This window comes from Scyliorhinus canicula, unplaced genomic scaffold (assembly GCF_902713615.1).
Source record: "Scyliorhinus canicula unplaced genomic scaffold, sScyCan1.1, whole genome shotgun sequence".
NCBI classification, from domain to species: Eukaryota; Metazoa; Chordata; class Chondrichthyes; order Carcharhiniformes; family Scyliorhinidae; genus Scyliorhinus; species Scyliorhinus canicula.
Window position 1 is genome coordinate 323,069 of NW_024055513.1, and position 72,089 is coordinate 395,157.

Consider the following 72,089-nt stretch of genomic DNA (forward strand, 5'->3'; position numbering starts at 1 on the left):
AGTTTTGCCACGCTCGGCCTCGAAGCTGTTGAAGATTTTCCTATTTTCGGCCTCGAAGACAATGAAAAGTAAGCCATGCTCGGCATCTGGTACATTTAAAGATTAGCCATCCTCGGACTTTAAGCAGTTTCAAATTTCACCATGCTTGGCCTTGAAGATGGTAAAATTTAGCAATACCCAACCTTAAAGATATTGAAAATCCAGCCTTTCTCGGCCTCTAAGATGGTTAAAATTTAGAAGCTCGATTTTAAAGCTGCTGACAATTTAACCGTCGGCGGCATCGAATACAGTTAAAATTTAGCCATTCTCGGGCTCTAATATGTTTAATATTTAGCTGTTCTCCGCCTCGAAGACACTGACAATTTATCCAAGCTCGGCCTTGAAGATGGTAAAATTTCGCAATGCCCAACTTCGAAGATGTTGAAAATTTAGCCATCGTCGGCCTTGAAGAATATGAAAAATTAGCCGTGCTCGGCCTCGAAGACATTTGAAATTTAGTCACCCTCGGCGTCTGAGACATTTAAAATTATTCCATATTCAGCCATGAAGATGGTTAAAATTTAGCAAAGCTCAGCCTGGAAATTGCTGAAAATTGAGCCACGCTCGGTCCCGTCGGCGTTTAAAATTCGCCGTGCTCGGCATATAAGACGTTCAAAATTTAGCGATGCTCGGCCTCGAAGCTGTTGAAAATTTAGCCATCACCGGCTTCGAAGACACTGAAAATTCAGCTCTGCCCGGCCTCTGGGACATTTCAAAGTAGCCATTCTCGGCCTCTAAAGCGTTTCAAATTTCGCCATTCTCAGCCTTGAAGACGGTAAAATTTCGCAATGCCCAACTTAGAAGGTGTTGAAAATGTACACATGTTCGGCGTCTAAGACGTTTAAAATTCTCCCTGCTCGTCGTTGGAGATGGTTTAAATTTAGCAATGCTCGGCCTCGATGCTGTTGATGATTTAGCCATCCTCGGCTTCGAAGACACTGAAAATGTATTCGTGCCCGTCTCGGGGACATGTCAAATTCAGCCATTGTCGGCCTCTAAGGCATTTCAAATTTAGCCATTCTTAGCCTTGAAGACGGTAAAATATCGCAATGCCCATCTTCGAAGGTGTTGAAAATTTAGCCATGCTCGGTCTCGATGATGTTGAAAATTTAGTGATGCGCAGCCTGGAATTTGTTGATATTTTAGCGATGCTCAGCCTCAAAGACATTTAACATTTAGCCACCCTCGGCCTCTGGCGTTTAAAATTTCGTCATTCTTGGCCTTGAAGATTTTTAAAATTTAGACAGGCTCGATTTCAAAGCTGATAAAAATCGAGACCGACGATGGTTCAACGTCAGCCGCCCTCAGCCTCTAACGTTTTGAAATTTTAGCCATGCTCGGCCCAGTAGAAGTTCACAATTTAGCCGTGTTCGGACTCAAAGATGGTCAAAATTTAGCCATCCTCGGCCCTTAAGGCGATTAAATTTAGCCATGCTTGGCCTTGATGCTGTTGACGATTTTGCCATCCTCGGCTTTGAAGACACGGAAAATTAAACCCTGCCCGGTCTCTGGAACATTTAAAATGTAGCCATTCTCGGCCTCTAAAGGATTTCAAATTTCACCATTCTTAGCCTTGAAGTCTGTAAAATATCGCAATGCCCAACTTAGAATGTGCTGAAAATGTAGACATACTCGGCGTCTAACACCTTTAAAATTCTCCATGCTCGGCGTCCAAGACGTTTAAATTTCTCCCTGCTTGGCCCGGGAGATGGTTAAAATTTAGCCATGCTCGGCCTCTGAGACGTTTACAAGTTAGCGATGCTTGGCCTCGAAGATTTTGAAAATGTAGCCATGCTCGGCCTCGAAGGTACTGAAAATGTCCCCATGCTTGGCCTTGAAGATGGTTAAATGTAGCAATGCACAACCTTGAAGATGTGGAAAATTTAGCCATGCACGGCCTCGATGCTGTTGAAGACTTAGCCATCCTCGGCCTTGAAGACACTGCAGATTTAGCCATGCCCGGCATCTGGGACATTTAAAATTGAGCCATTCTCAAAAGCGTTTCAAATTTCCCCATGCTCAGCTTTGAAGATGGTAAAATTTAGCAATGCCCAACTTCGAAGAGGTTGAAAATTTAGACATGCTCGGCCTCTAAGACGATTGAAATTCACCATGCTCGGTCTTTGAGATGGTTGAAATTCAGCCATGCTCGTCCTCTGAGACGTTTAAAATTTAGCAATGCCCGGCCTCTAAGATGGTTAAAATTTAGCCATGCTTTGCCTTTAAGATGGTTAAAATTTAGCCATGCTTTGCCTTTAAGATGTTTAAAATTTAGCCATGCTTCACCTTGAATATGGTAAAATTTAGCAATGCCCAAACTCGAAGATGTTGAAACTTTAGCCATGTTCAGAAACGATGATGTTGAAAATTTGGGCCGGCGCAAACTCGAAGATGTTGATAATTTAGCGATGCTCGGCCTCAAAGATGTTTAAATTGAGCCATGCTTGGTCTCTGAGACGTTTAAATTTTAGCCACCCTCGGCCTCTGTGACGTTGAAAATGTCAGCATGCTTGGCCTTGAAAAAGGTAACATTTAGCACTTCCCAAATTCGAAGATGTTGAAAATTCAGAAATGCTCCGCCTCTAAGACTTTTAAAATTCTCCATGCTCGGCCTTGGAGATGGTTACAATTTAGCCATTGTCGGCCTCTAAAGCGTTTCAAAGTTCGCCATTCTTATCCTTGAAGACGGTAAAATTTTGCAATGCCCAACTTCGAAGGTCTTGAAAATGTAGCCATACTCGGCCTGTCAGACGGTTAAAATTCTCCATGCTCGGCCTTAGAGATGGTTAAAATTTAGCCACCCTCGGCTTCAAAGATGTTGAAAATTTAACCATGCTCGGCCCATTGGAAGTTCAAAATTTAGCCGTGTTCGGACTCAATGATGGTCAACATTTAGCCATCTTCGGCCACTAAGACGAATAAATTTAGCTATTCTCGGCCTCTAAGATGTTTAAAATTTATCCATGCTCGGCCCTTCGGCCATTTCAAATTTAGACATTGTCGGCCTCTAAAGCATTTCAAATTTTGCCATTCTTAGCCTTGAAGACGGTAACATTTCGCAATAGCCAACTTCTAAGGTCTTGAAAATGTAGACATGCTCGGCCTCTAAGGCGTTTAAAATTCTCCATGCTCGGCATTGGAGATGGTTAAAATTTAGCCATGCTCGGCCTCTGATACGTTTACAATTTAGTAATGCGCAATCTCTAAGATGTTGAAGATTTACCCATCCTCGGCCTCGAAGACACTGAGAATTTAGCCATGTCCAAGATCTGGGACATTTAAAATTTAGCTGTTATTAGCCTTGAAGATGGTAAAATTTAGCAAGCCCAACTTTTCTGCGTGACAGAAAATCTTATCTTCCAGGATTAACTTCACTAATTTGCCAATGCAGACTTAAATCTGTGTCCTATCATTGTTTGGCAATTTCTTCGATCCCTTTCAAACACTGAAGCCACGATTACATTTCACCAGTCATGTGGTACCTCCCCTATGTCCAGTGGATATTGCAAAATTAGTCTCAGAACATCTGCTATCTCCATCTCCAAGGCAGAGCACGGAGTCTTTTAAACGTCTTAGAGGCCAAGCATGTCTAAATTTTAAACATCTTCGAGGTTGTGCATTGCTAAATTTAACCATCTTCAAGGCCAAGGATGGGGAAATTTCCAGCATTTTCGAAGCCGAGCATCTCTAAATTTTTAACATCTTCAAGACCGAGCATCGCTAAATTGTAAACGTCTCAGAGGCCGAGCATGTCTAAATTTTAACCATCTCCAAGGACGAGCAGGGAGAATTTTAAATGTTTTAGACGCCGAGCATGTCTACATTTTCAACACATTCTAAGTTGGGCATTGCGATATTTTACCGTCTTCAAGGCTAAGAATGGCGCAATTTGAAACGCTTTATAGGCCGAGAATGGCTACATTTGAAATGTCCCAGAGGCCGGGCAGGGCTGAATTTTCAGTGTCTTCTAAGCCGGTGATGGCTAAATTTTCAACAGCTTCGAGGTCGAGCATGGCTAAATTTTTATCGTCTTATATGCCGAGCACGGCGAATTTTAAACGCCGACGAGACCTAGTGTGGCTCAATTTTCAGCAACTTCCAGGCTGAGCTTTGCTAAATTTTAACCATCTTCATGGCTGAATATGGAATAATTTTAAATGTCTCAGACGCCGAGGGTGACTAAATTTCAAATGTCTTCGAGGCCGAGGATGGCTACCTTTTAAACATCTTCACGGCAGAGAATGTAAATATTTCTAACATCGTTGAGGCAGATTGTGACTAAATTTTAAACCTCTGAGAGGCCGAGCATGGATAAATTTAAATGTTTTAGGGGCCGAAGATGGCTAAATTTTGACCATCTTTGAGCCCGAGGATGGCTAAATTTGAACCGTTTTCGATGCCGAGGACGGTTAAATTGTCAGCAGCTTTAAAATCGAACGTCTAAATTTTAACCATCTTAGAGGCCGAGAAAGGCTGGATTTTCAACATCTTTGAGGTTGAGAATTGCTAAATTTTACCATCTTCAAGGCCAAGCATGGTGAAATTTGAAACTGCTTAAAGTCCGAGGATGGCTAATCTTTAAATGTACCAGATGCCGAGCATGGCTTACTTTTCATTGTCTTCGAGGCCGAAAATAGGAAAATCTTCAACAGCTTCGAGGCCGAGCGTGGCAAAACTTTAAACATCATATCGGCTGCGCATGGCTACATTTAAACGTCCAAGGCTCCGGGAACGGCTAAAGTTTGACCATCTTTGAGTCCGAACACGGCAAAAGTTTGAACTTCTACGTGCTCGAGCATGGCTAAATTCAAAACGTCTCCGACGCCGAGGATGGCTAAATTTTACAGTAAGAAGTCTTACAACACCAGGTTAAAGTCCAACAGGTTTGTTTCAAACACGAGCTTTCGGAGCACGGCTCCTTCTTCAGGTGAATGGAAAGGCTTGTTCCAGAAATGTTTATATAGACACAGTCAGAGATGCCCGGAATGCGAGCACCTGCAGGCAATCAAATCATCAAAGATGCAGAGAGAGAGGTAACTCCAGGTTAAAGAGGTGTGAATTGTCCCAAGCCAGTTCAGTCGGTAGGCCTCTGCAAGTCCAGGCTTGTTGGTGGGGGCCGAATGTAATGCGACATGAATCCCAGATCCCGGTTGAGTCCGCATTCATGCGTGCGGAACTTAGCTATAAGTTTTTGCTCAGCAATTTTGCGTTGTCGCGTCTCCTGAAGGCCTCCTTGTAGAATGCTGACCCGGAGATAAGAGGCTGAATGTCCTTGACTGCTGAAGTGTTCCCCAACTGGAAGGGAACAGTCCTGCCTGTTGATAGTCGCACGATGCCCGTTTATTCGTTGTCGCAGTGTCTGCATGGTCTCGCCAATGTACCACGCTTCGGGACATCCTTTCCTGCAGCGTATGAGGTAGACTACATTGGTCGAGTCGCACGAGTATGCGCCGCGTACCTGGTGGGTGGTGTTTCCACGTGTAATGGTGGTGTCCATGTCGATGATCTGGCATGTCTTGCAGAGATTACCCTGGCAGGGTTTTGTGGTGTTGTGGTTGCTGTTCTGAAGGCTGGGTAATTTGCTGCAAACAATGGTTTGTTTGAGGTTGCGCGGTTGTTTGAAGGCCAGTAGTGGGGGTGTGGGGATGACCTTGGCAAGATGTCCATCCTCGCTGATGATGTGTTGGAGGCTGCGAAGAAGATGTCGTAGTTTCTCCGCCCCAGGAAAGTACTGGACGACGAAGGGTACTCTGTCAGTGGTGTCCCGTGTTTGTCTTCTGAGGAGGTCGGTGCGGTTTTTTTGCTGTGGCGCGGTGGAACTGTCGATCAATGAGTCGAGCGCCATATCCCGTTCGTACGAGGGCATCTTTCAGCATCTGTAGGTGTCTGTTGCGCTCCTCCTTGTCTGAGCAGATCCTGTGTATACGGAGGGCTTGTCCATAGGGGATGGCTTCTTTAATGTGTTGCGACGCGACGCGATGTGTTGGAGACGCGACAACGCAAAATTGCTGAGCAAAAACTTATAGCTAAGTTCCGCACGCATGAATGCGGACTCAACCGGGATCTGGGATTCATGTCGCATTACATTCGGCCCCCACCAACAAGCCTGGACTTGCAGAGGCCTACCGACTGAACTGGCTTGGGACAATTCACACCTCTTTAACCTGGAGTTACCTCTCTCTCTGCATCTTTGATGATTTGATTGCCTGCAGGTGCTCGCATTCCGGGCATCTCTGACTGTGTCTATATAAACATTTCTGGAACAAGCCTTTCCATTCACCTGAAGAAGGAGCCGTGCTCCGAAAGCTCGTGTTTGAAACAAACCTGTTGGACTTAACCTGGTGTTGTAAGACTTCTTACTGTGCTCACCCCAGTCCAACGCCGGCATCTCCACATCATGGCTAAATTTTAAACATCGAAGAGGCCGAGGTTGGTTATATTTTCAATAACTTTGAAATCGAACATGTCTAAATTTTAAACATCTTCGAGGCCAAGCATGGCTCAATTTTCAACATATTCGAGGCCGAACATTGCAAATTCTAACCATCCTCATGTCTGAGCATGGCGTAATTTTAATGTATCAGACGCCGCAGATGGCTATATTTTAAATGCCTCAGACTCCGAGCATGGCTAAATATTTACATCCTCAAGGCTGAGCATGGCTAAATATCAACACCTTGGAGGCCGAGCGTGTCAAAATGTCAACATCTTCGAGGTTCGGCATTTTCTACATGTTACCATCTTCAAGGCCAAGCATGGGGAAATTTTAATCATGTAGAGGCCGAGGATGGCTAAATTTTAACCATCGCCAAGGCGAGCATGGAGAATATTGAAACGTCTTAGAGGCCGAGGATGGCTAAATTTTAAACTACTTCGAGGATGAGGATGGTAAATTTTCAATAGCTTCGATCGAGCGTTTGTAAATTTTAACACTTTCAAGGCCCAGCATGGATACATTTTCAACATCTTGGAAACCGAGCATGGGCAAATATTCCAGATCTTCGCGGCCGAACATGGCAAAATTTTCAACATCTTCGAGGTTGGGCATTGCCCGATTTTACCATCTTCAAGGAGTCTGCTCAGCACGGAGATGGGCCCGCAGGTCTGCTGGGCTCCCTCTGGTCTTATGCTGTTACCAGCGGTTTGTGCGCGGCCTTCTCCTGGAGGGGGGGGGGGGGATAAAACAAACTACGACTTTGTAGTATCAGCACTTACTCTCAAAAGCCGTGATTCCAGCCCAATATTCTGCTTGCCGGAATGACTTCCGCTGAGAAAGACGCGACTGGGAAACAGGCAATCCATCCACAGCTGCGTAGAATGTGTAAACCACTCTTTTCTCCGATCCTTTTCCATTCCTGGAAGCTGATGAATTACTTGGAGCCATGTACTGTATTCTACCGCTCCTTCCAATGCACTTACACTGTCCCCACTTATTGCAAACACTGTTTCAGTAGCTTCCATTTTCTCATTCTCCCTTTTCACCTGTTCTGGCGATTATAGGTGCCAGCCACGTGCTTCCGATACTGTTCGATTATTCCTCACACTTGATGCCCCACCCTTGTAGTTAACGGCGCACTTGGCTATGGCCAAACCATTTCCCATATTACTACTTCCACTGCCTGCACTTCCAGCTGTAGCTTCCATAATGATACCTTGGTCCCTTTTGCTGCCTTTGCCGCAGAGCATGGAAACATCATTAACTGCAAATTTAGCATTTTTCCTCAACTCGTGTAGCTGTTATATCGACCCCCACCAACCCTTGAATACATGATATGCGAAACCAGCTAAGATTAAAATTTCTGGGCAGCACCGGTGGCACAGTGGTTAGCATTGCTGCCTACGGCGCTGAGGACCCGGGTTCGAATCCCGGCCCTGGGTCACCTGTCTGTGAGGCGTTTGCACATTCGCCCCCGTGTCTGCGTGGGTTTCAGCCCCACAACCCAAAAGTTGTGCAGGACCAGGTGGATGGCCACGCTAAATTGCCACTTAATTGGAAAAAATAATTGGGTACTCTAAATTTATTAAAAAAAAAGATTAAAATTTCTAACTTACCGCTCCTCTGCTGACCATACTAAAGCCGACACGTCTAACTCGTGTATCTAAAAGATATGCGAAGATAAAAGATATTCTTTATGCGCGCCAGCTAATTCATACTCCACCATTTGTCTGTCTGGCGTAACAGACTCTCCATTCCTCAGATTGATTCAATGCTTCTTTGTACAAATATATGATTCCAGCTGCCTTCTAACCTTGCTATTCCTCTATTTGCAGCAACTGAATAATTCAGAAAGAATTGAGTACGCTTCGTTAAATTGGTTTACCTTTAAATAAAGCGTCTTATTTTTTTCTCAACCTTCGCCAAGAGAACGGCTCTGTGTTCGTATAAACAGTTACATAACTTTCAGGAATGCTGCATTTTAACAAGTATACTTCCCATTAGAGAGAGTTTGGCCACGTTCGCTCTGTGGGGTACGAGCTGATCAGCTTTAGAAGTCTGTTCTGCACGTACAACGGTTGATCCCGGGTTGTGGTTGGATAGTTCCCGGTGACCGTATTTTATATGGTGTCAAGTAAACAACCTTTTAGCTTCACACGTCATTACAGCCTGTACTCTGTGTCCCGAAAAGAATGGTGTTGCAAGCAATGTTGTGTCTCTGGTTATCATGAAAATCCATTTTTGCAAGCCTTCCACGGACCCCCGGATATTTTACCTTTCTGGCACCTGTCTTATCACATCAAAAATCAAATGTACATTTACTCCAAAAACAAGGCAATGTCCATGCAATGTTTCCGTCCCAACGCCGGGACTGATATAATTGTTTCATGAGCCGTTCATTGTCCTTTAACTTGACAGATGACCTTCCATGAGTTACTATGCCCTCGTAAATGGGGGCATCGGAGAACGTCACCTCTGCATAAGTGAAATGAAATGTCCTTGTAGTTTGGTCGGGATTACACGTAGAGATGATGTTCCATGTTAGGCAAAACCGAAGACAATCCGTCATTCTCCACACCTGTAAAACAGCGCTGGGAGGATGGCAGGTTAGTGACCGACCATGTTGCAGTGGTGGAGGTAGACCCAGCACTCCGCTCCTCCACTTTAACTGCAGCGGGGTTGGTAAGGAGAAATTGGAAGGGGTCCTGTCACCATGGCTCCAACCCTTCTCGAGTCCAGTTCTTAACCATGACTTGGAGGGGTCCCTCCCATCGTGGCTCCGACCGTTTCCGAGTCCAATTTTTGACCATGACATAACTACCAGGCTGCACTGTGAGGGAGCTATGTAATAGGGACAGTGACAGGTGAGCCGCTCGAACCTGGCTATGGAGTTCACCGAGGGCGTTAGTGAGGGCTAGAACATAGTTAGTCATTTCTTTTTTCAGATGGTGAAACTGGACCAATCTGGGAACAGGCAGGTTCCAGAGAGATCTAATGGGCCTGTCGTAAAATATCTCAGCAGGAGAGAGCCAGGCCGATCTGCACGTGTGACCCATAGCTGAATGAGGGCACCGGGGAGCAACGTAAGCCATGTCAGTCCCGTGTCCGCTCTTAATTTAGCCAATTTAGTTTTGAGGGTCTGATTGTGTCTCTCAACCAACCCCTCCGCCTGCAGTCTGTGTGGACAGTATAACTGCTGGCGTATGCCCAACTGGGAGCAGAACTCCTTGTTAATCTGTCCAATAAAATGAGGCCCGTTATCAGAACTTAACTGAGCCGGTATTTCGTACATAAACACCTCATCACATTTTTACAGCCTCTGGCTCTCCGTCCTCTTCATTCTGGTGTGATGGTTGCCAGTAACGAGATGTCATCTTTCTTGAATAATGATGGGCCAAGCCTATCGGCGGCATCCGAGCACGAGCCAGCGTACAACTCATATTAAGGCATCCAATGATTGTGCAGTATACACTTATAATAACAAGTATTATCAATCCATGCATCACGTAAAACCCCATGACCAAGATATGAGAGATAACCCTGAGCTGAATCCGACTAGATAGATAGCCATCCTCAATGCTATCGTGTTGCCCTTAGGATTTATATGCTTCTTATAGTTGTACTGACTAGCTACTATCCCTCAGCCTTGTCATTCGTATGTACATGTCATAATGTGTAAACTGTGCAGGAAAATAAATGTTAAATGCATCTATCTAGCAGACCAGTGTCGATAGACCCTTTGTGATGTGCTTTCCTCATGTCCAACCTCAAGCGGGCCTCACGGTAGCATGGTGGTTAGCATCAATGCTTCACAGCTCCAGGGTCCCAGGTTCGATTCCTGGCTGGGTCACTGTCTGTGTGGAGTCTGCACGTCCTCCCCGTGACTGCGTGGGTTTCCTCCGGGTACTCCGGTTTCCTCCCACAGTCCAAAGATGTGCAGGTTGGGTGGATTGGCCATGAAAAATGGTCCAAAATTCTATGATTAACCGAGGACAAAAGTTCGGCGCAACATCGTGGGCCGAAGGGCCTGTTCTGTGCTGTATTTCTCTATATCTATATCTAGTACCAACATCAGCAGCCCCAGCAGAAACAGCACCAGCAGCAGCCCCAGCAGAATCAGTACCAGCAGCAGTCCCAGCATAAACGGTAGCACAAGCAGCAGCACCAACATAAACAGTACCAACAGCAGCCCCAGCAGAAACAGTACCAGCAGCAGCAGTCCCAGAATAAACAGCACCAGCAGCGGCAGCCCCAGCAGAAACAGTGCCAGCAACAGTCCCAACCTAAACAACACCAATAGGCTTGGAGAGCCGAATGCCTGTACCTGTGCTGGATTGTTCTTTGTTCATTGTAATCGTCCATGAATCTGCACACCGAGCATTATATGCACTTCCTCCATGTAAACTAATCGTTTGTTAGATAACCAGATGCAATCTGTTCAGAAAATTCCAAGTGTCGTCTCACCAAGACTATGCACAGTTGTAATAAGTAATCCATACTGCTGTACACACGCCGATAAATGATACCAGTACACTATACCAGTATACCGAGTTGTATTTCCACCTCAACATATCCCAAATGTATCTCCACTTAAATATTACTCCTTCGTTCTCTCCACTGCCCCATGTGGTAATTTCAGATTCATCTTGGCCATTCATTCAACTTGTCGATATCACTCCGAAGTCTCTCAACATCCTCCTCACCACTCCCATTCTCACTAAGTGTATTGTTGTTAGAAAACTTGAAACTATTGCAATTGTTTCGTTTATCCAAATTTCTGAAGTATTTTATGAATAGACGGTGCCCAAGAGGTGATTCCTGCAGATCCCGCTCATCATCAGCTGCCATGGGGGTAAAACCCCATTTCTTTCTACTTTCCGACCTGTATCTCTCATCAGCACTCAATACACGCTAATATATTATCCCCAAACTCCTATGCTTCAATATTGCAAACTGACATCGCATTTCCTACTTTATAAACATTTTTATTTCAAAACATGCGAGCTAGGAATGATGGTGTTTGTGTGAACAGAACAAGACAGAACGGACATCAAATATTCACATTTGTATAGTTAATTAACCTGTTAGAAATCGGTCAACATTTGGAATTTAGAAATCCACTACGAACTGTGTGAAACAACTCAATGTCGTAATCTGTTTGTTCCCTTGCAGAAAGATAACTGATGTTGCAACTTCAATGTCCCTGCGGTGATCCAAGATGGTATAACTGAGAAGCTTCCGTCAGAAAGTACCTCACAAGTTAACAGCGAGGCATGAACTGCAGCCGGAAGGAGCCTATCAATTAACAGTGAAGATGCCGGAAATATTTGCAAGTATCGAGCAAGTATTTTATACGTCCCTTGTTTTTATTGGTGTTCCCGGTAAGTTACTCTTCTCAGCTCAGTTGTTTAAATCTGTGATTGATATTCTCCGGTTTTATTTTCTTACTCATTAAATTCCCTGCTGAGCCGATGGTTACCGTTATGCAGGCACGTGATTATTGATCTGATCTGTCTTCAAACTAACTGCCCGAATTAGCACTGTGCGATCACACGATTTCCTGAACTAATGAGCCACCCATGTGCATAACTTAGAGCTCAACGGTAATGTCCAGTTATTGTGTTTCATTTCATATCTTGATACTTGAACCCTGACTTAAATTTGTACATGTTTTTTGACGGACGAAATTAGCTGGAATAGGAAACATAATGAGAGTTGCAAGTCAGAGACGATGACCTGACTCACGTGGAAATGTATTCCTGAGAGCAATTGTCGGTGTAGAATTGTACTCACTGTGATCACTAATCGCAGTCGAATACATAACCGCAGTAAATATCTATTAGTGAGTCCATCTGTCAATTCTGTTTTTGTGTTGTCCAGGAAGCAAGTTAGTGTTGGATAATTGACCGAACTGACCATTGATAAATGTAGATATCTGTCAGTTTTAGAATTGCACCGAGTGTATGTTGCTAAACAGAGTGGAATACGCGATTTCAGCCTCCGGTGCCCATGTATTACTGCGAGTACCTGTCAGTGTGGAATTGTGTGCAGTGTGAGTCGCAAACTGGTGTTAAATAATTCGATTCAATTTTGATATCATGACTTGGGGTGTGAGTGATGACAATTCCAAGTAGATGGCGCTCTGTTTTACCAATCTTTCACACTGAAAAGTTGAATGTTTTGTGCAGTTGGTTGATTAACCTTTCCAATGGGTGCATACAATACAATGTGCAATCATGTGTGTGTTTCGTAATGATCTGCTCAAACAGAAACTGTTGTTTCGGAAATTTGAACAACCCGACAAATCTCTAACTGTGCCCCAATCCACTTCATGGTTTGGTTCACTTCCATTCTTCCAGAAATTAATTCCAATAACTGTTGCATTGTGACAGTAGTTCAACCTGGGGCACTAAATTAATTGATTCATGGATCTATTCATCAGATCCTCTAACTGGCCCAATTCCGTCCTGCACTCTGATTGTCCAAGGAATATTTGTAAAATTATGTTTCCAATTGATACGAAAAGCCTGACGGCTAACGTTATTGGAACACATTTGCAAGGTAAATGTCAATGGACAACTTACTATCCATGTGTTTAAAAATTTATTGTATTCCTCCTCTCAGTTAAATCTTGCCTTTTGTTTTAGAAATTACATTGTTGTCTTCCGATTGCATCTCAGTTATGTAAGTGTGGAACAATATTCATCCTTTCCCCATGGCCACATCAATTCCCACCTTCTGCTGCTTGCGCGCTTAATTCCAATATTTCTTGCCATTCGTCGGGAGATTGTACTGTTGCAACTTTGCACTTTAATTCCAAAATCAGAGAGCTTGGTAATTATCTTATTAATTAAATCCATAATGTAGATAGTTAAACAAATACTTTAACAAGGTGTGACCTGTTTGGAATGAAGACAGTTGAATATATTCTGTATGTCTGGGCTTTCCGTTTTTTTTATTACCATTAGCTTAATTTCTTTCCGCAAACATCAGTTAGCCACGCTGCAATTAGTTTTTGTGCTAGCCTCTGTTTCAAACCATCTGCCATTAAATCCTTTGACAATGAACTCATGATCGTTTTTTTTTTTTTTTTTTTTTTTTTTAATTTTTTTTATTGGAATTTTTTGCAGAAAATATAACAAAAAGTATAGCAAAAAGCAGTAATATGCAACTAACAGCCCCATAACACCCACAATTCCCCCCATACCGTAACATCACATGTATCACATTCCCCCACCCCCCCCCCCCCCAAACAAGAGAACTTAACCATAAATTAAAATTAGATAAATCAAATTTAAATAAAATAAGCTAACATAATCAACGCCCCCCTCCCCCCCCCCCCGGGTTGCTGCTGCTACTGTCCCAGTACCCTATCGTTGAGCCAGAAAGTCGAGGAAAGGTTGCCACCGTTTAAAGAACCCTTGCACCGATCCTCTCAGGGCGAATTTAACCTTCTCAAGCTTAATAAAGCCCGCCATGTCATTGATCCAGGTCTCCACGCTTGGGGGCCTCGCGTCCTTCCACTGTAGCAAAATCCTTCGCCGGGCTACTAGGGACGCAAAGGCCAGCACACCGGCCTCTTTCGCCTCCTGCACTCCCGGCTCTACCCCAACCCCAAAGATCGCGAGTCCCCATCCTGGCTTGACCCTGGATCCCACCACCCTTGACACCGTCCTCGCCACCCCCTTCCAGAACTCCTCCAATGCCGGGCATGCCCAGAACATATGGGCATGGTTCGCTGGACTCCCCGAGCACCTGGCACACCTATCTTCACCCCCAAAGAACCTATTCATCCTCGTCCCAGTCATGTGGGCCCTATGCAGCACCTTGAATTGGATGAGGCTAAGCCGCGCACACGAGGAGGAAGAATTTACCCTCTCCAGGGCATCAGCCCATGTCCCGTCTTCGATCTGTTCCCCCAGTTCCCCCTCCCACTTCGTTTTCAGCTCCTCTACTGACGCCTCTTCCTTCTCCTGCATAAGCTTGTAGATATCGGATATCTTCCCCTCCCCGACCCAGACCCCCGAGAGCACCCTGTCACTCACCCCCTTCGCGGGGAGCGCAGGGAATCCCTCCACCTGCCGTCTAGCAAATGCCTTTACCTGCAGATATCTAAACATGTTTCCCGGCGGGAGCCCAAATTTCTCTTCCAACTCCCCCAGGCTCGCAAACCTTCCGTCGATAAACAGGTCCTTCAGCTGTCTAATGCCCGCTCTATACCATCCCCGAAATCCCCCATCCATGTTCCCCGGGACGAACCTATGGTTCCCCCTTAACGGAGCCTCCATCGAGCCCCCCACTTCTCCCCTATGTCGCCTCCACTGCCCCCAAATCTTGAGGGTAGCCGCCACCACCGGACTCGTGGTATACCTCGTGGGAGGGAGCGGCCACGGCGCCGTTACCAGGGCCCCCAGGCTTGTATCCCCACAGGACGCTCTCTCCATCCGTTTCCATGCTGCCCCCTCCCCCTCCATCACCCACTTACGCACCATCGACACGTTGGCCGCCCAGTAATACCCCGAGAGGTTGGGCAACGCCAGCCCCCCCCCATCCCTACTCCGCTCCAAGAAGACCCTCTTCACCCTTGGGGTGCCATGCGCCCAAACAAATCCCATGATGCTGCTGGTCACTCTTTTAAAAAAGGCCCTAGGGATAAAGATGGGCAAGCACTGGAAGAGGAACAAGAACCTCGGGAGAACCGTCATTTTGACGGATTGCACTCTGCCCGCCAGCGATAGCGGCACCATGTCCCACCTTTTAAATTCCTCCTCCATCTGTTCCACTAGTCTGGTGAAGTTAAGCTTATGAAGAGCCCCCCAACTCCTGGCCACCTGCACCCCCAGGTACCTGAAACTCTTCACTGCCCTCCTGAAGGGGAGCCTCCCAATTCCCTCCTCCTGATCTCCCGGGTGCACTACAAATACCTCGCTCTTTCCTAAGTTCAGCTTATAGCCCGAGAAGCCCCCAAATTCCGCTAACAGTTCCATCACCCCCGGCATTCCCCCCTCTGGGTCCGCCACATATAACAGCAGGTCGTCTGCATACAGCGATACCCGGTGCTCCTCCCCCCCCCGCACCAGACCCCTCCACTTCCCTGACTCCCTCAACGCCATGGCCAGCGGTTCAATCGCCAGTGCAAAGAGCAGGGGGGACAGGGGACACCCCTGCCTGGTCCCACGATAAAGCCTAAAATACTCCGATCTCCTTCCATTTGTGACTACACTCGCCATCGGCGCCGCGTAAAGCAGCCTCACCCATTTGATGAATCCCTCCCCAAATCCAAACCTCTCCAGCACCTCCCATAGGTACCCCCATTCAACTCTATCAAACGCCTTCTCTGCATCCAGCGCCACCACTATCTCCGCCTCCCCCTCCACTGCCGGCATCATGATAACATTGAGCAGTCTCCGCACATTCGTGTTGAGCTGCCGCCCCTTGACAAACCCTGTCTGATCTTCATGAATTACCTCTGGCACACAATCCTCTATCCTGGTAGCCAGGATCTTCGCCAGCAACTTAGCGTCTACGTTAAGGAGTGAAATAGGCCTATATGATCCGCACTGCAAGGGGTCCTTATCCCGTTTTAGGATCAAAGAGATCAGTGCCCGCGACATCGTCGGGGGCAAAGCCCCCCCCTCCCACGCCTCATTGAAAGTTCGCACCAGCAGGGGACCCACCAGGTCCGCATATTTTTTGTAAAATTCTGCCGGGAACCCGTCCGGCCCCGGGGCCTTACCTGACTGCATTTGCCCGATCCCCCTGACTAGCTCCTCCAACTCTATCGGCGCCCCCAGCCCCTCAACCAGCCTCTCTTGAACCCTTGGGAAACATAGCCTGTTCATGAAGCTCTCCATCCCCTCTCTCCCCCTCGGAGGTTCCGACCGGTACAATCCCTCGTAAAAGTCCCTAAAGACCCCGTTTACTTCTGTCCCCTTCTGCACTACATTTCCACCCCCATCCTTCACTCCCCCAATTTCCCTAGCCGCATCTCGCCTACGGAGCTGATGCGCCAACATCCTGCTCGCCTTCTCTCCATACTCATATACCGCACCCTGCGCCCTCCTCCACTGTGTCTCCGCCTTTCTGGTGGTCAGCAAGTCAAAATTGGCCTGCAACCTGCGCCGTTCTCCCAGCAACCCTTCCTCCGGTGCCTCCGCATATCTCCTGTCCACCTCCAGAAGCTCTCCCACCAGTCTCTCCCTCTCCTTCCTCTCCTTCCTTTCCCTGTGGGCCCGGATGGAGATCAGCTCCCCCCGGATCACTGCTTTCAGAGCCTCCCAGACCATCCCCACCTGGACCTCCCCCGTATCATTGGTAACCAGATACCCCTCAATGCTTCTCCGAACCCTCTTACACACCTCCTCCTCCGCCAGCATCCCCACATCCAGGCGCCAGAGCGGGCGCTGGTCCCGCGCCTCCCCCATCTCCAGATCAATCCAGTGCGGGGCATGGTCCGAAATCGCTATGGCCGAATACTCGGCATCCTGCACCCTCGGGATCAACCCCCTGCTCAGGACAAAAAAGTCTATCCGGGAATAAACCCTATGGACGTGAGAGAAAAAGGAATACTCCCGCGCTCTCGGTCTCCCAAACCTCCAGGGATCCACCCCTCCCATCTGGTCCATGTATCCCCTCAGCACTTTGGCCGCCGCCGGTCTCCTACCCGTCCTTGAACTGGACCGGTCCAGTGTGGGATCCAGCACTGTGTTAAAATCTCCCCCCATGATCAGGCCCCCTGCCTCCAGGTCCGGGACGCGGCCCAACAAGCGCCTCATGAAGCCAGCATCATCCCAATTCGGGGCATATACGTTCACCAGCACCACCTTCTCTCCCTGCAGCCTACCCCTCACCATGATATATCTGCCCTCCTTGTCCGACACCACCTCAGCCGCCTCAAACGCCACCCTCTTCCCCACTAGAATCGCCACCCCCCGGTTCTTTGCGTCCAATCCTGAATGATAAACCTGCCCCACCCACCCCTTCCTCAGACGGACCTGGTCCGCCACCTTCAGGTGGGTCTCCTGGAGCATAGCCACGTCCGCCTTCAACCCCCTTAGATGGGAGACCACCCTGGTTCTCTTAACCGGCCCGTTCAGCCCCCTCACGTTCCAGGTAATCAGCCGGATCAGAGGGCAACCCGCCCCCCTCCCCTGCCGACTAGCCATAGCTTGGCAGATGTTCGCCCCAGGCCAGCATACCCCGCTCGACCCGTTCCCCATGGCGATAGCGCCTCTCCTCTTCCCCCCCGGCCCTCATCGGCTCCTTCCTAGTCGTTCCAGCAGCAACCCGGTATCCCCCCCCACCCCCCTCCCCCCCCCAGGCTAGGACCCCTCCTAGCCGCGACGCACCCTCCATGGTACTTCCGTGAGTCAGCTGACTTCTGCTGACCCCGGCAGCTCCCGCCAAAACCTATCCCCTCCCGGCTTGGGGTCATCCCCCTCTTGCCACACCTCCTTGGCATTATTGCAGCGCGGGAAAAAAGACCCGTAGAGGCCCTTCCCCCATCGCAAGCTCCACCCCCCTGCCCCGCAGCGCGGGAAACCAGAGGAAAGCCCGCGCTTTCACAATGCCACACCCCATCCTTCTGACGCAGTTCCCCAAAATCCAGTTTCCCCTCAATCCCCAGCCCCGTACAGAAGAGAACATATAGAACACAAACCCCCAACACTCCCCACCTACCCCACAACCATACCCAACAGACAAACCCACCCGTAAACAGAGCAAAAAGAAAACCAGCATACATAACACACATTTCGAAGTTGAAAAAGTTGAAACAGTTGGAACAAAACAGCCACAGCGGAAACAACGCCGGCCAAAGTATGTTCCCAGGCCCTAGTTCGAGTCCAGCTTCTCCGCCTGTACAAAGGCCCACGCCTCCTCCGGGAACTCGAAGTAATGGTGCCGGTCCTTGTATGTCACCCACAGGCGCGCAGGCTGCAGCATTCCAAATCTGACCTGCTTAGCATGAAGCACCGCCTTCGTCCGGTTGAACCTGGCCCGCCGCTTAGCCACTTCCGCACTCCAGTCCTGGTAAATCCTCACTACCGAATTCTCCCATTTACTGCTCCTCTCTTTCTTGGCCCAGCGCAGCACACACTCCCGGTCACTGAATCGGTGGAACCGCACCAGCACCGCCCTCGGGGGCTCATCTGCCTTGGGCCTCCTGGCCATCACTCTGTGCGCTCCCTCGAGCTCCAGGGGCAAATGGAAGGACCCTGCTCCCATCAACGAGCTCAACAACGTGGTCACATACGCCGGGAGATCCGACCCCTCCAGCCCCTCCGCCAGGCCCAGGATCCTCAGATTCTTTCGCCTCGTGCGAACGTCCAGCTCCTCCAAGCGGTCCTGCCACTTTTTATGAAGTGCCTCGTGCAACTCCACTTTCCCAACGAGGACCACGGCCTCCTCCTCTCTTTCAACGGCCTGCCGCTGCAACTCCCGAATAGACTCCTCCTGGGCCGCCTGGGTCCCAAGCAGCTTGGTCGCAGTTGCATTCATGGAGTCCAGCAGCTCAGCCTTCAGCTCAGCAAAACAACGTAGGAGCGAGGCCTGTTGCTCCTGCGCCCACTTCCACCAGTCCTCGGGTGTTGCGCCGGCCGCCATTTTGTTTTTCTTCCCACGTTTTTTTTGGGGCGTTTCTGCAGCCTTTTTCACCATATAGTGTGGGGCAAGTTCTTCCAGGCACCTTCCCCCACCGGGATATGTAGCAACAGCACTGTTTGGGGCCCTCAAAACGGCCCAAAAGCCCTTAAATAGCGGGAGCGCCGGCCGCCATTTTGTTTTTTTTTCACCCGTTTTTTGGGGGGCGTTACTGCAGCCTTTTTCACCAGATAATGTGGGGCAAGTTCTTCCAGGCACCTTCCCCCACTAGGATGTGTAGAAACAGCGCCGTTTGGGGCCCTCAAAACGGCCCAAAAGTCCCTAAATAGCAGGAGTGCCGGCCGCCATTTTGTTTTTCTTCCCCCGTTTTTTTGGGGGAGTTACTGCAGCCTTTTTCTTCTTCCCACTCCAGGTGAGCACCATATAGTGTGGGGCAAGTTCTTCCAGGCACCTTCCCCCACCGGGATGCGTAGAAACAGCTCCGTTTGGGGCCCTCGAAACGGCCCAAAAGTCCCTAAATAGCAGGAGCTGCCGAATGTGTGGCTTAGCTCTGCATAGCCGCAACTGGAAGTCGAACTCATGATCGTTAAGGAACAGGAAATAAATGACGTACTCTCCCGCACCATCACATTTTCAGCAACATTTTTGAATTAAATCCATCTACACCAGCTATGTCGCTTTACTTTGATTACTTTGGCTTTAACTTAATCAAATGTTTTGGTTGGATTTTAATCGCTAGCATCTCACAGATTAGTTGCTATATTCATGATGCATTTCCCCTTTCTCAAGCACAGGGTCCGAATGCAAATCCATCTGTTCATACCGCGCCCAATTACTCACATTAACAGTGAACCCTTCGAAGCGCCGACCTGTGCTTCACAATTACTTTTCCATTTCAAACTTGTCAGTCTGGTCGTCTCTGCTGCAAACGCTAATAAACCTCGTTAGCTTTAAGTAGAGTAGATGGCATCAGATTATTCCAGACTCAAATTGCAGCGACGTTGGAGTTAATAACTTCGTATGCTGGTAAGATATAGGAGCAAATTTGGGCCATTCGCCCATCGAGTCTGCTGCGTCATTAGAACATGGCTGATATGTTCCTCATCTGTTATCTACAATGTTACAGACCACGAACTGCATGGCGACATCAGCCAGAATATCTCCTCCTAGAAAACTAAACTAGGAGCTGGAGTCGGCAGTTTAGCCTCCAGAGCCCAACAACCTCAATATGATCATGGACGATCCCATCATGGCCTTAACGCCAGTGTCCTGCCCGCTCATTATTACTATTCACAGATTAACAATGAAAAATCTGTAAATTTACTAACTTGTCTATCGGTGTTCAAGCTATATAAGATATTTGAGCCAGTTCTGTCTCTTCTCTCACATGGAGAGTTAATGGTAATTTCCTGACTCTATTGGTGAAATCATCATTTCCTTTGACTTGGGAGATGTCATCATAATTGTTCAATTCAACAGCCGTTCTCACCACAATCACCCTTTCTGAGAGAAAATTCCCTTCCCGCGTTTCTTATCAATTCTCCTATTATATCCTGGACTTTCTCACCTGCCTTGAATATACTATTAGCCTCCACTACTCATTTCCAATATATACGACTTGCTCCACATCGTGCCAAACGATTCAGATGATCTTCCCTGCAATATGCTCCTGAAATTTATACATTATCCAGTAGCCCAGTTTCCCTCCATTGTGTTTGAAGGGTCACTGTGCCAGGTTCAGTCAATTGGCCGTGTTCATGTTTCCGTTCCTTCCCCCCATGGCTGAAACAGTGTGAAATCCCCCTTGACTTCGCCTTGCCGCAACAAAGTTGCAAATACAAAGTATACTGTTCTTTCATTTCAAAATGAACTACTTCAGAACCCCCATTGCACGTGGTAGACTTGGTAGTCTTCTGCTTTCAATGTTGAGGTGGTTTAAAACCTCAGGAAAAGTAATTGTGAAGCACTGGTCCGCGCTTCGAAGGGACAGTGTGAAGCTTTAAAGGGAGAATGAATTATAATATGGATTCCATGCATTGAGATGTCAACTTATTCAAATAGGTAATTCTCCTCTTATTTCATCGAACTTAATAATTCGAACAAGATCATCAGCCCATTTAACCACTGAAATAATCCTGCATTATTTTACGAGTACATATTTGTGTTTGAACTAAAAGGAAATCTTGTGCCATCATCTGTTTACTCATTTAGGAATGCCAAGGACTTTCATAGTTAATTATGTGTTGTATGGTCCAACTGTCCAAAATCGGTTTTATTTTGGCTAGTGTCAGATTTAATAGCATTAAATACTTTCTCAGTTAACCTGAGAGAATGCAATGCAAAACGTGAAGAATGTCGGAAATGTATATATATAGTGCATTATGAGCATGTGTATTTTGCAGTACAGCTATTTAAAAATGAAGTCAATCTATATTGATGATTAGTCTTCTTAATCTTTGACAGAGGAGTTAACAGCTCGGCAGTCTGTGATGTCACTCATGGGATGGCGGGGTCTGCATTTTGTGTTCAGTTGTCAGCCCTGCCATGTGCCTGTTGTCTTTAGTTTTCTGTCAGAGTTCTGCTCTGTGTTCAGAAGAAAATAGTTTTGTTTCCCAGACAGACTTCTGAAAGCGTTTCTCCCAAGGACTAGTGAACAAACCGACAAGCGACTGATTGCTACCTTTAACAGTAAGTGGCATTTAACATGTTTGTGGATTTTGCTTCGCTCAAATTTTAGAGGGAGATGAGGAAGAGCTGTGAGACCGCTCTTCATTATTATAATAACTGCTTAAGTGTTCATCAAAAGCTGATCTGTTTTTCTTTTGCTTGAATGTTAACAGGACTAATCGTGTGTTCGAAATAAAGATTTTTTAAGTAACGATAAATCCCTACTTGTCAGAAGAATCACTTCTGGGAGTGAAGCATCATTTCCTCACAGTTTACAACTTGAACAGATTGTTGGGATTTCTCACCCGATTTCCTTATATAAACTGGGGGCCTGATCTGGTCTGGTGCTGTAACAACAAGTCCCGAAAATGTGCAAAGTTCAGCTCCACTACATATATTACATCCTAATAAATGAGACGAACATTTTACCTTGTATTGTTGACACTCGTCAAAAATACACAACATCCGCTTCTGTTCATGTTACTGTCCAATAAATGTAAAACCTGTCCATGCAGTCCACTACGCTTGACTTTCCACCCACTTCCAAACATCTATATTATTACAAAGACTCAATCACACCCACCCATTCCATCGCTCACAGACGTACAGACTCACGCCATCACACTGCCATGTAAACTAGCTCACTCAAACACACACCTGTGCTCATTAAAATTTGGAATAATCGTGAGACATTTGAGATGAATGGAAGGCTATACTTGGTAGATGCTGAGAGTCTGTTTACAATTGTGCGAGAGTCTAGATCCTAGGATCATATTCTCAGTATATGTGGTCACCCAGTCCGGGCAGAGAGGAGGAGAAATTTCTTCTCACGACATAACCCATAAAATTTTCGGAGTAGAACCGACTGAAAACTGCAAAACTACAGATAGACTTGGCTTCACCCCTTAATTACGTCAGAAAACATTGTTTTGTCTCTTCCTTCTCACACGTCCCATGCCTTGTGTATTCAGGATTAAGGACCATCCGTCACAACATTATCTGCACAGCATGGGTCCTTCAAAATAATCCTGAATACACAGGGCATGGGACATGTGAGAGGGAAGAGAGGGAAGAATATTTTCTGAGGTAATTCAGGGGTGAAGCCAGGTCTGTCGTAGTTTTGCAGCTTTCAATAGGTTCTTCTCTCACAATACGGGCCTTGAGCCGAAACCTGGCAGATCCTCTCCTCGGGTTCTGCATAGATTCCTTGGACCTGATTAACTGCCTTGTTCCCCAATTTAATTTTTCCTCTTGAATTTTCTGATACTTGTTGATTAAACTGACACGTGCTGAAATTAGCCATGAATGTGTTTTATTCAGAAATACCGAAGGTGTTTTTTGAAATTAAAGTGCTGTGCTCTATCTTACAAATCTAATATATAATTCCTCATAGTTATTTGAATATGTCAGTTCCTTATGGTTGTTGTTGGACTTTGCACTGACTACTGTTTATAATTAATGGGAGGCATTGGCATACTGCTAGTGTCACTGGATAAGTAAACCAGACACTCAGAAAAATGCTCTGCGTACCAGGACGAAATCCCACTACTTCGCTTGAAATTTGAATTTAATACAAATCTCGAATTAAAAGTCTAACGATGACGATGAAAACATTGCCAATTGTCAGAAAGAGCTATGTGCTTCCCCTGTAGGGAAGGGAATCTGCCGCCCTTACCTGGTCTTCCAAAATGTGCCTCCACACCACAGCGATATGGTTGACTCTTCACTGCTCACTCACGGGCAATTGCGGATGGCCAATACATTCGGGCACAGCCTGTGAAGCTCCACCGCCCGTGAACACATGGAAAAATAATATTCTTCATTTACAGTTGATTCCTTATCTATTATGTTTTGCTTACATTATTTTTCAAAAATGTGACATGGCTTTAAGTGGTCTATAATTGGTGTTCTACATTTTGTTTGAAGTAAATGTAGACGATTAGCTTCCGATTAGGATGAATGCCGACATTCCTTGTTGGATTCTGTAATATATTGTTGGTAGGCACTGAACGGCAATGTTAGCATTGTTCTTTGATTTCATTTGCATTTGATTTCAGTTATTATTGTCACATGTATTAATATAGAGTGAAAAGAGTTGTTTCTTGCATGCTATGCAGAAAACACATACGGTACATAGGGAAGGCAAGAGAGACTTCGACCGCAGTAACTCGTCGGAAGCACAGGCCCTGATGAACGGTCAGTGAGGGGGGCAGCATGAGGGCTGTCGTGCATACAGCGGCAGGGCCCGTCCGTGGCTGATGAACAGTCAGTGAGGGGTGCAGCATTAGGGCTGCCGTGCATACTGCGGCAGGGACGGTCCGTGGCTGGATTGATGAACGGTCAGTGAGGGGTTCAGCATGAGGGCTGCCGTGCATACTGCGGGGGGGGGGGGGGGGGGGAGGTCCGTGGCTGGACTGATGAACGGTCAGTGAGGGGTTCAGCATGACGGCTGCCGTGCATACTGCGGCAGGGACGGTCCGTGGCTGATGAACGGTCAGTGAGGTGTTCAGCATGAGGGCTGCCGTGCATACGGCAGCAGGGGCTGTCCGTGCCTGATGAACGGTCAGTGAGGGATGCAGCATGAGGGCTGCCGTGCATACTGCGGCAGGGGCGGGTTGTGGCTGGACAATGTGGTCCCGGAGGTGCCAGCCCGACCTCGTGGATAACGCCTCAGTCACCACCCGTCACTACCCGCTAAACCCGCGCCTCACTGCACTCCGCCAACATCCTCTCGGCCAGCCAGCCGCAGGATTAGCTGCACGCATTGGGTCCTCTGGGATCATGTACTTCCTCCTGTCTCCCTCAGCACCATGATACCTGTTTCCTGATTTTCAAAAGTACGGGAGAAACTCGCCGCTGGTAATTCGTCCTGGCAGAAGCTGAGCATCGCAGATGCCGCGGGATTAGAGGGTCAGGGCGTTCAGAATACGCCAACGGTCTTTACCGGACCAGGGGTTAGAATACATTGACGCCGCTGTCCAGACACTGGACCCTGGCCTTCTGTCGGGCACCTGGCGCAGCCACGATTGCTGACTCACATGGGTATCTATGCCTAATCGAGTTGGTTTCATTGGCCAAAGTACCCTTCCCAGGTGCAGCCACTTGTTGAAATGTTTGCTGATAATGTGAAAGAAATCCCGCTAATTGATTGGCATAGTAAATTGGTACAATCCCAGTGAACTGATCCGTGACTGGGGAACCTCTAAGGTCTGTTGTCCGATATTGAGGCCCTTTGTGTGAGGGCTAATCCCGAGGAGCTGCCGAGGCGATGAAAAGTGTGTCGTGTTTTCGACCGTGGGGATCGGCACTTCTTCTGTCAGAGATACTATCCCAATAATGGTTATATTTGAGACGAAGTCAAGTGACTGTTGTTGAATGTGGTAAATATTCTGCTGAGTGTTCTGATCCGGCAGTGCGCTCTTGTTCCAGACAGTGATGTCTAAACCAGGTGGTCGCTGATCTTTGGGAGTTTGTTTCATTCCTGGACGGGTGAGTAATTCTGTGGCAGGTCTCATTCTGAGAGAGGTGTCATTTGATTGTGCTGGGGCAGATAATCGGAAACCGAGTACTTATTCCTGAGGCGCTGCGGGGTTCTGAATCAGGCTGTAGGATTGATCCTGGGTGAAAGACGATTGGTGGAGATATCAGTTTCCAAGAGATGGATCTGAACCAGAAAGGCGAGCATTCCTTGTGATTTTCACATCCCTGGATTGGAACCAACCTTGGAGGCTGTCATTTCCCAACAAAACTCTGAGTCTCTAATTATCTGATCAGGGATGATATTCCATACTGGGGGCATGGGAAGTTAGCCTACGTCAGATACATGGCCTGCATGTTTGGGATATTTCATAGAATTTACAGTGCAGAAGGAGGCCATTCGGCCCATCGAGTCTGCACCGGCTCCTGGAAAGAGCACCCTACCCAAGGTCAACACCTCCACCCTATCCCCATAACCCAGTAACCCCACCCAACACTAAGGGCAATTTTGTACATTAAAGGCAATTTATCATGACTAATCCACCGAACCCGCACATCTTTGGACTGTGGGAGGAAACCGGAGCACCCGGAGGAACCCCACGCACACACGGAGTGCAGACTCCGCAAAGACAGTGTCCCAAGCCAGGAATCGAACTTGGGACTCTGGAGTTGTGAAGCGATTGTGCTATCCACCATGCTACCATTGTTCCATACTTGATAGGGGTCAAAACCTGTAGAGGGCCTATTTCTGGGATTGCATGCTGTGGGGATGGAGGAAAGCTGGCGATAGCCGATACCTGAGTATTGCTTGTTTGGGCGCTGTCTCTAACAATGCTATTGTTATTTCCCCTATCGTGGTAGACGATATGGCCACGTGACATTGGTGGTAAATCTTGGAAAATGCAGTAATCCTGCTGACGTGCATCCACTGAGGACACCAGTTCCAGCATGTGTAATCTGATTCAGAATCCGATAAGGTATTGGCGGATTGATCGCTCACCCATTGCCAAAAGTTGCCGTCTTCGTGTGCACTTTTTTTTTCCATTGTCGAAACATGACCTGTCAACGGGAAACCTGTCAAACAGATTAAATGAGATAGCCAATCTCATAAATCATTTAGGTGATTGAACGAGCGTTCAGCTGTACCGACAGGGCCGAGGTTGGGATATTTACATTATGAATTCAGAACAAGGCCCAATCCAGGCGGTTTGTGAAACTCAGATTCCTTTGTGCCTGATTCAGAAAAGGACAATGTGTTATCAGTAACTAGAAATATTTACTCTCGTCTCTGTTTTGCAGTTAATTTAATGGCAATTCTGATCCTGTCCAGGAGAAATTGTGGCCTTACCGTCTGCGTCACTCGGTACCTCATCGCCATGTCTTCTGGTTATTATCATCGTGGTCATATTGACAATAATGAATGATTATTATTTCCCAGTGAGTTTCCTATACATCACCCCTGTGTGCAGTAGTAAAATTGTCCTGATGGGAGCAGCCACAAATTGTTCCGTTTGGTTCACCATAGCGTTTTCCTTTGATCGATTTGTGGCCATTTGTTGTCAGAAGCTGAAAACAAAATACTGCACCGGAAAAACAGCGACTGTGGTTCTCGCAACAACTGGAATGCTGGTATTTTTTAAAAAACATTCCCTTCTACTTTACAGAAAAGCCTATATTCATATTCAACAATGTACCTTGGGGCTGTCAAAAGAAAGCAAGCATATATTTTGATGCAAGATGGGTTGGATTTCAGTGGTTTGATAAGGTCACAACTCCGTTGCTCCCGTTCGGTTTAATTCTGTTGGTAAACGCTCTGACAGTCAGACACATTGTTATGACAAGTCGGGTCCGTCAGGGACTGATGACGCACAGTAAGGGACAAAATTACAGTGATCGAGAGATGGAAAGCAGAAGGAAATCTATGATTTTACTCTTCTGCATATCTGGAACCTTCATTCTCTTCTGGTCGGTCAATGTTATAAAATTCCTGTATATTAAAGTGATGGGATTATTTAATATCGGTGAATTTGTATACACATTAGAAAGAGCTGCAGCTATGCTGCTCAATTTAAATTGTTGCACAAACACATTTATTTATGTGGTAACTCAGGCCAAGTTCAGAGATCAAATCAAGTTAACGCTGAAATATCCGTTCAAAGCCATTGCACAGAGACTCCACCAATCTAGGAACTCCGCCTGGAGACTGAAAGCCGGGTCAGCGAATCAGGTGTAAAGCAGTATCACTGCGATCTGCTTCAGCTGAGCAGAAATCCTATCCCCATCACTCCGATAACCTGTCAAACAGATATAATCATGCAGTCAGTGAAGTTCGTCTCAGCAAACCGTTGAATATGAACTGGTGATGTAAGGACCCATCAGCCAACCAGGAAATCTAAGGGAAACACCCGCAGAATCACTGAGGAACTGAACACAGAGAGAAGGCTCCATGACATTGAACCACAGTTCTGAACCACGTCACCTCCATTCAGAACACTGGCGGTTTGATGGTGACGGAGAGCCGGGAATGACGGTAGGAAATGTGGCCAATTACTGGCGAAGGAGAATCGTTTCGTGGTCTGACGTCGTCGTTGAACTTGTTTGGATAATCCTAGCGACATTTTTCGATATCGGACAAAAATTCAGAGTCCTTCCCATTGTCAACTGAGATATTCGCTACTTCAAGTACACGGGATAGTGGTGGGGAATCCAGGAAAGCCACAACTTTAAAAGGTATTTTTGGCCAGAGTAATGTACAATCTTCTTTCTCGGCTTCGAGAGCGAATTAAATGGAATTAAATCTGGAATATCACGCAAGAAACTGCCTCGAGTTTCAAATAGGAAAGCAAGACATGAATAATGAGAACGGTTTCAGAAAGGCAGTGCGTCCTACCTCATTTATCATTCAGAATTATAGTTTTGATTGGATATCATGTCAATCTTGTTCACATGGCAACATGAACTCGTCGACAACAATCTGAGAATGGTCAGTAAATCTGTATTAAATGAAAGTACAGGTATAAATATTATTCAGGCTTTTCCCACCCTTAAGTATAGCTTCATGTAATATCATACCTCGGAAAATAGAGCATAGGAGCAGCAGGACGCCATTTAACTTTCCGTTACAATTACTTGTTTATTTTTTAAGTTGCATGTTATCTTTAAACGATTAATCTTTATATAATTAAAAACAAATACTGAAAGGTTTTGAATTTAAGGGGCAATTCAGCATACACAGTCCACCAATCCTGCACATCTAATTGGTTGTGGGTGTGAGACTACCACAGACACGCGGGTAATGTACAAAATCCACAAAATCAGCATTTTTAACCACCGTACTGCCCCATTTAACCGATTAAGTTAAACATGATGTTGTTTCTTTCTACTGTTTTTTTTCCTGCGTTGTCGAGGTGGGTCTACTCCGTGCATGCAGAAATCCCCCTAAACGTGTGGCACAACATTTTCACTGACTTATCTATTCCACTAATTTTCCAAATCATTTTAACCAGCACAGCATTCAAACCCTCACAGCCCCTCTCATTTAAATTTAAAGACATAGCCTCAAACACATTTTCGTCCCCTCACAATGAAGAGAAAATTGAATCAAAAAATGTTCGCTGCTACCGAGATGCCTCTTTCACTGTGAGATGTTTAATTATTTCCGTCCAATGCCAGTTCCAGGTCCAGCAGAGCTCACACTCCAGTTGGATTCAGAATATAATATTCAAAGAATCTGTAACGAAGATTTTCAATGAACCGTTCTTTAAGTCTGCCTGTACCATTCTGAATGTTCCAGGTTAAATACAAGTTTCTGTCTCCATGATTATCGCTGTGCCTTTCTCTTAAGCTTCAATTCCCTTTTACTTTATGCTGCATTCTACACTGTGGTTATTATTTGGGGACGTTGTACATGTCACCCCAACTGAATCATTGCCTTAATCACTTCTCATCTGCCAACAAACCATTTTCATCTCTTGGTCTTCTGAACTTAGATCATCACTCTCCAATAATAATAGCTTATTGTCACATGTGGGTTTCAAATAAGTTACTGCAAAAAGCCCCTTGCCTCCATATTCCAGCGCCTGTTCGGGGAGTCCGGTATGTGAATTGAATCCACGCTGCTGGATTGTTCTGCATTACAAGCCAGGTATTTAGCCCAGTGTGTTAAACAAGGCCCTCTTCGCTGGTGATATCACCAGTAACCAGCAAAACCACTCCTTAACCTTATTCCCCCTTTATTTACAGCCAAACCATCCTTCACTCTTCAATACTCAGGCCAAAATCATTGCCCTCTTCCCACCATTTCTCCATAATGGCTATCGAATGTTGATTCTGTCTTGCCAGTCCGCTCTCAGTTCATCTGCTTTATTTCACATGTTCGGTCCATTCAGTTACAGATCTTTTATTTTCATCATTTTATTCTTTTTCATAACCTGAAAATGAAATGAAAATTAAAATCGCTTATTGTCGATGGGCTGCCACCACTCTTTCGTTTTAAGTCCTCACATCTCACCTAGTTATGCGTGATGGAACCATCAATTCAGCGAACACGTGTAGTTGGATCTGAACAGAGGATTTAATACACTTACAATAGAGCCAGCCTATTCGACGTTGAACTTCGGTGAACTGGCAGGTTGGCTCTCAGGCACTGATATTTATACATCGGTCCCATAAGGAGGAGTCCTGGGCGGAGCCAAGGGAGGAGCCCAGTACAATCTCTCGCGTACTCCCAGAGAGACTCCCCCTCGTGGTCGGATAGTGCAACTGCACTTACAATGGGTAGATAATGAACATATATACATGGAGTGATATTGGCAAATATATATATTGTGTGAATCACATTCACCACATTCAGCCCCTGTTAAAAAAAACAAGTCCGGCGGGGGGTGATGGCTCAAAGGTTCAGTCAGTCCGGTGGACGAATTGTCCGTTTTGATCTGCGGAGCACCGGGGTTGCTGTCTCATGCGGTGGATGGGCTGGCGTCGAGATCTGTGGTATTTTTGCCAGCTCCGGGGCGAGTCTTGGTCGAGCCTCATACACCTCCTGGTCGAATGGAGACTGGGGGCACGGGGGGCGGGCTGGTGCTGGCGCTCGGGACTGGTGGGGTGAGCTCGCAGAATCGGGGGCGCAAGGGGCGACCACATAGGGAACGGGGAAAGGAGTTCCTCGGTGGGGGTAGATGGGGTGCTGGATCCAGCGGGTGCCAGGTCCCGGAGGGGTACTGTGTCCTGGCGACCATCCGGGAACTCAACGAATGCGTACTATGGGTTGGAATGAAGCAGGCGCACCTTTTCAACAATGGGGTCGGTCTTGTGCGCCCTAACAGGCTTCCTTAGGAGATCCGGGCCTGGCGTCCTCAGCCACGCCGGAAGTGAGAACCCTGTGGTAGTGCCCATGGAACAAATGAAGAGCCATTCGTGGGGGGGGGGGAGGGGGCTGGGGTTTGGTTGGTAGCTGTACAGAGGAGGGATCTAATTGTGTGGAGCGCGTCGGGGAGGACTTCCTGCCATTGGGAAAATTGGAGCTTCCTGGACCTGAGGGTCAGTAGGACGGTCTTCAGGACTGTCAGGTTCTCCCTCTCCAGCTGTCCGTTCCCCCTGGGGTTCTAACTAGTAGACCTGCTCGAGGCGTGGCCCTTGTCGAGCAGGTACTGACGCAGCTCGTCGCTCATAAAGGACGCACCCCGGTCGCTGTGCACGTAGCTGGGGAAACCGAACAGGGTGAAGACACTATGCAGGGCCCTGATGACTGTGTGGGAGGTCATATCAGGGTATGGGATGGCGAATGGGAATCGGGAGAACTCGTCAATAATGTTAAGGAAGTAAATATTTTTGTTAGTGGAGGGGAGTGGTCCTTTGAAATCGATCGAAAGGCGTTCAAAGGGCCTAGATGCCTTGACCAGGTGGGCCCTGTCTGGTCTATAGAAGTGCGGTTTGCATCCGCACAGATCGGGCAGTCCCTGGCAACCACTTTTACCTCCTCGTTGGAGAAAGGCAGGTTTCGGGCTCTGATATAGTGGGCGAGCCGGGTGACCCCTGGGTGGCAGAGGTCATCGTGGATGGCAATTTGGCGGTTGATTTGCGCGCTGTCGCATGTTCCGCTGGATAGGGCATCCGAGGGCTCATTGAGCTTCCCCAGTCGATATTTGATATCGTAATTGTAGGTGGAGAGTTCAATCCTCCACCGAAGAATTTTGTCATTTTTAATTTTACCCCTTTGCGAGTTGGCGAACATGAAGACGACCGACCGTTGGTCGGTGATAAGTGTGAACTTCTTACCTGCGTGGTAGTGCCTCCAGTGTCGTATATTCTCCACGATGGCTTGTGCTTCTTTCTCGACTGAGGAGTGTCGGAGTTCTGAAGTGGATAGAGTACGGGTGAAAAATGCAACGGGCCATCCTGCTTGATTTAAAGTGGTTGCGAGAGCTACCTCTAAGGCGTTGCTCTCAACCTGAAAAGGAGTGGATTCATCCACTGCCCGCATGGCTGCTTCGGTGATGTCGTCCCTGATGCAGCTGAAGGCCTTGCATGCCTCAGCAGGCAGGGGAACTAGTGTAACCTTGAAGAGTGGACGGGCTTTGTCCTCATATTGGGGGACCCACTGGGCGTAGTATGAAAAGAGCCCCAAGCACCGTTTGAGGGCCTTGTTGCCATGGGGGAGGGGGAGTTCTAACATGCGGTCCGGGTCTGGGCCTAGGACTCCGTTCTCCACGACGTAGCCGAGGATGGCTAGTCTAGTTGTGCGGAACACACATTTCTCCTTGTTATATGTAAGGTTTAATTTTTGGGCCGTCTTGAGAAAACGGTAGAGGTTGGCGTTGTGGTCCTGCTGGTCATAGCCGCAGATGATAACGTTATCCAAGTACGGGAACATGGCCCGCAGCCCGTACTGGTCCACCATTCGGTCCATTGCTCGTTGGAACAAAGAGACCCCATTAGTGACGCCGAAGGGAACCCGGAGGAAATGGAAGAGGCGGCCATCGGCCTCGAACGCCGGGTAGTGGCGATCCACCGGGCGGATTGGGAGCTCGTGGTATGCAGACTTCAGATCCACCGTGGAAAATATCTGATATTAGGCAATCTGGTTTACCGTCTGCAATTCTGGGGAGGGGATACGCGTCTAGGAGCATAAAGCGATTGATGGTCTGGCTATAATCGACGACCATGCATAATTTTCCCCCGGTCTTGACGACCACCACCTGAACTCTCCAGGGACTGTTACTGGGATCCCCTCACTGAGCAGCCTTCGGACCTCCGTTCTGATAAATACCCTATCCTGCAGGCTGTACCACCTGCTGCGGGTAGCTACTGGTTTGCAATCCGGGGTGAGGTTGGCAAAGAGAGGAGAGGGGGTGATGCGCAGCGTGGCGAGGCTGCAGATAGTGAGTGGGTCAGGGGCCCGCCGAAGCTGAGGGTGAGACTCTTAAGGTTACATTGTAAATCCAAGTCGAAGAGGAGTGGCGCGCAGAGGTCGGGCAAGACATATAGTTTAAATTTGTAACAGCTCGCGCCTCGAATCGCTAGCGTTGCTGTAGTGCGGCCTTGGATTTGGATGGAATGGGAGCCCGAAGCGAGGGCGATTGTTTGGTTGACGGGATAAATAGGGTGGGAACAGCGTCTTACCAGGTCTGGGTGTATCAATCTCTCTGTGCTCCGGGTGTCGAAGAGGCACGACGTGATGTACCCGTTGATCTGGACCTCCGTCATCGAATTTCTCAGATGCTTGGGGCGAGATTGGTCGAGGATGACCGCGTTGAGATGCGGGCCGCGTGGTGGATGCCCGGGGGAGTTGAATTCTTCCGATCGGGCGTCCTTTCGAGTAGATGCTGCTGCGTTCTGGCGAGCTTGATGCAGGAATATTGTGCTGAGTTGTGGGCCATGTGGTGACTGCCAAGGGAGGTCGTACTCCTCCGATGAGCTGTTTGAGTCTGGGGATGCAGCTAGGGCCCGGAGATCGCACATGAGCGGTGGTGATGGAGATGGCGTCCAAGATGGCGGCCCCCATGAATCGCACTTGGCCGGCCGCATGGTGGAGGTTTTCCAAGATGGCGGCCCCCATGGATAGCACGTGGCGGGAGGGGGCGGAGCCTGAGCGTAGGCCGCAGTCTTTCGGGCCCCGCGGGACTGCTGGTGCGGGGGTCGATGTTTTTGGACTGTTGGGGTGTTGAGGGCTGGGGCCCTACTGCCGAGGCACACTCTAGCAGAGTGGCCTTCCTTCCTGCAGCTGCTGCAGGTCGCGGAACGGGCTGAGTAGTGCTGCCACAGGTGCTGGCTTTGTCCACAGAAGTGGCAGGCTGGAGCAGTTGAATAACTGGTTTGGGGAGCTGAATAGTGGCAGGCTGGAGCAGGTGAATAACTGGTTTGGGTAGCTGAATAGTGGCAGGCTGGAGCAGTTGAATAACTGGTTTGGGTTGCTGAATAGTGGCAGGCTGGAGCAGTTGAATAACTGGTTTGGCGAGCTGAGTCGCTGGCCGGGGAAGTTGAGTAATTAGCTGGAGCAGCTGAATAGCTTGAGTATTTGACTGGGCAGTTGGGCGACCGGCTGTGGCAACGCGATAGCTGGAGGGCCTTGCGGCACAGGCTTGGGGGGTCCACACGTCGGGGGCCCATGCGGGGTTAGCGGGGTCTGCGGGAAACGAGTTGAGGCTGCGGAAGGAAATTTCCATTGTGATAGCAGCCTCTATGGTAGTCTCTAAGACTTGGGCCCGATTTTCTAATAGTCTCTGGTGTACATAGTTAGATCGAAGGCCCGCTACAAAAACATCCCGCACAGCAAGCTCCCTATGTTCGGCCGTGGTTACAGCCTAGTAATTGCAGTCATTTGAGAGATTGGTCAACTTGCGTGCAAATTCAACTAAAGTTTCAGTAGATCGTTGCCGGCGAGTCGTGAGCACATGGAAGGCTAAGACCTCGTTCATGGGCCCAATATACATTTTGTCCAAAATCGCCAGCGTAGGGGTGTAAGAACCGGCTAGATTTAGTTGTGTAGAAATTCTGTGGCTTACCCTCTCGTTCAGTCGGCTGAGCTTTTGTTCCTCCGTAGTTTTAGCGGTGCTGATCTCGGCCAGGAAGGTAAAACATTTCAGACAGTGGCAAAAGGTTTCTTTCTCCTCTGCATCCTGCGGATCGAGTTCTGGACGTCCTGGTTTTAGAGCAGATCCCATGCTTTACTTCGGCAGCTTCTTAAGTGTATTAAATTGATGGAACCATCAATTCAGCAAACACGTGTAGTTGGATCTGAACAGAGGCTTTAATATACTTACAATAGAGTCAGCCTATTCGTCGTTGAACTTCGGTGAACTGGCAGGCTGGCTCTAAGGCACTGATCTTTATATATCGGTCCTAGGGGGAGGAGTTCTGTGCGGAGCCAACGGAGGAGCCCAGTACAAACTCTCGCGTACTCCCAGAGCGACTCCCCCTGGTGGTCGGATAGTGTAATTGCACTTACAATGGGTAGATAACGAACACCTATTCATGGAGTGATATTGGCAACTATATATAGTGTGAATCACATTCACCACAATGCGGTTCACACTAATTCCGATCCCAACATGGTCCGTGAATACACGGTTATAACGGTACACATTACTTAATCTCCAGTCAATTTCTCAACGTCCCACGTTTCGTCACTGATTTTTTCTGGAACAATATTTGATCCAGGTATCCATGACTGTAATTTCCAACAAGTCAGGGACCGTCTGCCGTGCAATGATGTTGCGTATGGTTCCTTTCGATCAGATAGCATGACACTTTCAATTATGTGTTCAGCCGGCGGGGTTCGCATTAATCCCAATATCAGTCAAACCAGTAGCCCGAACTGAGTTGCATTGTCCCATTGCATAAAATACATATCCATGGAATAAATTATCTAAGCATGCACCAATTTGTTAATTTGTCATCAGTGACATATCTATTGCCGTTAGGAACCGACACGTTCATTTAAACCTGGATAATGAGGAGCGGCGCAGAAACCCAAACAGGCACTTCCTCCTGCAGCCGGTAAATGGAATAGCAGACTGTCAGGAGACCCTCCAGAATCAAAACATCACACTGCGCAGGGAGTGTATCAGGAAAAAGTTCGATCAGAGCATCTCGCGGAGCTCAATGAGCGCCGCTCACATTTGTACGCATTTCATTATTTGTAAAACTTCTGACTTTAGTCGAAAACGTGTTCCTTTTAAAAATAAATTTAGAGTACCCAATTATTTACTTTCCAAGGTGAAATTTAGCGTAGACAATCTACCTCCGTTGCACATCTTTGGTGTGTGGGGATGAAACCCACGTAGACACGGGGAGAATGTGCAAACTACACACGGGCTGTGACCCATAGTCGGGACTCGAAAACGGGTCCTCAGCGCCCGAGGCTGCAGTGCTAACCAGTGTGCCGCGTGCCACCCCTGAAAGCGTGTTTCTGATCGATTTCAATTATCCAGACATGAAAGCTGTGAACCATCATAACGAGGTTTTATTCAAAATTATGATGCCTTCTAGCGGATTCAGAGGTCAATTTTGACCAGTGTGAAATTATATGTAGCTTCCGAATTCCCTTAATGTACAGATTCATTGGTAAAGTAATATCTCTCTTCCACAAGTCTGGCAAATTGTTTGCGAATAGTTACAGAGTAGTTACTTTTACATAGTTGCTCGATCAGGGAGAATGTTTGAGATAGTGATCGGCTGACCATCGAACAGTTCGGAAAATAATGTAAATGTGGTCGAAGGCGAACATTTCCATTTTGATGAGAAAAAGGAAAAGAGCTAAACCCACTCCTACTTCCTATTATCTGTGGCAACGTTTGGAAACTGTCAAGATTTCAGTGATAAATATATTTCTTTTTAATTATTGTCACTGAAATTTAAACATATCCATGTCAAAAACGTGCAACACAACACAATAGTGCTGCACGCATCAACGTTGACAGGCAATAACATGAACCCCAACAGCTGAAATATAACATGAAGCAAGAAACAATCCCGGTCCCTCCCACACATATACAACAGTGGACAGATCTTTAAAGTGCAGAATAACAGGCCACCATCTATCCCCTCCCCGTGAACCTGACCTTTTCGAGGTACAGGAATTGCATCGATCACCCAGCAATGCTGCGGCACTGGCTGGTGTCACTTGTCTCCGGCTCAACCATATCCATCACCGGGCCAGCAGCGATACGATTATCAATGCATTCATCCCGCTCCTTCCTCAACAACAGCTAGTCCCAAACGACGTACACAACTAATAGGCAAGGTTTCAACTCAACCTTCAGGCGTGCTGATATGCTTCGGGAAAAAACCGCTAAAAACCACAAGCTTGGGAAAGAAACAGAAAATGTGCCTGTGGTGAGCAGGATCTCCAAAACACAGCTCACACTTATCTTCCACCCCTTCAAAACGTCGGCTGAACCTGACCCTGGTGAGGTGCGCCCGATACACAACATTGATACATACATAGATATATAGATACAGATAAGATCGGAGCAGGAGGAGGCATTTTGGACCTTCGAGCCTGCTCCGCCATTCATCACGATAGTAGTTGATCATCCAACTCAAAAGCCAAAGCCGGTTTCCTCCCCATAGCCTTTCATCCCATTCTCCCCAAGTGCTATAACCAGCCGTCTCTGGATATATTCAAAGCTATAGCATCAACTTCTTCCTGTGGCATTGAATTCCACAGGCTCACTACTCTTTGTGTGAAGAAATTCTCCTTATCACTGTCCGAAATAGTTTACCATGAATCTTGAGTCTGTGACCCCTGGTTCTAGACACACATACCGTTAGTAACATCTTCCCTGCATCTACACTGTCAAGTCCTGTTTTATAAGTCTCCATGAGATCTCCCTCATTTTTCTGAACTCCAGCGAGAACAATCCCATCCTGGTCAATCTCTCCTCTGACAGTCCCGCCATCCTTGAAATTATTCTGGTAAACATTCGCTGCACTCCCTCGAGAGCAAGAACATCCTTCCTCAGAGAAGGGGATCAAAACTGCACACAATACTCTGTGTTGCCTCAACAAGTCTATGTACAATTGTAGCAACACATCGCTGCTTCTATACTCCAAACCACTTGCAATGAAGGCCAACATACCATTATGCTTCTTTTCCGCCTGCTGCACCTGCATGCTTACATTCAGCGAATCGTGCACAAGGACACCCAGGTCACGCTGCACACTCCCGTCTCCCAATTTACAACCATTTAAGTAGTGTTCGGGCTTCCAGTTTTTGCTTCCAACCTTCAAAACATCACACTTATCCAAATTATACTGCATCTACAATTGGTTTGCCCACTCGCCCAACCTGTCCAGATTTCGCTGTAGGATCCCTGCATCCTCGTCACAATTCACCCTCCCATCTAATTTGGTATCATCTGCAAACTTTGAGATTTTACATTTTGTTCCCTCATCCAAATCATTAATATATATTGTGATTAGCTGGGGTACCAGTACCGATCCCTGAGGTACCCCACTGGTTAAAGCACGACAATTTGAAAATTACCCATTAATCCCTACTCTCTTTCCTCTCTGCCAACCAGTTTTCTATCCACCTCAGTGCATTTCCCCCAATCCCATGCGATTGAGTTTTGCACAATAATCTCTTCTGCAGGACTTTTTCAAACGCCTTCTGAAAGTCCAAATTTACCACATCGTCTAGATTCCCCTTGTCAACTGTACTGGTTACCTATTCAAAGAATTCCAACAGAGTTGTCAAGCATTATTTTCCCTTGAGCTGTATATATCGCAACGTCGCAGGTGATGACGTAGCATCTACCCACCAGAGCAACGGACTCTGCACCTCCTCTTCCAAAATGGGTCACAGCTCCTTCCACTTGGCCATCACATCTTCCAGTGCAGCTTGCTCTTCCCTCGCGAATATACCGGACGTACCGCCCTCCATCGAACGCATTCGAGAGAATCCTTTCAAACAGAGTAGACGGCGGTGCCTCCGGCAATGTCGGAAGTGCCCCTGAACAAATCCCGCAGTTGTAAATAGCAGAACATAGCCGACCATCCCGGTTCCACTGTCTCTCTCCCCCCAAACCGCCCCACCCCCCACCCCCACCAGCCCTCTCTTTCACCTCCTCCTAACTCGGGAACGGCCCCTCCAGGAAGAAGTATTTCAACCTTCCGAACCGTTTGGCTCCTCAGCCCCGAATGCTGCATCCAATTTTGTCGGCTCAAACAAATGGGTCCCGTAGATAAATGCCACCTTGACACTGCTACTAATTTAAACTGCTGGAGGAATCTCCCCCATATATTCGATGTAGAAATTACCACCGGAACCACAATGTATTTTGCCAGAACAAACGGCAGTGATGACGCCACCATCGCTTCCAAACCTGTCCCTTTGCAAAACCCCGAAGGCATCCATATCAAAATGACTGCGTGAACCCGAAACCACCCCAACACCTTCTCCGTATTACAGCACAAGAATAATAAATATGAGGTAATGCTTTTTGGTAAGTCTAATACAGATGGGAACATCTGTTGCCAGTAAATGGCAAATCCCTTATGAGTATTAACAGGCAGAGGAGATCTAGGTGTACAGGTACAGAGGACGCTGAAAGTAGCGACGCTGGTGGACAATGTAGTGAAGAAGGCATTTGACATGCTTGCCTTAATTGATCGGGGCATTGCACATAAAGATGGACTTCATGCTGCAGTTGTACAGGATGTTAGTTCCGCCTCACTTGGAATATAACGTGAAACACTGCCGTCACACTACCAGAAGGATGAGGGGGCTTTGGGGATGGTACAGAAAACATTTACTTGAATTTTGACTCCTCTGAAGTGCATTACCTATGAGGAGAGGTTGGATAAGGGTGAGGGGGCTTTGGAGCGGGTACAGAAAATGATTACCGGGATGTTGCCTAGTGTGAGGGGAATTGGACATGAAGAGAGATTGAATGAAGAAAAAAGTACAATGCAGCAGAAACAGGCTCTCCAAGCCTGTACCTGTCATGATCCCATCCTTGTTCAAAACCCTTGGCAATTTCTAGTGCCGTCTACCTCTATACCCATCTTATCCATGTATTTGTCGAGATGCCTTTTGAACGCAGTTAATGTATCTGCTTCCACAACCTCCCCTGGAAACGTGTTCGATGTGTTGACCACCCTCTGTGTAAAAAGGAAACTGTCCCGCACATCTCTTAACTTTACCACACGGACCTTTATCTTGTGCCTCCTGGGACTGACCTCTGAACCCAGGACAAGAGTGCCTGCCCATCCATTCTAACCATGCTCCTTATAATTCTCTATCAGGTCACCCCTCTACCTCCATCGTTCTAATGAAAACAGTGAGAGTCTATTGAGCCTCTCTACATAGGTAACACCCTCCAGACCAGACAACATCCTTGCAAACCCTTCTGTACCCGCGTCAAATCCTCCAAATACTTCTGGTTTTGTGGCGACCAGAATTGAGCATAATATTCCAAATGCGGCCTTACCATATTTCTTTGCAGCTGCAGCATGACTTGCCAGTTTTCAATTCTCGATACACCGGCCGTATACTTTCTTGACTATCTTGCTGTCTTGTGTTGCAACTTTCAAAGATTTGTGGACCGTTACGCCCAGACATCTCTGACTTGCTATATTCCGAAGCTTTTTACCGTTTACTGTATATTTCCCCTCTACGTTGGACCTACCAAAATGCAGTACCTCACATTTGCCCGGATTAACTCGATTTACCATTTCACTTCCCAAGTCTCCAACCTATCTATATCCTGCTGCATCCTCTGACAATTCTCAACACTATCTGTTACTCCACGAAGCTTGATGTCATCCGTAAGTTTACTAATCAGACCATCTATATTTGACTCCAAAACGTTTATGTACACTACAAACTATAGGCCCCAGAACAGATCCCTGTCGAACACCACTAGTCACGACCATCAATTCGTAAAAACACCCTCTACTGGTACTTTTTGCCTTCTGTGACAGGATCAGTTCTGTATCCATAGCCAACTCACCTCTGACCCTGGATGACTTTACCTTTTTTACCAGTCTGCCATGAGGCACTTTTCTAACGGCCTTACTGAATTCCATGGAAACAACAGCCTAACCTGAACAATCATCTGTGTTAGCTCCTCAAAAAGCACGATCACTTTAGTGAGGCACGACCTCCCCTTCACAAAACAATGCTGTCGATCGCTTATGAGTCAATTTGTTTACAAATGCGTCTCAATCCTGTCCCTGGGAATTCTCGCCAATAATGTACTTACAACCGACATGATGCTCACCAGCCTATAAATTCCAGGATTATTCCTGCTACCTTTCTTAAATAGCGGTATCACATTAGCTATTACCTTGTCCTCTGGGATCTCTTCTGGAGACAATGTGGATACAAAGATGTCAGTCAAGGCCCCAGTAATTTCCTCCCTTGCTTTCCTTAGTATTCTGGGATAAATCCCATCTGGCCCAGGGGACTTATCTAACTTATCAGCTATTAAAATACCCAATACCTCCTCCTTTTCGATATTAACATGATCCAGCCTATTCGCAAACCTTGACCAAGAGTCACCTTCCACAAAGTCCCTTTCTTTAGTGAACACTGATACAAAGTAATAATTGTGTAATTGAGGAAATAGCCCATTTCCTCTGACTCAGCACATAGATTTCCCCGACTATCCTTAAGTTGTACAGTCATTTCCCTAGCCACCATCTTGCTTTTTACATATGAATAAAATGATTTGGAATTCACGTTAATCCTACTTGCCAAGAACTGTTCATGATGTTATGGGAGAGGTGTTTTCAGAACCCAAAAATGTACAATGGAGTCCAACCTACCCCCCTTTTCTATGGATTGTTGCTTTTGAAGCACGCAGCTTGTTCCCTAGGTGTGGTATTGCAATTATGGACACGTGGTTTTAAAAGAACTCAATGTTTATTCCATGAACTCAACTTAACCTTTTAAAATAAACATTGGATCTCCTCACACCCCTGACTTCAAAGATAACTCCGAAAAGAACACAACACTACCCAATCCTGCAAACTGTTATTTTAAACCTCCAAAACACTTCAACTCTTAAAAATTAGGAGCCGAACAGGTTACATTCAATATATTTAGAGTCTTTGGATTTGCAGAAATCACCAGACCAGCTCTTTTACTTCCAGCTGCTCTCTCAAACCAGCCAGGAACTTTTCAGCTGCTCTCGAAAACTGAAACTAAAAACTTCAAAATGGCTGAGCTAAAAACCCAGCTCCACCCACACTCTGGATATCACTGCATTTCTTAAAGGTATATTGCTTGAACATCAATTTCTTCAAGGCACTCTCACATTACACCTCCCCGCCAAGAAAAACAAATAAACTATCAACATCAGGATGGATTTATTGTTCTACTTTTGCACCATTCACTTAGAAATGCACACAGTAAATATACATTTTCATTTAAAGAATACAACACACTCAAACTGGCATAATAATATAGTCCATTTTTCTTTATTATTCTTCCTCCAACCGAAAAACATCTCGATTGACAGTCTCTTTGAACAAGAAAGTCTCTGCACGATCCATCCATTCCTCTACTCCTCTGTATTTCTCTTTATAACTAAATATTTTAGTTCAATCTGACCACAGTGCCCCTTGCAATTCTCCAATACACGAACATTGGTTACCACAGCTTTCAAGCAGTCAAATGCCTGTTGAAAGTCAGCTGTCCATTTAACTTTTCAACGTTTCTTTAGCAAGTCTATCAGTGGAGTAATCACTCCACAAAACATTTGAACAAATGTTCGATCAAATCCACTCATGGGAAGAAATCGTATTATTTCCCTTTGTCTTGAGGGTATCGGAAACTCCTCAAGGAAAGTGATTTGGGCTTCTCCAAATTCACTTTCGGCGAGGTTCATCACCAAACCCGCCTCCTGAAGTGGATCGAAGAACTCCATACGATTATTTAAATGTTATTTCCATGCCTGGAAGTTGGAAATAAAAGCAGATTGTCCCACTCTCAATGCAATCCTTCAAACGTGGGATAGGATAAGAGTCCGTTATTTTAACTGCATTCACCTTTCGATTGTCCACACACAACCATTGGGTTCCGTCTGGATTAGGTATCATCGCTGAGCTCCATTGGCTGCACCCTACTTTAATTATGCGATTTGAAAGCATGCTCTCAATCTCTTTGTTAACCTGTGCCAATTTTAAAGGGTTGAGTCGATATTGGTCGGAAGAGCAGTTCCCACATCTACATCATTTACAGCCATGTTAGTACTTCCTAATTTATCTCTACAAACGTGCCCATGTGAAATCAATAACTCTTTCAGGTTAGTTCGTTTATCCTCTGGAAGGTAACTTAACAATTCATCCCAATTTTTAAGATCATCCTCATTTTCCAATTTAATTTGATCTACGTCAAATTCACAGTCATCTGGATTTGGTTCGTCACGTTGAGTTAGAATCATCAAAACCTCTGTTTTCTCCCCTTCCCTTTCAAAATACATTTTAAGCATATTCACATGACACACTCCGTGAGTCTTCCTTCTATCTAGTGTTTTTACCACATAATTCACCTCACTTAATTTCCTTTCACAATTTCCTTAATTTCCTTGCTCAAAAATCTAGCTTTTAAAGGCTCACCTACCACTGGTAAGAACACTAAAACTTTATCCCCACTGGCAAAACTCCGAATTTTGGAATTCTTGTCCGCTGCCCATTTCATCACATGTTGTGCCACTTTCAAATGTTGTCCAGCCAATTCACCTGCTCTATTTAATCGTTCCCTACAATTTGACACTTAATCCAATAGTGTAATTTCCAAATTTATCACCCACAAATTTTCCATAATCAATTTAAGTAGTCCTCTTACCTCATGACCAAAAACTAGTTCAAAAGGACTAAATTTGATAGACTCATTAGGTGCATCCCTCATTGCAAACAATACTAATGGGATTCTTTTATCCCAATCCTCTGGATAATCTTGACAATACGGCCTCAACATTGTCTTTATTGATGCCACCTTTCTAATGCTCCCTGCGAATCTGGATGGTACACATTTGATTTAAATTGTGTTATTCTTAAGCTATCCATAACGTCTTTGAATAACTTTGAAGTAAAATTTGATCCTTGATCCGATTTGATTTATGTGGGTAGTCCATATCTTGTAAATAATTTAAGTAACTCCTCCACAATCCTTTTAGCTGTAATATTACGTAATGGAATTGCCTCTGGAAACCTAGTAGACACAACCATTATAGTCAAATAATATTGATTCCCACTTTTTGTTTTAGGAAGCGATACTGCACAATCAATTAGGACCATCGTAACAGGTTTCTCAAATCCTGGAATGATATTAAGGGCGCTGGTTTTTATCACTGCTTGTATTCTCCCTATCTTTCACATGTGACATGATTGACAAAATGTAACGACATCTTTATATAGGCCAAGGCAATAAAAATGTTTCTGGATTTTAGCTTGAATCTTCCTTATTCCTAAATGACTTCCCACTGGTACCTCATGTGAAACTCGCAACATCTCCTTTCTATACCCTACCGGCAATACTACTTGATGAACGTCTGCCCACATTTCATCTGCCTGAAGATGTACAGGTCTCCATTTTCTCATCAAGACATCACTTTTACGGTAATAACACTCTGGTATACTCTCAGATTCCTCTTCCGTATATTCTTCCTGATATATCAGTTTGATTTCTACATCTTTCTGTTGTAACTCGCCAATTTCCCTTAACTAAAAATATCCGCCTCATCCTCCACCTGCTCTTGTTCTTTTTCAACCATCTGATCAAAAACCGTTTCTGACAATTACACTTCCACTTCATCTTCACTCTTTGATTTATCCTCTTGTCTTAACCTATGACTTTGCGACCTTGTATTACACAATCCGGAAAAACCCCAGATATTCGTCCTTCAACACTACAGTTGTCTGATTTTCCACTGACTTATCAACTGCAGTAGGCATCACCCGTCTGCGATCCAGCTGTATCATTACCCAAGATAAACCGTATTCCTGGACAATATAGTTTCTCGATTACTTCTAGTGCTACTTCACCGCTCTTCATTGAACTTTCCAAAATTACCTTATATAATGGAACGCTACTCTTTGCACCCTGAATTCCACATATTACCACCTTTTCGGGCAACATTCTTCCCAATCTACATAATTCTTATCTCTTACCATTAGATAGGATGTACAGTGAGAGCCTTTTTACCTCAGATGGTGATGTCTAGCACGGGGGGGGGGGGACATAGCTTTAAATTGAGGGGAGATAGATACAGGACAGATCATAGGTAGGTTCATTACGCAGCGAGTAACAAGGACATGGAATGCCATGCCTGCAACTGTAGTGGACTCGTTAGCAGTAAGAGCATTCAAATGGTCATTGGATAGACATCTGGATGATAAGGGAATAGTGTAGGTGGCTTTAGATTGGCTTCACAGGTCGGCACAACATCAAGGGCCGAACGGCCTGTACTTCGCTGTAATGTTCTATGTTCTAATAAAATATTGACAAGCTCCAGTATCTCTTAAAATTGTGACTTATTTACCTGCTCCTGATACTCATGAGTAAACTTTACCCACACAAGTAAATTATTTAAAGACATCTGGAACCTTATTATCAATTACTTCTTGAACAGGCTGCACAATCGTTTGCACCTGCTTCGCTTCCCTTGGTCTTTCCTTTACCACTCTACCAAACCCCACTCTCTTATCCTGTTTTACCACATCAGCCTTCCCAGTGATTTTCTTCAACCACTGACACTGTGACTTTACATGGCCTAGTTTGTTACAGTGACCACATTTGAAACTTGTCATTTCTCTTCCACCCTCCTGGTGTACTTTTTAAACTGAGGCATACTCTCTTTAGTACCACTCATCAGATTTTTACCTATTACACTTGAGTATTTCCCATGTCCCCAGTCTCTATCCCTCACCGGCTGAAACTGATGTCGGAAACCAAACTTTGATTTATGAACAAACTCATAATCATCTGTCATTTCTACTGCTAATCTCACGGTTTTAACTCTCTGCTCTTCCACATGAGTTCTCACTACATCAGGAATTGATTTTTTAAACTCCTCCAAAAGCATAATTTCGCTCAGAGCTTCATGCGTTTGGTCTATTCTCGAAGCCCTTACCCATCTGTCAAAATTACTCTGAGCATTTTAAACTCCATGTACGTTTGACCAAATTCTTATCTTAAATTTCTGAACCTTTGTCTGTAAGCGTCAGGCACCAGCTCATATGCGCCTTGGATGGATTTTTTCACCTCATACGTTCCAGATACCTTCTCCGGTAGTGATGCAAACACTTTGCTAGCACTACCTACCAGCTTTGTTTGAATCAATAATACCCACATATCCTGTGGCCATTTCATTTGTTTAGCTGCATTCACAAATGACATGAAAAAGGCTTCTACCACTCCTGCGTCCATGACAGGATCTTACCCTTTGCACTATGGGCTCTTAACTTATTCAACACGTTAACCTGAAGAGAATTGTGAACAAGGACTCCCAAGTCACTTTGTGCTTTTGGTTTCTGTAACATTTCACCATTTAGTCCATGCCTCTATTCGTTCTTCTAATGTGCGTAACCGCACACTTTCCCACATTGTAATTCCATCTGCCACTTTGTTGCCCACTCACCTACCTTGTCCATGTCCTTGTACAACCCTTGCTTACTCAATTCTACCTGTCCCTGTACAGACCTATGCGGTACCTTTACAGTAGGTCCTGGGCAGTATATCATTATTAATAGTAGCCCCTGTACAGTGGATCAGTATTTATAGAAGCCCCTGTGTAGTATGTCTTTATTTACAGTGATCCGTGGGCAATATTTCATTATTTACTCCGGTCCCTGTTTAATAAAGATAATGGTAGTTTTTTGAAGAGTAAAGGAATAAAGGATTATTATTTTTAAAAATAAATTTAGAGATCCCATTTCATTTTTTCCAATTAAGGGGAAATTTAGCGTCGGCAATCCATCTACCCTGCACATCTTTGGGCTGTGGGGGTGAAAACCACGCAGGCACTGCGATAATGTGCAACCTCCACACAGACAGTGACCCAGGGCAGGAATTAGAACCCGGGTGTTCAGCGCCGTGGGCAGCAAAGCCACCGTGCTGCCCCAGGAATAAAGGATTATGGTGTTCGGGAGGGAAAGTGGAGCTGGGTCCACAAAAGAACAGCCATGACCTCATTGAATTGCGGAGCAGGCTCGAAGGGCAAGATGGTCTACTCCTGCTCCTGGTTCTTATGAAACAAATAAATTGCAGAGGAACTGAACAGTTCCTATACATCAGTCTTCACGGTGGAAGAAACCAGTGGGATGCCAGAGCTCCAGCTGAATCAGAGGGCAGAGATGAGTGGAATGGCCATCACGAAGGAAAATGTTCTGGGGATACTGAAAGGACTGAAGGTGGGTAAGTCACCTGGTCGGGATTGACAACACCCCAGAGTCCGAAAAGTGATAGCTGAGGAAATTTTGGAGGCATTGGTGGTGATCTTTCAGAAATAACTGGAGGCAGGGCGGGTCCCAGAGAACAGGGAATTGGCTAATGGAGCACACTTGTTTAAGAAGGGAAGGAGACAGCAGATGGATAATTACAGGCCGGTCCTCCTGACTTCAGTCATTGGTAAGATTTTGGAGTCCATTATTAAAGATGAGATCACGGAGTACTTGGAAGTGCATGGTAAACTAGGGCTGAGTCAGCACGGCTTTGTCAATGGGTCATGTCTGACAAATCTGTTACTTTTCTTTGAGGAAGAAACACGTTAGACAAAGGAAAACTAGTGGACGTGATGTATTTAGATTTTCAGAATGCCTTTGACAAGGTGCAACAGAGAAGATTGTTAAACACGTTAAGAGCCCATGGTGTTCAGGGTTAAATTCTGGCATGGATAGAGGATTGTCTGACTGGCAGAAGACAGATAATGGGGATAAATGTGCCTTTTCCAGGATGACAGCCGGTGACTAGTGGTGTGACACAGGGGTCTGGGCTGGGACCAAAAATTTTCATCATATACATTAACGATCTGGAGGAAGGAACCAAAGGCACTGTTGCTAAGTTTGCGATTAATTCAAAGGTCTGTACAGGGACAGGTAGTTTTGAGTAAGCAAGGGTTGTACAAGGACATGGACAAGGTAGGTGAGTGGGCAACGAAGTGGCAGATGGAATCACAATGTGGGAAAGTGTGAGGTTACACACATTAGAAGAACGAATAGAGGCATGGACTAAATGGTGAAATGTTACAGAATCCAAGAGCACAAAGGGACTTGGGAGTCCTTGTTCACGATTCTCTTCAGGTTAACGTGCAGGGTCAGTCTGCAGTTAGGAAGGCAAATGCAATGTTAACATTCATGTCAAGAGGGCTAGAATACAAACCAGAGATGTGTTTCTGAGGCTGTATAAGGCCCTGGTCAGGCCCCATTTGGAGTATTGTGAGCAGTTTTGGTCCCAGTATCTAAGGAAGGATGTGCTGGCCTTGGAAAGGGTCCAGAGGACGTTCACAAGAATTGGAATGAAGAATTTGCCGTGTGGTGAATAGTTGAAGACTCTGGGTCTGTACGTGTTGGAGATTAGAAGGATGATTAAATCTTATGGAAACTTACAGGACAGTACATAGAGCCCACTTAACAAGAACCCATATGAGTAGGATCTTCCCGGAGGTGGAGGATAGATGTGAACGGTGCCAAGGAATACCGGCCAACCACGCCCACATGTTCTGGTTTTGCTCCAGACTTGCGGGGTACTGGACTGCGTCCTTCGAGGCAATGTCGAAAATGGTGAGGGTGATGGTGGAGCCATGCCCGAAAGTGACGGTCTTCAGGGTATCAGACCAGCCAGATCAATTCCTGGGAAGGAGGGCTGACGCCCTTGCCTTTGCCTCCCGGATCGCCCGCCGGAGATTCCCGTTCGTCTGGCGGTCAGCAGCAGCACCCAAAGCTGCAGAATTGCTGGCCGACCTTTCGAGATCTCTCTAAATAGAGAAAATCAAATTCGCCATTCAAGGGCCAGACGGCGGCTTCCACACAATGTGGGAGTTATTCACCCAATTGTTTCGGGACCTGTATCGTCTGCAGTCAACGAACAAACAGCAGAATAGCCAGGCAGCCAGGAATCAGAGGAAAGTACCAAAGGCATGAGAGGTAGAGATAAACCTGGAGGGGGAGGTTGGCAAAACCTAAGAGGGAAGAAAGGCGAACCACAGGAAAAGAGGAGGCGGAAGGGGACAGAAATGGGAGGGAGGGGGGAAGAGTGAGGAACAATAGTTGAGAACCAGAGAGATGGGGTGGGGGGATGGAGGCGGGGAAATGATAGCCGGAATGAGGTCACGGGAAACAATAACAACCTTGGCGTCTGCAGGAACAGAGAGCAAGGGGAATCCTGGCTAATGACGGGACAAACGGCTGAACCGGAGATGAGCGCGAGACGACAACGAGAGCGAAATCCTTCCGGGAGAAGAAAGTGACAGCACCAACACCAAATGCATTCGTGTATTGCCCTCTGTAATTATTTCTCCGACACCCAACTGTATGTCTACCTCCCTAGTGCCCCCACCCCTCCCACAGGCAAACATATTCCTACTTACATGGTGAAACAAATATTGCCGATTGTCCAGAGTTGCTGCTGTTGAGCTGATCCAGAATACCCAACCAGTTATTTTATTTAATGTATAATTTATTTTTCCTTTTTTTTGGAGTGTATTATATTAATATCTTATTATGTGTACATAAAGGTAAAAATACTTTGTTAAAAAACCAAATGAACAACATTTATACAAAAAATTAATATATCCATATGTCAAACAGTAGCTATATTAAGAACAGACAAGCCAAACAGAAGCTTTGCGCAGTTGACGGACACACAGCCTGAGTGAGTGATACACAGCCAGAGTGGGAATTGCAACTTGGTCATTTGGGCAATGTGGTCATTTAAGATGTAAGTGCTGAACTCAAATCTTCCAAACTGTTTTTCAGTTTGTCAGTTGAAAGGTCAGTGTCTAGCTCAGTGTCTGATTAGCTGAATCTGCCCCACACTAAATGCAGAGACAGTTATCTGTCAATCACCTGCGGCCTGTTTAATGGCACAAACTAATGTTTAGATGCACATGGGATTCATATGTTGGAAGCTTAAATAATGTGAGTCATCTTAATTAGCTGAGTTCTGTATAAAAGACAGACAGAAAGCGCACTCAGTAGGCTTAGCGTAGGTGAAAGATTCACATCCTGTGAGTGAGACACAGCCAGAGTGGGAATTGGATTTTGGTACTTTGGGCAGTGTGGTAATTCGGCGCAGAGTGGGGGGAGGTGTTTTTTATTTTGTATTCTGTTTCCTTTGTTTAGCTTTGTAGCTGGTAATCTGCAGGGAGAGATCCAGAGTGCACTCCTGGAAACAGGGAGAAAACCAGGGAGCACCCTGGGAAGTTATGCAATATACAATCTTAGCCCCATTCATTTCCTTCATTGGCCTTCATTTCCGGGATTGAAAAAGATAGAGCTGAGACGAGCAAGGAGGGGACATGAGAAGTCTTTGGCAGGTAGGATCAAGGAAAACCCAAAAGCTTTCTATAGGTATGTCAGGATTAAAAGAATGACTAGGGTAAGAGTAGGGCCAGTCAAGGACAGTGGTGGGAAGTTGTGTGTGGAGGCTGAGGAGATAAGCGAGATACTAAATGAATACTTTTCGTCAGTATTCACTCAAGAAAAAGATAATATTGTGGAGGAGAATGCTCAGACCCAGGCTATTAGAATAGATGGCATTGAGGTGCGTAGGGAAGAAGTGTTGGCAATTCTGGACAAGGTGAAAATAGATAAGTCCCCGGGGCCGGATGGGATTTATCCTAGGATTCTCTGGGAAGCCAGGGAAGAGATTGCTGAGCCTTTGGCTTTGATTTTTAGGTCATCATTGGCTACAGGAATAGTGCCAGAGGACTGGAGGATAGCAAATGTGGTCCCTTTGTTCAAGAAGGGGAGTAGAGATAACCCCGGTAACTATAGGCCGGTGAGCCTAACGTCTGTGGTGGGTAAAGTCTTGGAGAGGATTATAAAAGATACGATTTATAATCATCTAGATAGGAATAATATGATTAGGGATAGTCAGCATGGTTTTGTGAAGGGTAGGTCATGCCTCACAAACCTTATCGAGTTCTTTGAGAAGGTGACTGAACAGGTAGACGAGGGTAGAGCAGTTGATGTGGTGTATATGGATTTCAGTAAAGCATTTGATAAGGTTCCCCACGGTCGGCTATTGCAGAAAATACGGAGGCTGGGGATTGAGGGTGATTTAGAGATGTGGATCAGAAATTGGCTAGTTGAAAGAAGACAGAGAGTGGCAGTTGATGGGAAATGTTCAGAATGGAGTTCAGTTACGAGTGGCGTACCACAAGGATCTGTTCTGGGGCCGTTGCTGTTTGTCATTTTTATAAATGACCTAGAGGAGGGCGCAGAAGGATGGGTGAGTAAATTTGCAGACGACACTAAAGTCGGTGGAGTTGTAGACAGTGCGGAAGGATGTTGCAGGTTACAGAGGGACGTAGATAAGCTGCAGAGCTGGGCTGAGAGGTGGCAAATGGAGTTCAATGTGGAGAAGTGTGAGGTGATTCACTTTGGAAAGAATAACAGAAATGCGGAATATTTGGCTAATGGTAAAATTCTTGGTAGTGTGGATGAGCAGAGGGATCTCGGTGTCCATGTACATAGATCCCTGAAAGTTGCCACCCAGGTTGATAGGGTTGTGAAGAAGGCCTATGGTGTGTTGGCCTTTATTGGTAGAGGGATTGAGTTCCGGAGCCATGAGGTCATGTTGCAGTTGTACAAAACTCTAGTACGGCCGCATTTGGAGTATTGCGTACAGTTCTGGTCGCCTCATTATAGGAAGGACGTGGAAGCTTTGGAACGGATGCAGAGGAGATTTACCAGGATGTTGCCTGGTATGGAGGGAAAATCTTATGAGGAAAGGCTGATGGACTTGAGGTTGTTTTAATTAGAGAGAAGAAGGTTAAGAGGTGACTTAATAGAGGCATACAAAATGATCAGAGGGTTAGATAGGGTGGACAGCGAGAGCCTTCTCCCGCGGATGGAGGTGGCTAGCACGAGGGGACATCGCCTTAAATTGAGGGGTAATAGATATAGGACAGAAGTCAGAGGTGGGTTTTTTACGCAAAGAGTGGTGAGGCCGTGGAATGCCCTACCTGCAACAGTAGTGAACACGCCAACATTGAGGGCATTTAAAAATTTATTGGATAAGCATATGGATGATAAGGGCATAGTGTAGGTTAGATTGCCTTTAGATTTTTTCCATGTCGGTGCAACATCGAGGGCCGAAGGGCCTGTACTGCGCTGTATCGTTCTATGTTCTATGTTCTATAGTGAGCCGGTGGGACGGGATTTTCGGCTGGGGTGGGAATAAATACTAAATATTGACGTCACAGGGAAGCTGTGACCTGATTGCCTGGTAGGGAATCTGCACTTATTTTAAAAAATTACACATTGTTAAACTAATTAAACATAATTAATTAATTACTTAATCATAATTTATGGGGCTACTTAATCCAGAGACTGGGCAGTACATTATTTAGCATTTACACATATAGTGTAAATCTAGTGCTTAGAAACATATAGTAAACAGTAACTTTAAAAAAAAATTGTTTTAATTTAATTTACTAATTAATTAACACAATGTCATTTAGACATGTGCAGTGCTCTGACTGTGAGATGTGGCAGGTCCGGGAGGCTTCCAGCGTCCCGGGTGGCTTCATCTGCAGAAAGTGCCCCCAACTGGAGCTCCTCACAGACCGCATGGTTCGGTTGGAGCAGCAGTTGGATGCACTTCGGGACATGCAGGTGGCAGAAAGCGTTACAGATAGCAGTTATATAAATGTGTACACACCCAAGGTGCAAGCAGAGAGATGGGTAACCAGCAGAAGGGGAAGGCGGTCAGTGCAGGAATCCCCTGTGGTTGTCCCCCTCTCGAACATGTGTACCCCTTTTGGATACTGTCGGGGGGATAGCCTATCAGTGAAAAAGGCAGCAGCCAGAGCAGTGGCACCACGGCTGGCTATGATGTTCAGCAGGGAGGGTCAAAGCGCAGAAGAGGAATAGTCATAGGGGACTTTATAGTCAGGGGCACAGGTAGACGCTTCTGTGGACATGAAAGAGACTCCAGGATGGTATGTTGCCTCCCTTGCGCCAGGGTCCAGGATGTCTCCGAACTGGTAGCGTGCGTCATGAAGGAGGAGGGCAAACAGGCAGAGGTCGTTGTATATATTGCTACTAATGACATAGGCAGAAATGGACATGAGGTCCTGCAGCTGGAGTTCAGGGAGCAAGGCAGAAAGTTTAAAGGCAGGACCTCCAGGGTTATAATCTCGGGATTACTTCCTGTGTCTCGTGCCAATGAGGCTAGAAATACGAAGATATAGCAGCTAAACACGTGGCTAAACAGCTGGTGTAGGAAGGAGGGCAAATGTGACCTGTATAAGAAGGACGGGTTGCATCGAAACTGGAGAGGCATTAGTTTCCTGGCCGCGATAGGGGGGGGGGTGCGAGCGGTGGTTAACTAGTATGGCAGGGGCGTGCGTACATGAGCAATAGGTCAGAAGGTGAAAAGAATGAGGGAGAAGTCGTAAATAGGGCCAGTATGGCTCCGTGGGAGCAGATAAAGTGGTGTTGCTGAAAACAGCGGGACTAGTGGCCTGAAGTGCATATGTTTTAATGCAAGAAGTATAACAGGTAAGGCAGATGAACTGAGAACTGGATTAGTACTTGGAACTATGATGTTGTTGCATTAAAGAGACTCGGTTGAGGGAAGGACAGAATTTGCAGTTAAATATTCCTGGATTTAGATGGTTCAGGCGTGATAGAGGGGGGTGTTCAAGGGTATCAGAGTTGCGCAACTGATTCGGGAGAATATCGCAGCTGTAATGCGGGAGGACATCTCAGAGGGCAGTGAGGCTATCTGGGTAGAAAAGGGTGCAGTCAAAATATTGGGGGTTTAGTACAGCCAGCGGGAGATAGAGGAGCAGATAGGCAGACAGAGTTTGGAAAGCATTAAAAGCAACAGGATTGTTGTGACGAGAGACTTTAACTTCTCCAATATTGACTGGGACTCAATTAGTGCTCGGAGTTTGGACGGGGCAGAGTTTGGAAGGAGCGTCCAGGAGGGCTGCTGAAAACAATATGTAGATAATTCAACGAGCGAAGGGGCTTTCCTTGACCTGGTATTACAAAGATGAAGAATATAAAACATCGAAAAATGCATCACAGAACAGGTCTTTCGGCCCACTATGTTGTGCCGAACTTTTGTCCTAGATTAAGAACAAATTAATCTGCAACCCATCATTCTACCGTAATCCATGTACTTATCCAATAGCCTCTTGAAGATCCCGAATGCTTCCGATTCAGCTCCTTCCACAGGCAATGCATTGCATGCCCCACTACTCTCTGGGTAAAGAACCTACCTCTGACATCCCATCAATATCTTCCACCATTCAACTAAAATTTATGTCCGCTTGTATTGGTGTGTTCCACCAGGGGAAATGTCTCCGACTTTCTGCTCTACCTATTCGCCTCATCATCTTGTAAACCACTGTCAAGTCCCCCTCATCCTTCTCCGTTCTAATGGGTAATGGCCTAGCACATCCAACCTTTCCTCATAAGACCGACACTCCAGCAGAGCAGAGCTACTGATTGGTTGTTCCTGGTAAATTTGCATACGTGCAGTGTGGTCAGCCTAATTTGAAGGTGTACCTGCGAAAGAGACCCGAGGCGTTCGAGTGAAGGAAGGCATCCAGCAGAGGGCAGCAGAGCAGAGCTACTGATTGGCTGTTCCGGGGAAATTTGCATACGTGCAGTGCGGTCAGCCTAATTTCAAGGTGGTTTGTGGAGGGACTGTTGTCAAGTGACAATTAAAAACGAAACACTTCCTCAGTGTTTCCTCCCTACCTCCTCCTCCAACCAAAAAAGAACCCACTGTTGTTGGGAAGTGGGAGTAGGGGCCTGTCGTGAAGGTGAGTGAGTGCCTTTAAATGTGCTTACCTTTTAGCGGGAGCAGCCTCCGGTTTCTCGGTGGGAGCAGGGGCCTGTCATGAAGGTGAGTTAGTGCCTTTAACTGGAACTGGAGCTGGCACTCAAGTTAAGTGTTTCAGTTTTAATCTGCTTACCTTCCAGCGGGAGCGGTCTCCAGATTTCTCGGTGGGAGCAGGGGCCTGTCGGGAAGTTGAGTGCCTGTAACAAGGCGGATGGTTGCTAAACCCAAGACACTACACATGCAGTGTCCCCCACCCTTTCACCTCCTCTAACCTAAGGGTTTGAGAGAATATCAGGTAAGCTCTTCCTTTCTTTTTCTTGTTTTTTTTTAATCTAGAGGGGATGGCAGGGAAGGCAGTGCAATGTTCCTTCTGCAGAATGTTTGAGGTGAGGGACGCCGTCAGTGCCCCTGCTGAATTCATATGTGGGAAGTGCACCCAACTCCAGCTCCTCAAAAACCGTGTTAGGGAACTGGAGCTGGAGCTGGATGAACTTCAAATCATTCGGGAGGCAGAGGGGGTTATAGATAGAACATTCAGGGAGGTAATTACGCCAAAGAATAAAGATAGATGGGTCACGGTGAGAGGGGCTGGTGGTAAGCAGTCAGTACAGGGATCCCCTGTGGTCGTTCCCCTTAGTAACAGGTATACCGCTTTGGATACTGTTGGGGGGACGAATTACCAGGGGTCAGCCATGGGGTACAGGTCTCTGGCACAGAGTCTGTCCCTGTTGCTCAGAAGGGAAGGGGGAAAGGAATGGAACATTAGTCATTGGAGACTCCATAGTTAGGGGGATAGATAGGAGATTCTGTGGGAATGAGAGAGACTCGCGGTTGGTGTGTTGCCTCCCAGGTGCCAGGGTTCGTGATGTCTCAGATCGTGTTTTCGGGAACCTTAAGCGGGAGGGGGAGCAGCTCCAAGTCGTGGTCAACATAGGTACCAACGACATAGGTAGGAAAACGGATAGGGATGTAAGGCATGAATTCAGGGAGCTAGGGTGGAAACTTAGAGCTAGAACAAACAGAGTTATTATCTCTGGGTTGTTACCCATGCCACGTCCTAGCGAGTCGAGGAACAAGGAGAGACAGCAGTTGAACATGTGGCTGCAGGGATGGTGCAGTTGGGAGGGTTTCAGATTCCTGGAAAATTGGGTTTCATTCTGGGGTAGGTGGGACCTCTACAAACGGGATGGTCTACACCTGGACCAGAGGGGTACTAATATCCTGGGGGGAGGTTTGCTAATGCTCTTCGGGAGGGTTTAAACATGTTCAGCAGGGGATTGGGAACCTGAGTTGTAGCTTCAGTGCACAAGAAGCTGAGAGTAGTGAGGTCATGAGTAAGGTTTCAAAGTTGCAGGAGTGTACCTGCAGGAAGGAAGGTGGTTTAAAGTGCATCTACTTCAATGCCAGGAGCATCCAGAATATGGTGGGTGAGCTTGCGGCATGGGTTAGTACCTGGGACTTCGATGTTGTGGCCATTTCGGAGAAATGGATAGAGCAGGGCGAGGAATGGTTGTTGCAGGTGCCGGGGTTTAGATAGTTCAGTAAGCTCAGGGAAGGTGGTAAGAGAGGGGGAGGGGTGGCATTGTTAGTCAAGGACAGTATTACGGTGGCTGAGAGGACATTTGATGAGGACTCGAATACTGAGGTAGTATGGGCTGAGTAAAGAAACAGGAAAGGAGAGATCACCCTGTTAGGGCTTATCTATAGGCCTCCGAAAAGTTCCAGGGATGTAGAGGAAAGGATCGCAAAGATGATTCTGGATAGGAGCGAAAATAACAGGGTAGTTGTTATGGGGGAGTTTAACTTTCCAAATATTGACTGTAAACACTATAGTTCGAGTCCTTTAGATGGATCCGATTTTATCCAATGTGTGCAGGAGGGTTTCCTGATTCAGTATGTAGATAGACCAACAAGAGGCGAGGCCGTATTGGATTTGGCACTGGGTAATGAACCAGGACAGGTGTTAGATTTGGAGGTAGGTGAGCATTTTGGTGATAGTGACCATAATTCGGTTACGTTCACTTTAGCGATGGAAAGGGAAAGGTATACACCGCAGGGCAAGAGATATTGCTGTGGGAAAGGCAATTATGATCCGATGAGGCAAGACTTAGGATGCATTGCCTGGAGAGGAAAACTGCAGGGGATGGACACAATGGAAATGTGGAGCATGTTCAAGGAACAGCTACTGCGTGTCCTTGATAAGTATGTACCTGTTAGGCAGGGAGGAAGTGGTCGAGTGAAGGAACCATAGGTTCCTAAAGCAGTTGAAACACTTGTCAAGCGGAAGAAGGAGGCTTATGGGAAGATGAGACGTGATAGTTCAGTTGGGTCGCTTGAGAGTTACAAGTTAGCTAGGAAGGCTCTAAAGAGAGAGTTAAGAAGAGCCAAGCGAGGACATGAGAAGTCTTTGGCAGGTAGAATCAAGGATAACACTAAAGCTTTCTATAGGTATGTCAGGAATAAAAGAATGACTAAGGTAAGAGTAGAGCCAGTCAAGGACAGTAATGGGAAGTTGTGCGAAGAGTCCGAGGAGATAGGAGAGGTGCTAAATGAGTATTTGTCGTCAGTATTCACATAGGAAAAAGACAAAGTTGTCGTGGAGAATACTTAGGTACAGGCTACTGGACTAGAAGGGCTTGAGGTTCATAAGGAGGAGGTGTTAGCGATTCTGGAAAGTGTGAAAATAGATAAGTCCCCTGGGCCGGATGGGTTTATCCTAGGATTCTATGGGAGGCTAGGGATGAGATTGCTGAGCCTTTGGCTTTGATCTTTAAGTCATCTTTGTCTACATGATTAGTGCCAGAGGACTGGAGGATAGCAAATGTTGTCCCCTTGAACAAGAAGGGGAGTAGAGATACCTCCGCTAACTATATACCAGTGAGCCTTACTTCTGTTGTGGGAAAAGTCTTGTAAAGGTTTATAAGAGATAGCATATATAATCATCTAGAAAGGAATAATTTGATTAGAGATAATCAACATGGTTTTGTGAAGGGTAGGTCGTGCCTCACAAACCTCATTGAGTTCTTCGAGAAGGTGACCAAACAGGTGGATGACGGCAAAGCAGTTGATGTGGTGTATATGGATTCCAGTAAAGCTTTTGATAAGGTTCCCCACGGTTGGCTATTACAGAAAATACAGAGGCATGGGATTCAGGGTGATTTAGCAGTTTGGATCAGAAATTGGCAGCTGATAGAAGACAAAGAGTGGTGGTTGATGGGAAATGCTCTGACTGGTGTCCAGTCACTAGTGGTGTGCCACACGGATCTGTCCTGGGGCCGTTCCGGTTTGTTATTTTTATAAATGACCTGGAGGAGGGCGTAGAAGGATGGGTGAGTAAATTTGCAGATGACACTAAAGTCGGTGGAGTTGTGGACAGTGCAGAAGGATGTTACAAGTTACAGAGGGCCATAGATAAGCTGTAGAGCTGGGCTGACAGGTGGCAAATGGAGTTTAATGCAGAAAAGTGTGAGGTGATTCATTTTGGAATGAATAACAGGAAGGCAGAGTGCTGGGCTTATGGTAAGATTCTTGGTAGTGTGGACGAGCAGAGAGGTCTCGGTGTCCATGTCCATAGATCCCTGAAAGTTGCCACCCAGGTTGAGAGGGTTGGTAAGAATGCGTACGGTGTGTTAGCTTATATTGGTATTGGTAGAGGAATTGAGTTTCGTAGCCATTTGGAGTATTGTGTGCAGTTCTGGTCGCAACATTATAGGAAAAATGTGGAAGCATTGGGAAGGGTACAGAGGAGATTTACAAGAATGTTGCCTGGTATGGAGGGAAGATCATATGAGGAAAGGCTGAAGGACTTGAAGCTGTTTTCGTTAGAGAGAAGAAGGTTAAGAGGTAACAATTGAGGCATACAAGATAATCAGAGGATTAGATGGGGTGGACATCGAGAGCATTTTTTCTCGGATGGTGATGTCCAGCACGAGGGGATATAGCTTTAAATTGAGGGGAGATAGATATAGGACAGATGTCAGAGGTAGGTTCTTTCCTCAGAGAGTAGTAAGGGTGTGTAATGCCCTGTCTGCAACAGTAGTGGACTCGCCAACTCGAAACGCATTCAAATGGTCATTGGATAGGTATATGGACGATAAGGGAAGAGTGTGGAGGGACTTAAGAAGGGTTTCACGGGACCGTGCAACATCGTGGGACGAAGGGCCTGTACTGCGCTGTAATGTTCTATGTTCAATGTTTCTATGTACATTCCAGGCAACATCCTGGTAAATCTCTTTTGCACCTTTTCCCAAAGCTTCCAGATCATTCCTAAAATGAGACGATCAGAACTGCACACAGTACTCCAAATGTGGCCATCCCAACGTTTTGTACAGCTGCATCATCACCTCACGGTTCTTAAATGCAATCCCTCTGCTAACGAACGCCAGCACACCATATGCCTTCTTCACAGCTCAATCCACTTGAGTGGCAACTTTCAAAGGTCTATGAACATAGACCCCAAGAACTCTCTGACCCTCCACATTTCCAAGAATCCTACCGTTAACCCTGTATTCCGCATTCATATATGTCCTTCCAAAATGGACAACCACACACTTTACAGGGTTAAACTCCATCTGCCACTTCTCAGTCCAGCTCTGCATCCTATCTATTTCTTTGCAGCCAACAAGAGCCCTCCTCACTATCCACAACTCCACCAATCTTCGTATCGTCTGCAAATTTACTGACCCACCCTTCAACTCCCTCATCCAAGTCATAAATGAAAATCACAAAAATCAGAGGACCCAGAACTAATCCCTGCGGTACGCCACTGGTAACTGGGCTCCAGGCTGAATATTTTCCATCCACCACCACTCTCTGACTTCTATGGGTAATAGAGTTCGTTATCCAACTGGCCAAACATCCCACTATCCCATGCCTCCTCACTGACTGCGTAAGCCTACAATGGGGAACATTGTCAAATGCCTTACTATAATCCATGTACACTACATCCACTGCTTTACCTTCATCCACGTGCTTGGTCATCTCCTCAAAGAATTCAATAAGACTTGTGAGGCAACACATTCCCCTCATAAATCTGTGCTGCCTATCCCTAATCAAGCAATGTCTTTCCAGATGCTCAGCAACCCTACCCCTCAGTCCCCTTTCCATTAATTTGCCTACCACATCTGAAATATCTTGCCTGTAATTCCCAGGGTTATCCCTGTTCCATTTTTTGAACAGGGGCACGACATTCACCACCCTCCAATCCGATGGTACCACCCCTGTTGACCGTGAGAACGAAAAGATCATTGCCAACGGCTCTGCAATTTCATCTCTTGTTCCCATAAAATCCTTGGATATATCCCGTCAAGCCCGGGGGACGTTTCTATCCTCACGTTTTCAAAATGCCCAACACATCTTCCTTCTTAACAACTATCTCCTCGAGCTTACGAGTCTGTTTCACGCTGTCCTCTCCAACAATATGGCCCCTTTCATTCGTAAATACTTAAGAAAAGTACTCGTTCAAGACGTCTCCTAGCTCTTCAGACTCAATAGAAAATCCCCCGTTATTGTCCTTGATCGGACTTACCCTCGTTCCAGTCATTCTCATATTTCTCAGATATGTGTAAAAGCCCTTGGGGATTTCCATGATCATACCCGTCAAAGAAACAAAAAACAAAGACAATTACAGCACAGGAACTGGCACTTCGGCCCTCCAAGCCTGCGTCAACCATGCTGCCCGTCTAATCTAAAATCGTCCACAATTCCGGAGTACATTTGCTATGCTGCCCGTCTAAACTAAAATCTTCTGCACTTCCGGTGTCCATTCCCTATTGGGAAATGAGCCCGGCAGGGTGGTAGAAGTTTCAGTAGGGGAGCATTTCGGGAACAGTGACCACAAGTCAGTAAGTTTTAAAGTGATGGTGGACAAGGATAATAATGGTCCTCGGGTGAGTGTGCTAGATTGGGGGAAGGCTAATTACAGCAATATTAGGCGGGGATGGAAGAACATAGGTTAGGGGCCGATGTTTGAGGGTGAATCAACATCTGACATGTGAGAGGCTTTCAAATGTCAGTTGAAAAGAACTCAGGAGTGGCATGTTCCTGTGCGGAAGAAGTATAAATACGGCAAATTTCGGTAACATTGGATAACGAGAGATGGGGTAGGCCTCGTCAAAAAGAAAAAGGGAGGCATTTGTCAGGGCTAGAAGACGGGGCGGGGAGCAGACGAAGCCTGTGCGGAATATAAGGAAAGTAGGAAGGAAATTAAGCAAGGAGCCAGTGGGGCTCAAAGGATCACGAAAAGACATTGGCAAACAGGGTTAAGGACAATCCCAAGGCTTTTTACAGGTACATAAAAAGCAAGAGGGTAGTTGGGAATGGGTTGGCCCACTGATGGTCAGGGGAGGGAATCTATGTGTGTAGCCAGAGGAAATGGGTGAGATACTAAATGAATACTTTGCATCAGTATTCACCAAAGAGAAGGAATTTGTGAATGGTGAGTCTGGATAAGGGTGTGCCTGGGTCACATTGAGAAACAAAAAGATGCCGTGCTGGGCGTCTTGAAAAATATTAAGCTAGATAAGGTCTAGGGCCTGATGGGATCTATTCCACAATACTGAAGGAGGCTAGAGAGGAAATAGCTGAGGACTTGGCAAAAATGTTTGGATCCTCACTATCTTCAAATTATGTTCCGAAGAACTGGAGAATAGCCAATATTGTTCCTTTGTTTAAGAAGGGTAGAAAGGATAATCCAGGGAATTACAGGCCGGTGAGCCTCACGCCATTTGGAAGCAAATTGACGTATTAGCGAGAGGCAGCACGGTTTTGGGAAGGGGAGGTCGTGTCTCACTCTCTTGATCGAGTTTTTCTAGGAGGTCACAAATATGACTGATGCAGGTAGGGCACCGGATGTTGTCTATATGGACTTCACTAAGGTATTTTACAAGGTCCCTCATGGTAGACTTGTACAAAAGGTAAAGTAACACGGGATCAGGGTGAGTTGGCAAGATGGATACAGAACTGGCTCCTTCACAGAAGGCAGAGAGTAGCAATGGAAGGGTGCTTTTCTGATTGGAGGGCTGTGACTAGTGGTGTTGCGCTTGGACCACTGCTGGGACCTTTGCTGTTCGTAGTATATATAAATGATTTGGAGGAAAATGTAACTGGTCTGATTAGTAAGTTTGCAGACGACACAAAGATTGGTGGAATTGTGGATAGCGACGAAGATTTTGAGAGAATACAGCAGGATTTGGAGACCTGGGCGGAGAGATGGCAGATGACGTTCAATCCGGACAAATGTGATGTAATATATTTTGGAATGTCTAATGCAGGTAGGGAACATACAGTGAATTGTAGAACCCTAAAGGGTCTTGAAAGTCCACAGGTCACGGAAAGCGGCAACACAGGTGGAGAAGGTAGTCAAGAAGGGATACGGCATGCTTTCTTTCATGGGGGGGGGGGCATTGAGTATAAGAATTGGAAAGTCATGTTGCAGCTGAATAGAACCTGTCAGGCCACACTTGGAGTATAGTGTTCAATTCCTGTCGCCACACTAAGTAGGAGCGCAGCTCCTTCCTCAGCTGCCCTCCGAAAGCTCGTGTTTGAGACAAACCTGTTGGACTTTAACCTGGTGTTGCAAGACCCCTTACTGTGCTCACCCCAGTCCAACGCCGGCATCTCCACATCATAAAAGATCACGGCAGGAAAGAGCCGGGCTGATCCCGCAGGTGTAACCCGCAGATGGAAGAGAGCAACGGGGAGCAACTTAAACCATGTTAACCCCCTGTCCACTCGTAATTTGGCCAATTTGGCTTTGAGGGTCTGATTGTGTCTCTCAACCATGCCGGCCGTCTGTGACCAGTACACACAGTGGAACTGCTGGTGTATGCCCAACTGGGAGCAGAACTCCTCGTTAATCTGTCCAACAAAGTGGGGCCCGTTATCAGAACTTAACTGAGCTGGTAATTCGTACATAAACACCTCATCACATTTTGACAGCCACTGACTCTCCGTCCAGCTTCCTTCTGGCGTGATGGTCAGCAGTAACGGGATGTCATGTTGGTGAGTGGTGATGGGCCGAGTCTATCTGCATCATCCGAGCCATAGCCAGCTTACAACACATGTTAAGGCATCCAAGAATTATACAGTGTACAATTATAATAACAAGTATTATCAATCCATGCATTAGCTAAAACCCCTTGACCGAGCTATGAGAGCTAACTCTGAGCTGAATCATGTTGTCGGGTTTAGATCCCTCTCATAGTTGTACTGACTATCAACTATCCCTCCTCCTTGGCATTCGTATGTACATGTCATGATTTGTAAACTGTTCACGGAACTCAGTGGTAAATGCATCCATCTCGCAGACCAGTGTCGATAGACCATTTGTATTGTTCTTTCCTCAAGTCCGATCAGCGTGAATCATAGCTGTCGCCGCTCAGGAAGGTAACACAATAATATGTCTATGTGTCCCACTATCTTCAAGCCATTTGACTGCCTTGGGGTAGCAGAACCGTAGATGCTTCCTCATGTCCCTTCGAAACAGCACACAACTCAGTGCAACAGCGACCAAAAGGTATTTTATCCCTCATTGCGTTTTTTTAATCTAGGAAATACTTTCCGTTTCTCATTGGAATGGTAAATTATGATATCATGTATTATCTACTGATTATCTTGGTTTATTAATTGCAGGAGCTTCAACCAATCCTGTTTCTATTCCTGACTTCCTGTCTCTGACGTCGAACATTGTACTGAACCATGTAACCTGCCAGCCCTGGCTTACTTGAGACATAGCTCAGTTTTCTTCAAACGCCTGTCCGTTATCATTTTCCTTACAGCATGAAATGTATACCTGCCATTATTCATTTTGTTTTAATAACACCGGACACACATTTAATACACTTAACTTCTTGTGGTTTCAACCCAGTTGAATCCATACATAACAGTCCCTAACAACTTACATGACATTTCGTCTGGAATAACTGTTATACTCTCCAATGCTATATTGGTTGCTGCATTGGTTAAAATTTCCCCTCATAGCAGTAAGCTGCCAAGTTTCTTAAACTATTGTCATTTAAAATACGGCGGTTCCTCGTCAGTCGCTGCTGTCTGCAGAGACCCTTAATAACTCCAGCGCGTAATACGCTCCCTCCTGGAGACCACAAATCACCCATCAGCTAACGTCCAGTTAGAGATGTCTGACCGGAGGTTTTACTATTCAGTAATAATTTGATATTTTGATTTATTGCTAACACGTAAGGTTTTTCTTCCGGGCTCTATCATTTAATTCCCTCAAATATGTAGCCAATTGTATCATTAGTTTTTTTAAATACTCTCTGAAACATTCTTCTTCGGAGTGTTGTTCAGGTTCGTCATCTGTATTATCGTTGCTTCATCTGAAACGCAGATAAACAGGTCAAAGGCGGAGATGACCCTGTTTCTTGATTTGTATCTTCCTATCCTTGCTTGGATATTCCGGAAGTACCCTCTCCAGGACTTCCGGATTTCCATTGCCACCATTCCTATTTTTCTAACTCAGTGACACAATCAGGTCGATACTTTCCCTGCTACATTTCGGATATTGCTACTCCATCGACTTCAATGTTTTTAATTCTGATTGTGACAGGATTTTTTTGAAAGTTAACTTCCGAACATGACATTTTCACTGTATCACCTGTCCTATCGATGCTGCTAACAGGTTTCAATTCACTGGCATCCTGACACCCACTTCCAAACATTCATTTTTCCCTTGTCCGAACAGTTGGGGATATGCTCTATCCTGCGGCACGGTATCATTGCAATGATACAGTCACTAAGCACTGTTAGGCTAATCACAAACTTCAATCACCAGTATTGCTTGGAGCCGAAACATTTCCCTTTTCTATTGTTCAAAATGGAATATCAAATCGTCTGACTACGCTGTATCTGTCATTCTCCTAGGTTTGATATTATTACTCCTTGTCCACACTACTGGAATACAGGACGTGCCACACCTTTGACACGATGTTTCATTATGTTCACAATGAATCATTTTAAACTGGGGACCAATTCTCTAATGCAACTGCCCCCGTGCTTCTTTCAGCTGTGATTAAAAAGTACAATTCACTTTTGCTGCTCCAACGAAAAAGAGGGCCTGCATACTCTCATCACCATTCTTCCATCGGTGTCTCAAGTGCCCCAAAGTTCTCTTGCTTTTCTGAATCCCGTTTCGTGAAACAGGCGCTGTGATTCTAGTAACTTTTTCTCTCATCCCGACACCGGCCTTCCTGCCTGCCTTTGACAATGAATACCCTAAATAGTCAACTTCGCTCCTGCCAATCTGGCATTTCTTTAACCCTATTTTAAATCCTACTTCACTAAGTGTTTTAATAGTTTTGGTCTCTCTTTCAACATTTGTCCCCCTGATCATCATCGCTAATTAACACATCATCAATATATACGAAAGCCAAATCATGTTTAATCAGCTCCCTTACTATTACCTGAAAATGGTTCAGAGAATTAACATATCCTTGTGGCAATTTACAGTATACGTAATGTTTAGTGCCAAATGTATTACTAGTTTTTCTTTCCTTATCTCCTCTAGTTATCAATTGGTGTTTATATCTTTCTTTTTCTTTTTTTTGTTTTGCATCTATTTTTATTAATCTTTCCCTGCCATCATATTCTCATTTCCTGATACTGCAAGTAATACTCCTAATCTAAACTCCATATCGTTATTCCTTAAAGCTCCATCTGCAATGTAGTCCAAAACAAAAATCCATAGTCTTTGCTGTATGAAAATCCCCGAACAGTAAACTTGATGTGTAGTGAGTTTCCAGAGAAAATACTGAAATCTCTACAAATTTGGAACACAACGAACAGAATTTTTAATTGTAGGTACATCATGGCTGCCTCTAACAAAGGAGCACATGGCACACACCGAATGCCTAGTCTTCACATTTCAATTTAGATTCCTTTGGTCTCTTATTTCTTATTTTGTTTTAGCAACTAAGACTATGCCGAATTGAAAGTAATCATTTACAAATCCCAATTTATACATTTGATTTTGCTTTTTGTTCACTTCCTGAGAATTATGTTCAAATTAACTCCCACAATGTGAATTATTATTACTGATTTTCGAAAGAACTGTCAAATACTTACCCCGTTTTAAATCTCACTTTAACGGCCGAGTATACGGCCTAATTGATGTGCAATTTCGTTATGCAAAACACAACATTTTTAAAACTAGGAATACCAGAGGATGTTCACAAATTCTTATTAAACGGACTCATGCAATCGTTGGAGATCTCCATTTAAACAAAAGGATTTGAAATCATTATTCTTTCATTCATCTCAACCAACCGAACAATAAAAGTTTGAATTTTTCAAAGAAACCAGAATGTCCTTTTATCAAATCATGAGAGCTCCATTTTCCGATACAGTTCTAACTTCCCAAGTCTCTGGTTCTACTCGTGGCCATTCATCTCCCAATTATTTGTTTCACTCAAAAATATATCTCCCAACAATCAACTTTAACTGAGCCAATTCGAATTGGACGGAATTGAATTGTGTCCAGAACATTCCATCAGCGGTCTTAACTGAATTTCCCCTGAGATATTCCATCAACCCGCTAAAGACCTTAACAGAATTAAAGTGTAATTTAATATAACCAATTTTAATTTTCAACTCACATGCTCCTTACACTAGGCAACATTCCAACAGTCACCAGGTGAAATGTTACTCCATATTCACTCAATCATGTTCAACCCCTCAGCCGTACCTGCATCGACTGAAATTAATTCTTCTAATCCACAAGACTGACCTTTGATTTCATCGAGACGATCTTACGAGTGATTAGACTGTAATCAGAATACGAGAGATAGGAAAATCGACATGGTCATTTTCCAGCTACTGATATTGTAGGCCCATTTCCTCTTTCCCCGTCTGAGATCAGTCCAATTCTGATTTTGCAGATGACAGATGATCGTCTGGAGAAATCCCGGATTTCGGCACCAAATGACAATCCTGATTCTTTTGCTTTCAGTCTGGTCTCAATAAAACTTCAGACGGATTTGCAGGATTCAATTATTGTTTATTTCAACCAGCTAGCTGGGTGACTCATTCTATTGGGAGAGCAGGACACAAGCATGTCTCCTGAACCTTCAACAGCCAGACTGCACAAAGGACAAAACATTTCTGTACAGACACATTCAGTTGTATCTTGTTTCACATACATACGACCAAATAAGGCAACAGTAATGAATGCAAAATTTCCATAGGCTATCCCTATACACTTCTTAACCTAGTAAGAAGGCTTACAACACCAGGTTAAATTCAAACAGGTTTGTTTCAAACACGAGCTTTCTGAGCAGTGCTCCTTCCTCAGGTGAATCCATTGTCTGCCACTGAGAAGTTTATAATTTAGGTATCCTCGGCCTCACTGATCTTTAAAATTTATTCATGCTAGGCCTCGAAGATGTTTAAAATGTAGCCATCTCGGTCTTGAAGACATTGAAAATGTAGCCATACCCGGCCTCTGAGACTTTTAAAAGTTTAACCACCCCCGGCCTGTAAGTCGTTCAACATGTCGCCATGCTGTGGCTTGAAGAAAAGTCGTTCAACATGTCGCCATGCTGTGGCTTGAAGAAAAGTCGTTCAACATGTCGCCATGCTGTGGCTTGAAGAAAAGTCGTTCAACATGTCGCCATGCTGTGGCTTGAAGAAAAGTCGTTCAACATGTCGCCATGCTGTGGCTTGAAGAAAAGTCGTTCAACATGTCGCCATGCTGTGGCTTGAAGAAAAGTCGTTCAACATGTCGCCATGCTGTGGCTTGAAGAAAAGTCGTTCAACATGTCGCCATGCTGTGGCTTGAAGAAAAGTCGTTCAACATGTCGCCATGCTGTGGCTTGAAGAAAAGTCGTTCAACATGTCGCCATGCTGTGGCTTGAAGAAAAGTCGTTCAACATGTCGCCATGCTGTGGCTTGAAGAAAAGTCGTTCAACATGTCGCCATGCTGTGGCTTGAAGATAGTAATTTTAGCAATGCCCAACCTCGAAAATGTTGAAAATTTAGCCATGCTCGGCCTCGAAGATGTTTAAAATGTACACAAGCACGATTTCAAAGCTGTTGAAAATTTAGCCATTCTGCACCAAGAAGATGTTTAAAATTTAGTCACCCCCGGCCTCTAAGACTTTTTAAAATTCGCCATGCTCGGCCTTGGAGACGGTTAAAATTTAGCCATGCTTGACCACTCGGACGATTAAAATTTAGCCGTGCTCGGCCTGGAAGATGTTTACAATTTTAATATGTTTGGCCTCGAAGACATTGAAGGTTTAGCCATGTTCGTCACCAAAAACAGGTTGAAATGTAGCCATGCTCGGCTTAGTAGATTTTTAAATCTTCTAAGATTTTTAAAACTTAGCCATCCTCAGCCTCGAAGACATTTACAAATTAGCCATACTCAACCTCGAAGTTGGTTAGAATTTAGCCATCCTCGGCCCTTATGACATTTAAATTTAGTCACCCCCCCCCCCCCCGCCTCTAAGACGTTAAAAACTTCGCCATGTTCGGCCTTGAGGATGTTAAAACGCAAAGATGGTGAAAATTGAGCACCCCTAAATCTTTAAATTTAGCCATGCTCGGCCTCGAAGGTGTTTAAAATTTAGTCATGCTCGGCCTCGAAGGTGTTTAAAATTTAGCCATGCTCGGCCTCTAAGATGTTTAAAATTTAGTCATGCTCGGCCTCGAAGGTGTTTAAAATTTAGACACGGTCTATGTCAAAACTATTGAAAATATAACCATCCGAGGCCTCTAAGACGGTTAGAATTTAGCCGCCCTCGGCCTCTAAGATGTTTAAAATTCACCATGCTTGGCCTTGAAGATGGTAAAAGTTAGCAATGTCCAAACTCGAAGTTGTTGAACATTTGGCCATGTTTGGCCTCAAACGTGTTGAAAATAGGACAAAGTTCTGCCTCAAAAACGTTGAAAATTTAGTCAGGCTCAGCCTCAACGATATTTAAGATATTTTCATTCTCGGCCGAGAAGATGTTAGAAATGTAACCATCCTCGGCCGAGAAGACATTGAAAATTGAGCCACGCTCATTCTCTGAGGCATTTGAAATTTAGCCATGCTCGGCGTCTGAGACATGTAAAATTACGCCATGCTTGGCCTTGAAGATGGTAAAAGTTAGCAATTCCCAACCTCGAAGATGTTTAAAATTCGCCATTCTCGGGCTTGAAGATGTTTAAAATTTGCCATTCTTGGCCTTTGGAGATGGTTAAAATGTAGCCTGCTCGGCCTCTAAGATATTTAAATTTGATATGCTCGGCCTCGAAGATTTTAATATTCAGACACGCTCGATTTCAAAGCTGTTGAAAAGTTAACCAACCTCGGCCTCGAAGACGGTTAAAATTCAGCCATCCTCCGCCTTTAAATGTTTAAAATTTAGCCATGGTCAGCCGAGTAGAAATTTAAAATTTAGCCGTGGTCGGCCCCGAAGGCGTTTATATTTAGCCATGCTCGGCCTCTAAGACGTATAAAATGTAGCCATGCTCGCCTTGGAAGCTGTTGAAGGTTTAACTATCCTCGGCCTCGAAGACACTCAGAATTTACCCATGGTCGGCCTCTGGGACATTTTAAATTGAGCCATCCTCGGCCTTGAAGACATTTCAAATTTCGCCATGAAGATGGTAAAATTTAGCAATCCCCAAACTCTAAAATGTTGACAATTTAACCATCCTCGGCCTTGAAGACTGTTAAACTTTAGCCATCCTCGGAGTCTAAGATGTTCAAACTTCTACTCGGCCGAGTAGAAGTTTAAAATTTTGAAGTGTTCGGACCAATGATGGCGAAAATGTTGCCATCCTCGGCCCAGAAGATGTTAAATATTTAGCCATGCTCGACATCTAAGACGTTTTAAAGTTGGCCATGCTTGGCCTTGAAGATGGCAAAATTTAGCAATGCCCAACTTCTAAGATGTTGAAATTTTAGTCATGCTCGGCCTCTAAGATGTTTAAAATTAAGCCATGCTTGCCGTCGAAGATGTTTTGCCGTCGAAGATGTTTAAAACATGAGAAACGCTCGGTTTCAAATCTGTTGAAAATGTAACCACCCTCGGCCTCGAACAAAGTTAAACTTTAGCCATCCTCTGCGTGCTAAATGCCTAATATTTAGCCATATTAGGTCGGCCAATTAGATGTTTAAAATTTAGCCGTGTTCGGACTCAAAGATGGGCAAAATTTCGCCATTCCTCGCACCTAAAACGTTTAAATTTACCATGCTTGGCCTCCAGAAGGTGTAAAATTTAGCCATGCTGAACTTCTAAGGTTTTTACAATTTCGCCATGCTTGGCCTTGAAGACGGTAACATTTACCAATGCCCAACCACGAAGATGTTGATAATTTAGCCATGCTCAGCCTCTGAGACATTTAAAATTTAGCCATCCTTGGCCTCTAAAATGTTTAAAATTTAGACGTGCTCGGCCTCGTAGAAGTTTAACATTGAGCCGTGTTCGGATTCAAAGATGGCCAAAATGTAGCCATCCTTCGCCCCTCGCATGTCTAAATGTAGCCATGCTCGGCCCTAAGATGTTTCAACTTTAGCCATTCTCAGTCTCGAAGGTGTTGAAGACTTAGCCATTCTGGGCCTGGAAGACACTAAAAAATTAGTGTCCCTCGGCCTCTGGGACATTTAAAATGTAGCCATACTTGGCCTCCAAGGAGTTTCACATTTCGCCATGATTGGCCTTGAATGTGGTCAAATGTAGCCATGTTTGGTCTCAACGTGTTTAAAGTTTAACATGCACTGTTTCGAAGATGTTCAAATTTTAGTCATGCTCCGCCTCAACGATGTTTTAAAAGATGTCATTCTCGGCCTAGAAGATGTTTGAAAATGTAGTCACCTTCGGCCTCGAAGATGTTGAAAATTAGCCATGCTCGGTCTCTCAGATGTTTATAATTTCGCCATGCTTGGCCTCGAAGATGGTTAAATGTAGCAATACCCAACCTCTAAGATGTTGAAAATTAAGCAATGCTCGGCCTCAAAGATGTTTCAAATTTAGCCCATGCTCGGCCTCTAAGACATTTAAAATTTAGCCATGCCGGGCCTCCAAGGTGTTTAAAATGTAGTCATGATCAGCCTCAACGAAGTGTAAAAATTTTTCATTCTCAGCATAGAAGATGTTTGAAATGTAGCCATCCTCGGCCACGAAGACATTTATAATTTAGCCATCCACGGCATCTGTGTCATTTAAAATTACAACGCGAAGATGGTTAAAATTTAGCAAATTCCCAGCCTCGAAAATGTTGAAAATTGAGCCACGCTCTGTCTCTTCGAAGTTTTAAATGTAGCCGTGTTCGGATTCAAACATGGTCAACATTTAGCCATCCTTGGCCCCTTAGACGTTTAAATTTAGTCAGACTCGGCCTCTAAGATGTTTAAAATTTAGCCAAGCTCTGCCTCTAAGATGTTTAAAATTTAGCCATGCTCAGCCTCGATGTTGAAAATGAAGCTATACTCGGCCTCGAAGATGTTGAACGTTTTGCCCTGCTTCCATCGAAGATGTTTAAAATTCGCCATGCTCGGCCTTGGAGATGGTTAAAAATAAGCTAATCTCGGCCCCTAAGACGTTTAAATTTAGCCATGCTCGGCCTCTAAGATGTTTAAAATTCGCCATGCTCGACCTTGGAGATGGTTAAAAATAAGCCAATCTCGGCCCCTGAGACGTTTAAATTTAGCCATGCTCGGCCTCTAAAATGTTTAACATTTAGCCATGCTCGGCCTCTAAGATGTTTAAAATTTATCCATGCTCGGCCTCAAATCTGTTGAAGATTTAGCTATCCTCGGCCTCGAAGACACTGAAACTTTATCCATTCTCGGCCTTGGGACTTTTAAAACTTAGCCACCCTCGACCTCTAAGGCATTTTTTAATATGGCCTTGCTTGGCCTTAAAATGGTAAAATTTAGCAATGCGCAACCTCGAAGATGTTGAAAATTTAGGAATGCTCGGCCTCTATGATGTTGAAAATTAAGCCATACTTGCCGTTGAAGATGTTTAAAACATGAGCAACGCTCGGTTTCAAATCAGTTGAAAATGTAACCATCCTCGGCCTCGAACAAAGTTTAACTTTAGCCATCCTTGGCGTATAAGATGTCTAATATTTTGCCATACTAGTCGGCGAGGTAGAAGTTTAAAACGTAGCCGTGTTCGTACTCAAAGATGGGCAAAATGTTGCCATTCCTCGCATCTAAAACGTTTCAATTTACCATGCTTGACCTCCAGGATGTGTAAAATTTAGCCATGCTGAACTTCTAAGGTGTTTACAATTTCTCCATGCTTGGCCTTGAAGACAGTAAAAATTAGCAATGCCCAACGCCGAAGATGTTCAAAATTTAGCCATGTTTGGCCTCAAACGTGTTTAATGTTTAGACACGCACTGCCTCAACGATGTTTTTTAAAAATTCATTCTCGGCCTAGAAGATGTTTGAAAATTTAGCCATGCTCAGTATCACAGGTGTTAATAATTACGCCATGCTCGGCCCCGAAGATATTGAAAAATTTGCAATGCTTGGCCTTGAAGATGTTTAGAATTTAGACACGCTCGATTTCGAAGCTGTTGAAAATTTAGCCATCCTCGGCCTCAACACCGTTTCAAATTCTCTATGCTCGGCCTTGGAGATGGTTAAAATTTAGCCGTGTTCGGCATTGAAGATGTTAAAAATTTCTTGGCCTTGGCCTCTGAGACACATAAGGTTTAGCCATGCTCGGCCCTAAAGCAGGTTGAAATTTAGCCATGCTCGGCCCTAAAGCAGGTTGAAATTTAGTCATGCTCGGCCCTAAAGCAGGTTGAAATTTAGCAATGCTCGGCCATAAAGCAGGTTGAAATTTAGCCATGCTCGGCCCTAAAGCAGGTTGAAACTTAGCCATGCTCGGCCCTAAAGCAGGTTGAAATTTAGCCATGCTCGGCCCTAAAGCAGGT